The sequence below is a fragment of the Schistocerca nitens genome, chromosome 6 (genome assembly GCF_023898315.1).
Source record: "Schistocerca nitens isolate TAMUIC-IGC-003100 chromosome 6, iqSchNite1.1, whole genome shotgun sequence".
In the NCBI taxonomy this organism is placed as follows: domain Eukaryota; kingdom Metazoa; phylum Arthropoda; class Insecta; order Orthoptera; family Acrididae; genus Schistocerca; species Schistocerca nitens.
In genome coordinates this window covers 698,084,008-698,156,096 of record NC_064619.1, presented here as the reverse complement: position 1 = coordinate 698,156,096, position 72,089 = coordinate 698,084,008, and the positions used below count along the sequence as shown (strand labels likewise).

The 72,089-nt window shown below is 40.9% G+C and overlaps 5 non-coding genes across 5 annotated transcripts; 3 read left to right on the top strand and 2 right to left on the bottom strand.

Annotated features, from left to right (window-relative positions):
- Positions 1–35,424: 35,424 nt before the first annotated feature.
- Trnat-ugu (transfer RNA threonine (anticodon UGU)) lies at positions 35,425–35,499 on the bottom strand. The gene has a single exon. It is a non-coding gene; the product is annotated as a tRNA-Thr (tRNA).
- Positions 35,500–35,830: 331 nt separating this feature from the next.
- On the bottom strand, positions 35,831–35,905 carry Trnat-ugu (transfer RNA threonine (anticodon UGU)). The gene has a single exon. It is a non-coding gene; the product is annotated as a tRNA-Thr (tRNA).
- Positions 35,906–36,758: 853 nt separating this feature from the next.
- Trnat-ugu (transfer RNA threonine (anticodon UGU)) lies at positions 36,759–36,833 on the top strand. Its single transcript has one exon. It is a non-coding gene; the product is annotated as a tRNA-Thr (tRNA).
- A 331-nt stretch (positions 36,834–37,164) lies between these two features.
- On the top strand, positions 37,165–37,239 carry Trnat-ugu (transfer RNA threonine (anticodon UGU)). Its single transcript has one exon. It is a non-coding gene; the product is annotated as a tRNA-Thr (tRNA).
- Positions 37,240–37,570: 331 nt separating this feature from the next.
- Trnat-ugu (transfer RNA threonine (anticodon UGU)) lies at positions 37,571–37,645 on the top strand. Its single transcript has one exon. It is a non-coding gene; the product is annotated as a tRNA-Thr (tRNA).
- The last annotated feature ends 34,444 nt before the right edge of the window (positions 37,646–72,089 follow it).

The window sequence follows — 72,089 nt, the reverse complement described above, 5'->3', positions numbered from 1 at the left end:
TGTCAGTTCTAGTATAATATATTTGTCCAATGAATACCCGTTTATCATCTGCATTTCTTCTTGGTGTAGCAATTTTAATGGCCAGTAGTGCATATTGTCAGTCGTACAGATCATGATGGCAAGTGTATGTCGTATCCATTTCCATATCTCGTTGGCAGCGCTGCAAGTAAATCGGTGGAGCAGTGTATCAGTCTTCTGACAGTCCAAGCATTGGCCTGTATTTGACAAGTCGATCCTGAACAGACGCTCATTTGTGCTTGTGGTGTTGTATAAAGTGCAATACCACGTAGCTCACACGTTTGACAGTAAGGTTGTAACATGAATATTTTGCCAAACTTTACTCCAAGTGATTGTCGAAAAGTTCTTCGCTAATCTGCTTATACACTTATTTCTGTCAGCACTTTATAGACTTCCTTGATTGTGTAGTTCCTTACACTTTGTCTGACGTAGCTTTTCTCAATAGTATATGTTTTAATATGCAACAAGCTGTAATTAATATGGCCGACCATAGCTGACACCCTGCTATCTAGAGGAGACGCTGTGTTCACAACGTATGATAGGAATTTCCGTCACTTGTTGCTAGGACCTTTGCTGTCCTTGATATCAGCACAGCTCTAACGTTGGTGAGCCTTAAGCCACCATTTGTTTCAGGTAGAGTCATGATTTGGTAATTAACCGTAAGGACACGCCATGTCCATATGAACCACGCTGGAACAGATTCACCGCGTTTTCGTATTGTTGGAGGCAAGGTGAAAATACTTACGAGGGAGTATACTTTAGGTAACATAGCCAGATTTACCAGCGTGATAACTAGAAGACGAGTGGAATTATTTCTTAATATCACTCAGATATTACTGAGCTTCATTTTCAAATTCAAGGCTGTTGTCTTGGTAGTACGTTTGCTAAACCACATCCCTAGAAGTTTGATGCTATCTGGTTTTCTACTGGTCCAGTTTCAATGAATCATATCTCTCGACCTAACTGCAAAATGCTGGATTTACTTACATTGACTTTAGCTCCAGAATAGTAACTACATGTTTGAATCACGTCTTGTATCTTCATATCTTCATAACATCTGTTGGATCAGACATGTACACGGCCAGGTCATCACTGTAACATCTACAAACATATTTGTTGCCTCCAGTTTCATTTCCATTAAGCTTCTCAGATAGTGGTCGTAGAACTAGCTCGATTGATATTGAGAACACCAGCATCGAGAGGAGGCAGCCTTCTCGTATCGACGCTAGAATGGGAATTCTGTATGTTAATTGTCAATTTACAAGAATTCTTGAAGTTACATGTTGATATTTACAAAAAATGGCTTCAATCTCATTTTCGACATGACACGTAGCAGGTAGTTGTGATGGACCCTGTCAAACGCTTGGTCTATGTCTAACAACATGCGGTAGGTGGATCAAAACAAAGTGTCCAGACACTCTGTGACCAAAATGGTACTGAAACAGAGGATGACAGACTAAAGGCCGAAATACTAAATGTCTTTTTCCAAAGCTGTTTCACAGAGGAAGACTGCACTGTAGTTCCTTCTCTAGATTGTCGCACAGAGGACAAAATGGTAGATATCGAAATAGACGACAGAGGGATAGAGGAACAATTAAAATCGCTCAAAAGAGGTAAGACCGCTGGACCTGATGGGAGACCAGTTCGATTTTACACAGAGTACGCGAAGGAACTTGCCCCCCTTCTTGCAGCGGTGTACCGTAGGTCTCTAGAAGAGCGTAGCGTTCCTAAAGGATTGGAAAAGGGAACAGGTCATCCCCGTTTTCAAGAAGGGACGTCGAGCAGATGTGCAGAACTATAGACCTATATCTCTAACGTCGATCAGTTGTAGAATTTTGGAACACGTATTATGTTCGAGTATAATGACTTTTCTGGAGACTAGAAATCTACTCTGTAGGAATCAGCATGGGTTTCGAAAAAGACGATCGTGTGAAACCCAGCTCGCGCTATTCGTCCACGAAACTCAGAGGGCCATAGACACGGGTTCCCAGGTAGATGCCGTGTTTCTTGACTTCCGCAAGGCGTTCGATACAGTTCCCCACAGTCGTTTAATGAACAAAGTAAGAGCATATAGACTATCAGACCAATTGTGTGATTGGATTGAAGAGTTCCTAGATAACAGAACGCAGCATGTCATTCTCAGTGGAGAGAAGTCTTCCAAAGTAAGAATGATTTCAAGTGTGCCGCAGGGGAGTGTCGTAGGACCGTTGCTATTCACAATATACATAAATGACCTTGTGGATGACATCCGAAGTTCACTGAGGCTTTTTGCGAATGATGCTGTGGTATATCGAGAGGTTGTAACAATGGAAAATTGTACTGAAATGCAGGAGGATCTGCAGCGTATTGACGCATGGTGAAGGGAATGGCAATTGAATCTCAATGTAGACAAGTGTAATGTGCTGCGAATACATAGAAAGAAAGATCCCTTATCATTTAGCTACAATATAGCAGATCAGCAACTGGAAGCAGTTAATTCCATAATTTATCTGGGAGTAGGCATTAGGAGTGATTTAAAATGGAATGATCGTATAAAGTTGATCGTCGGTAAAGCAGATGCCAGTCTGAGATTCATTGGAAGAGTCCTAAGGAAATGCAATCCGAAAACAAAGGAAGTAGGTTACAGTACGCCTGTTCGCCCACTGCTTGAATACTGCTCAGCAGTGTGGGATCCGTACCAGATAGGGTTGATAGAAGAGATAGAGAAGATCCAACGGAGAGCAGCGCGCTTCGTTACAGGATCATTTAGTAATCGCGAAAGCGTTACGGAGATGATAGATTAACTCCAGTGGAAGACTCTGCAGGACAGACGCTCAGTAGCTCGGTACGGGCTTTTGTTGAAGTTTCGACAACATACCTTCACCGAGGAGTCAAGCAGTATATTGCTCCCTCCTACGTATATCTCGCGAAGAGACCATGAGGATAAAATCAAAGAGATTAGAGCCCACACAGAGGTATACCGACAATCCTTCTTTCCACGAACAATACGAGACTGGAATAGAAGGGAGAACCGATAGAGGTACTCATGGTACCCTCCGCCACACACCATCAGGTGGCTTGCGGAGTATGGATGTAGATGTAGATGTAGTTGGTCACTCTGCAGTTTGATGCCGAAGCGACAGCCGTTAGATCACGGTATTCCTACAGCGCTTGCTGTATTGTCCTCCTAGGGACGGTACGCGTCTGATACTGACCTATGAGGAGACCAACAATGGTGTTCAGTCGATGAAGCAATACGATAACAGCTAGTTTCGTAGTCAGCGTTTAGAAGCGATTTAGGACGAGTGTTTTGCAAATCATTAGCGCAATTCTCTTTAGGGATCAACATTATGAACTCTTCTAAAAACTCACAAGGAAGTGTGGCAGACGTACAAAATGGCTCTGAGCACTATGAGATTTAACTTCTGAGGTCATAAGTCCCCTCGAAATTAGAACTAATTAAACCCCACTAACCTAAGGACATCACACACATCCATGCCCGAGGCAGGATTCGAACCTGCGACCGCAGCGGTCGCGCGGTTCCAGACTGTAGCGCCTAGAACCGCACGGCCACCACGGCCGGCGGAAGACGTACATTTTTCGTTGAGCACTGCGGTCAACATACTGCCGATCAAATTCCAGTACTTTAAGTAAAACCCTACCCGTAATCCATCAGGTTCAGCGTGTTTGTTTCCCGGGGTTCCCTCAACGCTTCGTACAGTTCTCTTTAGTAATCTGAGAGTCCAGATTTGCATTTTCTGCTTCCGTCATAGTCGGTTCAGTGCAGTTTAAAAAACCCTCAAAATTGTCGTTGGCGTCAGTGTCTTCTGCAGAATATAGTCTCGTTGGACAAAATTTTTGATGTACTGTAGGTGGATAAGTTGTCATCAATCACCATGTCATGCTCGACGCCGCTTTTGTCTCTCGATCTTATTTTAACTCCCTATATTTGTTGACGTTTCACAGCGTAAATTTGGCTTTGACCCGTTTTATTTTCATGATGTGACGTGGCATATTTGCAGCATCTCCATGTAATTCTCTTAGACACCGGAGGTAGAATTCCGTTGTGTGTGTTTCCCATAATTTCTTTTCAAAAGCATAACTTTTTAGTAAATTTCGTATATTAGGTTTTGTGTGTGTTACCCACCATTCCAGCTTAGTTCTGCAGCGCCGTATGTTCCTTAAGCACATTTACCAACCTCAATTTAACTAGTGCTCAAGCTGTGCCCATCAGGTGTGAGATATTGAATTTCCACACACTCCTACCCCTAAATAACCTTTGCCTTGGCACGTTAATATTAGACACAACTGCCAAATGAGCAGAAAAACTGACAGGACAAGTTTCTGCGCTGAATACACTCTTTTTCACGGTATTAGAGACGTAGATTTGGTCTATTCTGCTCATAGACTGACTTATAATATAGGTGAAACCTGGGATCCCTCTTAGCTAGCTGTGCAAGATGTCAACGAGGTGCAATCCCTTCACTAAGTCTCCCGATCTGATCCTATGTTGGGATCGGGTGATTGGTCGGCGGCGGAAAGAACACAGTTGAAATTACCAGCAAGGTTGGAGTTTTGTTTCGCGAGATTGATTAATTCAACTATGCTTTCCTGAAAGAAGATAGTTTTAGCCAGTGTGGCTTGCGAACCGAGCTGTGTCTGTTTCGGCAGAAATTCCTCGTCCACTTCTTAACTTTTTAACGCGTCTAGGTATAGTTCCATCCTTGAATAACGTGGGGTACCACTTTTAGGTCCTCTATTGAGGATAGCATTGTATATCGCGATATGTCCCACCCTGTTTACTCACACTTCGTGCAACATGACTGTCTTACCGAAAGTATATATAAAATCTCGTATTCACTCTATTTTAGTCAGATTAGAGATTCTGTTAATGTTAACGGTAGCTGTTCTATATTTCAAATAACTTCCGGGAATTCAGCCAGGTAACACTTTCAGCGACCGCCGATATTTCGGCGGGAGAACACCCCACCACTTTCAAGGCAAACTGCAACGGACAGGCGACGTACATGCAAATTTAAAAACTCGGTTCTCGGACTGATGCAGGAAAGATAACACACACACTGAACACTAGTGCTAACAAAGTGGATGAAAGTCATAGCAGTCGATAGTGAGACTACGAACTCGCGGATGAGGTAGCATTGACTCTGTCCCTCTGTTTTTTGATAAGGGAGAGAGCCGGATTCCAAATAGAGTTTAAACAAAAACCTCCATCCCTGTTACCGAGGTTGCTCGCTAATTTAATCTCAACTGCCTCCTTAATAACACTGTCCCAATAGCTTGACGTGCATGTCAATATCTCTGTGTTATTATATAACATAATTTGCATGTACGTTGCAGTTTGCCTTGAAAATGACGGGGTGTTCTCCCGCCGAAATATCGGCGGTCGCTGAAAGTGTTACCTGGCTGAATTCCCCGAAGTCATATGAAAGTTGTATACGCCAGGAGAACTCAGGTCTCACAAGCTGTTCTATACGATTGTAAATCAGTACCAGTACTCATTTCTGTCAGTCCTCGATTCACAGCTGTGCGTTAATAGAAGTCGTCTCCCATGTCTGCACCCATGCCACCGAGCGTCCCTGAATCACGTCCGCCACCGTGTGTTGCTGGCAGATTACACTCTTCCATTTCTTCATGCCTAGGTGTGTTGTCGTGTAATGTTGCAGACAAGTCCTTGCTGTACCGAGTGAGATTTTCAATACGTCCCTGTGTTCTACGCCAGCCATCTGGCATTCTGCTTTGGGGTTTCTTACGAATCGTTTCTCCAGAAATTTTTTCCGATTCTTCGAGGGTCGTCTTCTACGAGTAGTCGCTGCCATTGCTTAGTTTTGAACACCTTCTTCGTTATCGTCTTCCGATGCCTGTGGATGGTTGGCTTTCCGTGTTCCTTTTATCTCATTGTGTGCCTCCGTAGTGCTGAACGTTCTTTCTAAATTATTATGGTGTTTTTTTTATTCCTCTAATTTTCCTATTTCACGGTCTGACAGTTCTGGCACCCATGATTTCTTCGCCATTTATTGGTGATGTTATTGGCTTTCCGATGGGGTGTCATGTAGTTTCTGTAGTGCTTGCTTCGCTTTTTCTCTCAGGTGGGCACACGGTTTTCAATTCCCTGATGGTCAATCCTCCTTTTTTTGTTTTCGTTGGTGGAGCTTTCTGTCGTTTCGTCGTTTGTCATATGTGATTCTCATGTGCGGACTTCTGTTGATTATTTGGAGCTGCAGTCATGTCATCGTCGTTTGCGCTGTGTGCGCAATATCTGTACTACTGCCTCGTTCATTGTCGTGGGGTCGCATGTCTGGATTTTCTGCTTTGGTCTTTTCCATTCGTGTGTCCTCTTCGACGTGGCCCGCAGGGTCATCAGTAACTTCCTGCGATGTCTTAGCTAGGGTTCCAAGAACTGCTGGGACGTACGTTATCAGTAGTTGGCAGTTGCGACATAGTGGGTGGAACAGCTGCCTCCTCGTCCGTAGTTGGCTCACTTGGCGTTCCGGACACTGAAAGGGTACATGCCGCGTGGAACCACATCCAGTGCATGCTGTAGGCTGCCTCTCATAAATATCAATAGCTCTATATCCACAGACGATTATACGTGAGGGAACATTCCAAGTCTTGTTTTCATAACAGTAACATCACCGACAATGCCGTCAGAATGTTTGAACTTCAAGTTGTTTCAATATAATTTCACAATTAGGTCACATTTTTCGAGATTCTTTAACTTTAGTAGACGGACTACTACTAGTCGACGGATGAATTCCAGCTACACTATGTGATGAAAAGTATCCGGACACACCCAAAAACATGTTTTTCATATTAGGTGCATTGTGCTGTCACCTACTGCCAGGTACTCTATATCAGCGACCTCAGTAGTCATTAGATATCGTGAGAGAGCAGAATGGGCCGCTCCGCGGTACTCACGGACTTCGAATGTGGTTGGGTGATTGGGTGTCACTTACGTCATACGCCTGTACGAGAGATTTCCACACTCCTAAACATCCCTAGGTCCACTGTTTCCGATGCGATAGTGAAGTGGAAATGTGAAGGGACACGCACAGCACAAAAGCGTAAGGCCGACCTCGTCTGTTGACAGACAGAGACCGCCGACAGTTGAAGAGGGTCGTAATGTGTAATAGGCAGACATCTATCCATATCATCAGACAGGAATTCCAACCTGCATCAGGATCCACTGCAAGTACTCAGTCAGTTAGGCGGGAGGTGAGAAAACTTGGATTTCATGGTCGAGCGGCTGCTCATAAGCCACACATAACGCCGATAAATGCCAAACGACGCCTCGCTTGGTGTAAAGAATGTAAACATTGGACGGTTGAACAGCGGAAAAACGTTGTGTGGATTGACAAATCAGGGTACACAATGTGGCGATCCGATGGCAGGGTGTGGGTATGGCGAATTCCCTGTGAACGTCATCTGCCAGCGTGTGTAGTGCCAACAGTAAAATTCGGAGGCATTTGTGTCATGGTGTGATCCTGTTTTTCATGGACGGGCTTGCACCCCTTGTTGTTTTGCGTGGCACTATCACAGCACAGGCCTACACTGATGTTTTAGGCACCTTCTTGCTTCCCGCTGTTGAAGAGCATTTCAGGGTGGCGATTGCATCTTTCAACACCATCGAGCACCTGTTCATAATGTACGGCGTGTGGCGGAGTGGTTACACGACAATAACATCCCTGCAATAGACTGGCCTGCACAGAGTCCCGACCTGAATGCTATAGAAGACCATTGGGATGTTTTGGAACGCCAACTTTGTGCCAGGCATCACCGACCGACATCGATACCTCTCCTCAGTGCAGCACTTCGTGAAGAATGGGCTGCCATTCCCCAAGAAACCTTCCAGCACCTGATTGAACGTATGCCTGCGAGAGTGGAAGCTGTCATCAAGACTAATGGTGTGCCAACACCATATTGAATTCCAGCATGACCGATGATGGGCGCCACGAACGTGTATGTCATTTTTAGTCAGGTATTCGGATACTTTTGATCACACAGTGTATAATTCCACAATTAGATCACATTTTTCGGGATTCTTTAGCTTAAGATAGACAGTCTACTACTGGTCGAAGGAAGGATTCCAGTTATATCCTCAGCTGTTAACTGCTTCTTCCATAAAGTCCTCTACCACAAACGGCTTAGGTCGTGCATAGTTATTGTAAAACATAAAATTCAAAGTGTCCTTCCTTACAGGTTCTGCCATCAAAAATGCTGTCTTATTTGTGGCACTAAGTTACGAAAGTTCAAGGGCATTAAACCCACTGACAACACCACACGGCCGGCAGGTGTGGCCGAGCGGTTCTAGGCGCTTCAGTCTGGAACCGCGCGACCGCTACGATCGCAGGTTCGAATCCTGCCTCGGGCATGGATGTGTGTGATGTCCTTAGGTTAGTTAAGTTCTAAGTTCTATGGGACTGATGACCTCAGATGTTAAGTCCCATAGAGCTCAGAGCCATTTGAACCATTTTTGAACACCACACGGCTACCAGCAGCGGAGACGTAAGCACAACCCGCTTCTCTCGCCACAGCCGCCGGGGCCAAACGCGCTAGTCAGCTATCCCAAGCACGTCCTCACAGCTTTACTCCCTTCAGTGCCTCATTAGGCAAGATTAGCACTGCTGGGATAAAGGATATTGCGGTGGCACGGATTATACATAGCCTGGTGCTAAGCCGTGTCTCCGCAATATTCTTTCTTCCAGGCGTGTTAGTGTTGTATGTTTCGCAGGAGAGATTCTGTGAAGTTTGGGGGTATTAGATGAGATACTAGCGGAAGTACAGCTGTGAGAAGCGGCTGTAAGTCGCGCTTGGGTAGCTCTGATGGTAGTGTACTTGTCAGTGAAATGCAAAGGCTCCGATTTCGGTTTTCGATCCCGACAACAATTTTTAATCTGCCGAGAAGTTTCAATAAATTATTTTGATTACGTTAACGTAGCGAAAAATTTGTTTTGGCTGATTCATTTTATCATTTTATCCACCTTTCCCTCCTGTTTTAATGTTTCATTATATGTTTCCTTTCTTTCCTTCGTTCGGGCACCAGGCAGACCTAATCATCGGCGGCATTGCCCCAGACGCCACAACCATTCGTGCCCCTGTCATTGTCGCTTGCAGTTTCTTTAATTGTACGGTGATAATTGTCCGCATACCCTCTTAGAGTAAACAACACAAATCGCGTTGTGACGCAGTTTTCAACAATACTGCGGTCTCTTTAACGCCTCGTGCCGTATCTTAGCAACAGTCTGAGACGATTCGAATGGGGAGCAACACGGGTGTTCCTGACCGCATTCAGCAAAACCTTCAAAGTTCGTGAAATGCAGTAGGTGCACGGGCAACAATGGCGGTGTCTGGTAAGTCATGAACCAGCATCTTACTTCTGTGAATCCTTAGCAGCCAAAACTAGAGGCGTCGATCAATTGTTCCTTTCTGCGGACGCATAACACAAATTCTCACTCATATATGTTTAATGAATATAGACACCTTCGACACAGCAATTATATTCAGGGTGATTTAATTATGCAAATCAATCGTCCAGACTGTTTATCGCGGTTAGTCTAAAGCGGTTTGTATTGGAGACAAATTAATTTTATAAATCTTGTAATTAGAGTGAGATCGGAATACTACAAATTATAAATGCTCATATGGAGCTGCCCGTGCCACGCCCTTGTCCTATTCGCTCGTTTAAATAACGTTCGACAAGTTAGGTACATCGCCAAGCTGTCTTGAAACACACGTTTTCTAGGGTCCTATCGTAAGAAATAATATACTTTTAAAAGAATTTCTAACGGGTTGTAGATGAATTTCAGGTATTAAGTGCTATTTGTTATTCCAACTGTCAGCTTTTACCTGTCACATCCTGTGTGACGCCATGAGTTCACGATGTGAAGAATGTACTGCATGATGTACTGGCGCTGTTATTAAATGTTATCTGTGGTTCTCTTAGTAACTGACGTAAAATATGCTGTTTTATGTAAATATGTCGCTATTTTTGAGGGTGTGGCTAGGCAGGAACCGAAGTGAACAGCCCGAATTGCTGTGAGTGAATCAAGTAGCAATCGTATTTATAATCGTGGTTCTCCTAAACATATATGGCTGCTTTTTTCTGAATATGCCATGATTTCCGAAGAGGACTTTAAGTAAGAACCTAAGAGCAATGCTTAAATTGCTACATGTGAAGCGATTTGGAGCGATATTTATAATCTTGGTTCTCACAAAAATTTGGCTGGTTTTCTTTTTTTTTTTTTAGAATGTCGCACGATCGCCGAGCGTATGGTTAGTCAGCAACCTAAGAGGATAGGCTATATAGCTTAATTTCAGTTCTCCATTTCACGGTTCATTATTTTTCGTGATTTTTCATAGTGTTTATGTTTATTTCTGCTACGTCTTTTTTTGGGTCTCTATACGAGTCAAGTCGCGATTTTTCATAGAGTGTTTGTGTTTATTTCTGCTGCGACTTTTTTTGTGTGTGTATACCAGTCTAGTTGTCGATTCCATTTGTTATTTTTAACGTTTTACCAGTAGCTTAGTGAGCGATACGAACAAGTCAAATCCTTAACGAAATAATTAACAGCCAGTAAAAATGAAGAATAACGGAATGTGGAATCAACAATTAGAGTGATAGCATGGATGACAATTCCCAAAGAATGCACAATACACACCTACTGTAACAACAGCAGTACAGAAAGCAACACCAAGAGAGCATAATCAACAGTGCATTCTTTTAGAGTTTTCGTATGTGGTACGGCTCTAATTGCCGATTCTACGTTCCTTTATTACGTAATTTTCTTTACGTGAGGGTTGCTAATTCCTTTAGGATTCAACTTATGATATTGCTTCCTGTACTACAACAAAAACGCTATAAATAGCAATCCATGGAATCGACGACTGGAATTGACCTATGTAGGTCAAATCAAGTTACCGGTTCCTAGATATTTTATTTATCACGGTAGTACAGAAAGCGACACCAAAAACAGAAATCCTGTAGCATAGAACTGCATACACCTACTACAAATACAACGCTGAAAATAATGAATCTTGGAATCGATAAGTAGAACTGCCCTATATAGCTCCATTCTAGTTATCGATTCCAAGATTTGTTTGTGTATTTGCGTTACCTGTGTAGTGCCCTTACTCTATCGAATTCAGTATTTTTTTCTCCTTATTTCCTGCTTATGTCCTTGTTACGGTTTCTGTATATTTTCTGTTTTGCAGGTGTTGTGTTAGATGTTAGTTGCCCCCGCCCAAAACCCCCACCTTCCCACGTTAATCCCGTTAGATTCAATACCTATTACTAAGAAGTACCAGTATTCCATAACATTACGTGTTTACTGTGCGTAATATTGTAGTGAACTGTAAATATCGTATATGGTTCTTTCACGACTACTCACGTAAACTCGGACCATAATTGAGGCATTGAGAACCATAAGGGCCCTAATAACATACACAAAGTTTTGAGAAAAGTAGATGTTTGTGAAAATCAAATTTATAGGGAAACCACCAGTTTCATAGCTTTGACTTTCCGGTTGGAAACCGTAACACGTCAACTAAGATGGTGTTCAGATTTAAATTATCTGCCCTTCTTCTTCTTTTTCCTAGCCTGTATGCCGTATCTTCACGGGGTCAGTGTGTTAATTTGTTAGTGGTTCAGGGAGCACGATGCCCCTTCCGGTTGCCAACTCTCCCCCCCCCCCCCCCCCAACTTCTTTGGGCACAGTTTTGGCAGATCTAGCAAGGTTACAGGATTACCTCGGTACTGCTTATATCAACTTTTATGCTGTGCTACATTTTTGTCAGTTAATCTTTCTCAAAATTGCCCTGGGAACGAAGTACTCAAGACAAATCAAACGTATTAGTGCAAAATATGTGTTTTGGCAAACTCATACGCATTTTTAAGTCGTGATATCTAGAAACACGCAAGGAATAAAAGAATTGTACACACAACTTTGTCGTAAGTTTTATCATCTACAAAATTTATTCAGGCTATTTTAAACGAAATTCCATTGGACGGGAGATATGTGGGGGAAAAGGATTTCGCCATGATTTCGGCTGGTTTGCTCACACATGGCCGAATGCACACATGCGCTCCAATGACGAGATTTGGATTTTACAACAGGAGGCCAGTGCATGCAACACACTAAAAAACTGGAACTACAGGGATGATTACGATCACGGATCATTAATTTCACTCGACTGCACACCTGCGTATGTCAGATATATTCTGGTGTAAAGTTCTAACGTAAACAACAGCCTGACGGAATCAGTTCACGCTATGGAAATACTGTACGGTATTATTGCACCAAGTGGGCGTCACCAACACGACTTCCAAAGTAGTCATTTTGTTCACCATAGCGTTTTCGAATCCAGATCATTAACGTGTCACACAATGTACCATAAGATGAACATAAAATTGTCGTCTGTGTCAAAATAGACGTCATCAGATTCGTGCCGTGCATTTCCTGATTCTCATATCGGAAGAACGGAAAGGACAAGAAATATTCGAAATGACTGTAACGGAATGCTGTTAAGTCATTAATAACAACACATCTAACTTTCTTACCTGTTCCGACGCACAATCAACAAATATAAAAGCAATTTCACTTACTGTATAGGTTTTGCCCATGGGTTAACGTGATGGATAACGACTGCCGTCAAAGAGCGAGAACTCTTGAAATGTCAGCATTTCGAGTATATGTGTGAGGCATACATGTTGCACAGACTACATGTGAGCATTTCATCACGTATCGTAGCTCATCTGGATGGAAGTAACACACATCTCAAAGACCTGCAGTTCTTACTGGGCACAATCACAGCTGTCCACACTCTCTTACTGGTAATACGAGGGCTATCCACAAAGTACATTACGTTTTGGAATTAAAAATAAATAAAGTATTGGAAATTTTTTTAATTATATACAGATGAAAGCCACACTTAAATATTACTTTTCTACATAGCTGCCATTTAAATTAAGGCACTTATCGTAGCGATGGACGAGCTTGGAAATTCCTTCGTCGTAAAATTCGGCCGCCTGCGCCTTCAACCACGTGGTTAATCAGTAACCCGGTAGAAATACGACTTTTGTGGATTTCCTGGAAAGAGGCACTACAATAAACTCTCAAAGGTATTGCCAAACTCTGCACAACCTCAGAAGAGCAATACAAAACAAGTGCAGGGGAAAGTTGGGCTCAAAGATCTTGCTGATTCACGACAACGCCCGGGCCCACACGGCAAATGCCACTCGTGAAGTTCTCGAATATTTTAAGTGGGAGTTGTTTCCTCATCTGCCGTACCGTACAGTCCCGACCTGGCACCGAGCGACTTCCACTTATTCCCAGCAATGAAGAAGTGGTTGGCTATACAGCGTTTTGATGACGACGCACAGCTTCAAGAAGAGGTAACCATGTGGTTGAAGGCGCAGGTGGCCGAATTTTACGACGAAGGAATTTCCAAGCTCGTCCATCGCTACGATAAGTGCCTTAATTTAAATGGCAACTATGTAGAAAAGTAGTACTGAAGTGTGGCTTTCATCTGTGTATAATAAAAAAAAATATTCCAATACTTTATTTATTTTTAATTCCAAAATGTAATGTACTTTGTGGATAGCCCTCGTATATTCTAACCTTTATGCCAAGGAAACTTCCTCGTCCTGACTGAAATACGAAATTCAAATTTTGTGTTACTGATTTCCTTAAAACAAAACTAGTTACTTGCGATTCAGCTTTTCTATTGCTGTCAACTGGTGCATCATAGGATAGATCATTTACGATTCTCTTGTAACACTCACTTAGCAGGTTGTGAGTAGTGGAACAAAGCAGCCACCAGCGCATTTTGCTAGTGCCAGTTGCCTTCGTAAGGGGCAGGTATGCACTCAGAGGCAAATCTACTGTTCTCCTTTGATTGACAGGTCATTAACCTCTTGTTCTCCTTTGATTGACAGACCCTTAACTTATTGTTCTGCTAAAAGGATCCTTCCTTTTGATTGACAGGTCCTTAACTTATTGTTCCTCGCCTCCTCCCCCTCCCCCCCACCTCTCAGGAAAGCTCCCCCCTCGCTGCTACAGGTATACTTTCAGGTCTGAGTTATTGTAATAGCCCCTCTCACTCTTATCAATTCGATTGACTACTTAATTAAATTGATCAATTAATTAACCTCTCCCCCTCTCGTACACCCCCCTCCCACCCTCAGACTCAGTTGGTCTGTCATTTGGAGGGAATTGGATTGTAGTGAATGGAATATTGTTTAAACAATTTAAACTCTCTATAGAATATTGTTTAGTTATTTATAGCAGTGTATGGAATATAGTTTATTTATTCAGTTAAAGAATTTGTCTGGAAATAGATTGCTGTGTATGGAATATTGTTTAAACAAACTAGACAGTGTGTGGAATATTTTTATTTAAACGATTTAGGGGATTCAAGGCAGTGTATGGAATATAGTTTATTTATTTATTTAAAGAATTTTTCAGGAAAATGAGCACCACCACTGCCACCCCATCCTCACCTCATTAGGCCCCTCCCCTCTCCCCTTCCCCTCCTCTACCTGGAAACTGGCGGCTCTGCAGTAGAGAGGAAGGATCTCACGAAGGGAAATTCAAGGGTACATTGTTCTTTTTATAAAAAAATCAGTTTGCCAGGCTTGGATTTCACTTTCTCATCATTCTCTGCTGTTTGAAAAGATGCAGGTCTTGTGAGAAGTAATTACATCGATCACATTTCTTTTTTTATTCCGATTGCGTAAGGAATACCGCCATGAAACACACATCACACTGAATTACACACCGTTAAAAATCTTTCGATCGTGAAGCGTGCACCGCCCACCGTGCCCTGTCCACTGGACTGCACAGGACGCTACCGCACATGCACAGGAGTCGGGATGCACCGGTGGCCCCCACAAAGTGACAACATGGCCGTCAGCAGCCAAACCGAGTGCAGGTGTCAGTTTGGATCCTGCAAGGATGAGGTGGTAGCATCCCTGTGATTCATGACACCTGAGAAATACGTGTCAAAATACATGTTCACCTAGGCACCGTTGCTGGCGCGATGATGCAAAGCTGCAGGTCTAGTGCTTTAGAAATCTGTTCCAATGCTTACCAGAATTGCTCAGGTTGCAGTGTTCCTAGTGATCCTAATGGGAAATGCAAGCTGTGTCTAGCTGCACACGCGTGTTTACCTGCCCAACGTGGCTGATGCATCGCTGCAAAATGTTAGCATAGTGACTCACCATCTAAAAGTTCTCAATGTTGTACTGACGTCAATTGGCTATGTAAATAACCTCTCGGAAATTGTAAAGTGTTGCAGAAATAATTAACGGTCGCTTTTGTAAGAGCTTTTGTGATGTCTCAGCTTGTCCGCATGGAAGTTCCTGTCCTGACAGAACCTGTTTACGACAATAGCCTAGAATAACGCTGAATATATTCCTCCTGATGCTCCTATCGTAGCACCCTTCCTGGAAATCGTTAAGTCATGTTTTCAACAAACATCTCTGAAACACAAATGTTCTCACTGCTATACAGGGTGGTCCATTGATCGTGACCGGGCCAAATATCTCACGAAATAAGCGTCAAACGAAAAAACTACAAAGAACGAAATTTCTCTAGCTTGAAGGAGGAAACCAAATGGCGCTATGGTTGTCCCGCTAGATGACGCTGCCATAGGTCAAATGAATATCAACAGCGTTTTTTAAATAGAAACCCCCACGTTTTATTGCATATTCATGTAATACATAAAGAAATATGAATGTTTTAGTTGGACCACTTTTTTCGCTTTGTGATAGATGGCGCTGTAATAGTCCCAAACATATAGCTCACAATTTTAGATGAACAGTTGGTAACAGGGAGGGTGTTTTAAATTAAAATAAACAACATAGGTACATTTGAACATTTTATTTTGGTTGTTCCAATGTGATACATGTACCTTTGTGAACTTATCATTTCCGAGAAAGCATGATGTTACAGCGTGATTACTTGTAAATACCACATTAATGCAATAAATGCTCAAAATGATGTCTGTCAATCTCAATGCATTTGGCAATACGTGTAATGACATTCCTCTCAAGAGTGAGTAGTTCACCTTCCGCAATGTTCTCACATGCATAGACAATGCACTGATCATGTCGTCAGGCATTGTCGGTGGATCACTATAGCAAATATCCTTCAACTTTCCCCACAGAAAGAAATCCAGGGACGTCAGATCCGGTGAATGTGCGGGCCATGGTATGGTGCTTCGATGACCAATCAACCTGTCATGAAATATGCTATTCAATACCGCTTAAACAGCACACGAGCTATGTGCTGGACATCCATCATGTTGGAAGTACATCGTCATTCTGTCATGCAGTGAAACATCTTGTAGTCACATCGGTAGAACATTACGTAGGAAACCAGCATACATTGCACCATTTAGATTGTCATAGATAAAATGGGGGCCAATTATTCTTCCTCCCATAATGCCGCACCATACATTAACCTGTCAAGGTCGCTAATGTTCAAATTTTCGCAGCCATCGTGGATTTTCCGTTGTCCAATAGTGCATATTATGCCGGTTTACGTTACCGCTGTTGGTGAATGACGCTTCGTCCCTAAATAGAACGCGTGCAAAAAAAATCTGTCATCGTCCCGTAATTCCTCTTGTGCCCAGTGGCAGAACTGTGCACGACATTCAAAGTCATCGCCATGCAATTTCTGGTACATAGAAATATTGTACAGGTGCAATCAATGTTGATGTAGCATTCTCAACCCCGACGTTTTTGAGATTCCCGATTGTCGCGCAATTTGTCTGCTACTGATGTGCGGATTAGCGGCGACCGCAGCTAAAACACCTACATGGGCATCATCATTTGTTGCAGGTCGTGGTTGATGTTTCACATGTGGCTGAACATTTTCTGTTTCCTTAAATAACGTAACTATCCAGCGAATGGACCGGACACTTATATGATGTCATTCAGGATACCGAGCAGCATAAATAGCACACGCCCGTTGGGCATTTTGATCCAATAGGCAAACATCAACACGATATCGACCTTTTCCGCAGTTGGTAAACAGTCCATTTTAACATGGCTAATGCATCACGAAGCAAATACTGTCCGCACTAGTGGAATGTTACTTGATACCACATACTTATATGTTTTTTGTCAATTGCAGTGCCATCTATCGCAAAGCGAAAAAAGTGGTCCGACTAAAACGTTCATATTTCTTTACATACTACAGGAATATATTATAAAAATGGGGGTTCCTATTTTTAAAAAAACGCAGTTGATATCCGTTTGACCTATGGCAGCGCCATCTAGTGGGCCAACCATAGCGCCATCTGGTTTCCCCCTTCAAGCTAGATGAGTTTCGTTCTTTGTAGTTTTTTCGTTTGATGCTTATTTCGTGATATAGTTCGCCCGGTCACTATCAATGGACCACCCTGTATAGAGGCTCCTATGTACTGGCGCACAGAATGTCTTGTGAATGAATGGAGCATTATGATCAGCACTTACTGAATTTACTTGCCAAATTACTGATGCTGTCAGTATAGAAGCACTGTCTGCCTTTTTCTTTATGCAGACAAGGCTTTCAGTCCCAAAACTATTTTGTACAGATCGCTATATTGCACTGATAGTTAAACCCTGCAAAAGTGACCTACAGATCGTCAAATACAGAAAGACTCTTACTCAATTACACTACTCTACCAGTGAGGACGGAAGCTTGAACATAAGAGCATAAAACCGATCTCCAACCCAAAAATATGTCACAGCGTACTGTGTCGATGTAGTAAACATACAATTCGTACCCTGCGCCATACAAAATCGCCCCTTTCGCATGATTCATACAGCTATCAACCACCAGACACTCATACATATACCGTGAAGAATCGTTGTACAAAGGCCGTGTCGGTTCCCCTTGGCACAAAGGCGTCACTGTTCATGGTACCGACCTGCTTGCTTTGCTTGTTTTCTACACCAGTCTACAGACTCTGGGATTACAAGATCATATGTAATTTCACATGGCTTGCCAGAATATCATACCATTTTCGTGATTCTTCTCGATATCTAGTACATAGCAATAATGCGTGCTTAGCAGTATTGCATGTGCAGTATAATTTCGAAGATATAGGCCGGAAATTATTTCTCTAGAAACTCGAAACCTTAATAAGGTGGAGCTTGCTGTAAACCACCGAGTAACTAGAAAATGATCTCGCAGATAGATCATTGGAACAGATTTCTAAAGCGCTAGACCCACAGCTCTGCATCATTGCGGCAGCAATGGTGCCTAGCTGAGCACATATTGCGACAAGTGTTTCTCAGCTATCATGTATCAAAGGGATGCCACCATCTCATCCTTGCGGGACCCGAACTGACACCTGCGTGTGGTTCAGCAGCTGATGGCCACATCAACACTTTGCGGTGCATCCCGACTCCTAGGAGCATGTGCGGTAGCGTCCTGTGCGGTCCAGTGGACAGGGTACGGTGGGCTGTGCGTGCTTTGCGATTGAAGGATTTTTAACTGTGTGTAATCACGTGTGATGGGTGTTTCATGACGGTATTCCTCGCGCAATCGGAAGAAAAAAAGAAATGAAATCGATACAATTACTTCTCACAAGACCTGCATCTTTCCAAACAGCAGAGAATGATGAGCAAGTGAAATTCAGGCCCCACAAACTCTTTTATTTTATAAAAAACAATATACCCTTGAATTTCCCTTCGTGAGATCCTTCCTCTCCACTGCAGAGCTGCTAATTTCCAGGTCGCAGATGGAAGGGAGAGAGTGAAGAGGGCGAGGGGGGCGGTGATGGGGTGGCAGAGGTGGTGGTCGATTTCCTGAAAAACTCTTTAAATAAATAAATAAACTTTTTAATAATAATAAAAAATAAATTAATTTGAGGACACTATTGGCAAGATCCCAGAGAGGAATACAGTCATATTATTGCATGATTTTAACATCCAGTTAGGCAAAGAGCGGAAGTATAAGTGTATAGTGGGGGAATACCCAGCTCACATGCGCACTAACAGAAATGGAGAATAGCTTGTGGGACTCTGTAAACCATTTAACCTAGTAATGAAATCAACAGACCTTAAGCATGTACCAAGAAAGCAGAAGACATGGACTTCACTCAATAAACTTCTAGGAGAGTTCCAAATAGATCATGTGGCCATTTCAAGAAAGTCCTGTAGAGAAGTCCAGAATGTGGGAATGTTGAGAAAGGCTAACTTGGACTCACACCACTACCTCTCCGATTTCTATCTAGGAATACAAGAAAGTCTCAAACTCCCAAACTCACCAAGTTTGACTTTGAAAAACTGAAAATCTGCAATATGGTTACAGAGAGAATGCAAACACTAGATAATTAATGCAACAACTGGGACCAATTAAGGGACCAATTACCTACTACCAAGCGATCGCAAAGAGACAAGCAGCTTGGCTAAGATGGAGCTAACAGAAGTCCGAAACAAATAAGGAGAAGTTCATAGAACAGACCTGGATAGCTGCCAAAACCATCAGGCAGGTTAAACATCAGTACACTCAGGACCAATTGACACAATTAGATGAAGATATCAAAGAGAATAACACTAGAAACTTTTACCAAACTTTCAAGCGAAACATTAGAAGCTATGCCTCACCCAGATTACACTTCAGAGGACCAGATGGAAACGTAGCCTATAATGACAAAGACAACTGCCACATATTGGACAAATATTTTGTCAAATATTTTGAGAATCTCCTCAGCTGTGAGTCCCCTAAAAGTTTCTTTATCTATTGAGACAGTCCCAGACAACCAAACTCTCGCCCTCCAACAGAAGAAGAAGCGAAAAACGTCATTCAGTCCCTGAAGAATAACAAAGCACCAGGAGAAGACGCTATAGTTGACAAAGCAATTAGAAAGTTGAGCAAGATTCTATGGAACATAGAGTGGCGTAAAGAAGTGGAAGAACAAAATATAGCGAGCGGTATTTACCTGGACACAAACGAAAGGGACTGATAGTAGAATGTTTAGCTTTCGCAGATGTTCTGGCACTTATAGCAAGCTGAGTGGAAGTAGCAGTAAAGCAGATCAATATGCCCAAACTCCAAGCTGCCAAGATAGGACTTCAATTGACACTAGAAAAGACAAAATTCCTCACCAACATCAATGATACTCCCAGTGTTCTACAGTTGGAACAAGGTCAAATTGAGAAAGTTGACAGATTCAGGCATCTAGGAGAATGGTTGGAACATTATCTAATAAGTTACATTTAGCATATCGATTAACCAAGAACATCTATAGCAAGAAATGCCTATCTTACAATAACTCAGACCTGAAAGTGTACCGGTAGCAGCGAGTGGGGAGGTTTCCTGAGGGGGAGGGGGGGGGGGAGGGGGGGGGAAGGGGAGGGAGGGGGGTGAACAATAAGTTAAGGACCTGTCAATCAAAAGACAGGGTCCTTTTAGCAGAACAGTAGGTTAAGGACCTGTCAATCAAAGGAGAATAACAGCTTAATGACCTTTCAATCACAGGAGAACAACAGGTTTGCACCTGAGTGCATACCTGCCCCTGCTGTAGGCAACCAGCACTAACAAAATGCACTGGTGGTGACTTTGGTCCACTACTCTCGTGGTCTTGTGATGTTCCCTAAGGACACATATCGCATCCTTCAAGTGAAAAGAAATTCCATCAAATGGTTCAAATGGCTCTGAGCACTATGGGACTTAACATCTGAGGTCATCAGTCCCCTAGAACTCAGAACTACTTAAACCTAACTAACCTAAGGACATCACACACATCCATGCCCGAGGCAGGATTCGAACCTTCGACTGTAGCAGTCGCGCGGTTTCAGACTGCAGCACCTAGAAACGCTCGGCCACCGCGACTGTCAAAAATTCCCCCACAAAACTTTTTCACTTTGCACTGTGTTTCATCCCAACATGTTTCAGTTGTTTCTTTAAGGGGAGTGGCCACTGGTTCTTTTAGAAGCGTTTTCTTTTCAGTGTCTTCCAGACTAATTTGACATAACGTCTTACTTAATTTTCCTAGAGCAGATTTGTTTATTTTTCTTTCAGTGAAGAGGTTATTTTATTCATGTACATGAAGAAGTTATTTCGAAGTTCTTCGTGAAGAAGCTCATCTTCTACGACGATGAGTAACTTAAAAGAGTCTGGAAGACACCTCAGGACAATTTCTCCGCTCGGGACTGGTCGTGTGTGTTGTCCTCATCATCATTTCGTCATCATCAGTGCGCTAGTCACCGAAGTGGCGTCAACTAAGATGATCTGCAACAGGCAGCGGAAAATCCACAATCCCAGCCAGTACTTCCATACGCACTTTAATTTTTTTTTTTTGTAACTTGTAGATAATTACTGAAGAATGTCGCTTTCCTTTAAGAACAAAAAGTGAGTGATAAACAGCAAGACACCTGACCTTTTGCAGAAGGATCTCGTGTAACTACCCAACAACGTGAAGTTTTATTCGTTACACTTCCAACCATATAAGTGAATGCAGAACATAGGAAAGTTATATGGAATGGAATATCTGCCATATTTAAAGTACCAAACAAGCCAACACAGACGTGATAATAAAACGTCAAAAGCTATAAAACAGTTTCCCGACACAGAAGAAACGAATGCTGCAGTTTTTGCTATAAAAAAAGCAATAATCTTCAGCACACTCGTCTTTTGAAGAAAAATTAATTACATTTACGTAATGTCCGTGTATTAGAAAGTCGAGTGACCTGTACGAAAGTGCTAATCATTAGACATGTCAAGAAAAGTGGCAATCATAATAAGAACAGGCAGCAGCATAAGTATCTACATGCGTCTTATGCATGAAACACTGTGTTTACGTTATACTGCTTTCAGCGGAGTAAGCTACAGTTATACCGTATACGAAAGTATTTCTTCACTGAATAAGCTGTTCACTGGATCAGCGAGATTTGTGATATTTGGCTCTTTTTACATTTATTTCACGATCATTCATGTCTTAGTTAAGCAGAAATACAACCAAAAGCAAAGATTAATTTCTCGAAGTTAGGGGGTGTTCATCTTGGTCCGACTGTGGAGCTACTGTGTTGCAACAATACAATCATAGAATAGTAAATAACTCGTGGCGGAAAAAATAATCATGCAACGAAGGCCATTAAATGTTTGCTGTCAGTCGTCTACATCGATTATATATATTTTTTAAATTCTTATGATTATATCATAATCAGATATAAGACAGACAATAAATAAGTGGACTACCGATTTGAAAACAACTCCGTCTTTATCCAGTATATTTAGAGAAATGGTCCTCCAGTTTTATCCAGTTACTGTCGTTTCGCCACTTATGTGGAAAAAAGTTCGATAATCGAAACTGAATTTTTAACATGGCTTCATTCTTACAAACACAAAGTTACGTACACGATTGCTATCATGTTTTCTTAGTTTGCTGTGGGTGACGTTAATGAGATTTATATGAAGTTTCTCACCTTCATCAGTCTTTCACCCTGCATTCAACACGAAACATTTTCTCGGAGACAGTTACAGTCGTTCCGCCACTTATGAAGAAAAAAGTTCGATAATCGAAACTGTATTTGAACATGGTTTCATTATTACTAACACATAGTTACGTACACGTATGTTACCATGTTTTGTTAGTTTGCTATGGGTGACGTTAACCCGACTTATATGAAATTTCTCACCCTCGTCAATCTTTCACCCTGCATTCAGCCCGGAACATTTTCTCGGAGACGTACATGATATTGCGTTGTACTTATCGTTCCACGCCCTGCGCGTCTCTACATATTCGGAATAGCCACAACTGAGACAAAGTATCTCATGTTTCGGAATAACGTATTCTTTATGCATAAACAGAAATGCCGACGAGGTGGATTACGAATGGAACTCAATATCAAATGCGCAGTAGTTGAATCAACAGCTATTTCGACGGTGTTTGCTTATACGACGTAGCTCCCACAACTCCCTTGCCTGACTACATTCAATGGTACTATTTTTCAACGTAACCACTCTTTATGTCAATATACTTTTCACACCTCTATGCCTTTCAAAAAATAATCTTATACTGTGTCGGCAAAATGTCCCATTACAGCAGCTTTCACTTTATCATTATCAAATTTCTTCTTCGAAGAAATGGCTCAAATGGCTCTGAGCACTATGGGACTTAACATCTGAGGCCATCAGTCCGCTAGAACGTAGAACTACTTAAACCTAACTAACGTAAAGACATCACACACACCCATGCCCGAGACAGGATTTTAACCTACGACCGAAGCGGTCGCGCGATTCCAGACTGAAGAGCCTAGAACCGCTCGGCCACAACAGATGGCCTTCTTCGAAAAACTTTCTTTAGTTTGGAGAAGAGGAGTAGTCATTGTTGGCTAGATCTGGACTACAGGTGGGTGGTCAGTCTCGTAGAAACCACATTCCTTTACTGCAGCCTTCACAACTGCCCCTGTGTGCACTGGCGCAGTGCCGTGGAGAAGACGAATACCATGTCACAACCATCATCACCCCTGTAGTATGACGGACTCGCGTTATTTGTGCAGAAGTGAAGTATAGTACTGTGCGTTCACAGCGGTATCCCTTTCTTTGAAATGAACTAAAAGAATTCCTCTGGAATCACAGAAGATTGTTCCGTGACCTTCTTTGTGGACTGAGTAGCCTTCACCTTTCTTTGAGGAGCATCATCGGGTTTATGCCATTCAAGAGATTCTCTTTTGGACTGAGGATCGTAATAAAGAACCATAGATTCATCCCCTGTAACATACATTCCAGAACTTCTTTCTGGTTGCCACGGCACAGCTCCAAAAACTCGGTACGCGAGTCACGCACTGTTCCTTCTGCACTGCAAAGAGTAGCCTGGGCACCTGACTTGCACTAACCTTTTTCATGTGCAAATGACCATGCATGGCCTGGAAAACACTTGTTTTAGATAACTCTAACCTTGCTGCAATTTTCTTAACTTTCAACCGCCTGTCGCTCAGAACTTCACTTTCAGAAATAGCTATAGTTTTCTCAGTCACCATCTCAGCTGGCCGACCAACAGGTGGTCATCAGCAACCTTTTTTTTTTTTTTTTTTTATTATATGTCGACTCCCCGCCCCCCCGCCACCCCCAGAGGGAGGGGGCAGTATGGCAGCAGTGTAATACGCCGCTCTGCAGCCTACAGATGAAGTTAAAAACATAATGAGGAGACATAACAATAAAAAGAGGTGATAAAACGGTGACTGTTTAAAACTGGTACCATACATGGTGAAAAAGTTGTGAAGAACACACAAAAAACAAAGAGGTCAGTGATGCTGATTAAAAACACTTAGGAAATAATAGACAGGCACAATTAAAAAACACAGCGACGGTCTGGTTCTGTTCGCAGCACTTTCAAAAGGGTACGCACAACACTGAACACTCACGGAAAACACTATAGAGTACAAAGGCATATGTGCATGGGGGGGGGGGGGCGGGGGGGGGGAGGGGCGGACCTGGACAGATGGGGTCAGCAACGCTCTCTCTGCCTAGACGAAACTGTTTAGACCATTCCTTCACTGTGAAGTATGAAGGGGAAGCATCAACATAATACCAACCAAGTGGACTCTGATTTCAGCCAGTGGAAACTCGAGGAAATTTATCCCTGCACGGTACTCGATTTTATCCATTGCAGCACCGCAGCAAGCAACGCCTTACTGAAAGGAGTGTCACCATACGACTGAGGCTAGCAGTGGGCTTAAGTTTTGTGCGAGCATCTACTGGCAGATGTCGCTAGGTCCCCTTCGCGTTCGTATTCAAGACCAGGCCGGAAACTAATGGAACCTAATTCTAGGTGGCCTTCGATACTTGTATTATCTGTAACTGCCAACGGAGTACACTATTACATACACGTAAGACGGTTCTTCTTTAAAATACTTTGAGCAGCACATGAGCCCATTATAACCCTGAAAATTAATTTTAAATGTGCATGGCAAATACAAGGTGTACAACTTTGCTTCCGCCATTTTTCCCCAATATTTGAGGCTTTAATGAAACAAATTGGTTACACATGTACCATTCAAAGTATTTTCCATCGATGGCCACTGCTTTCTCCCATATTTTGCGCAGTGTACGAATCCCTCATCGAAAAAATTGTGCATATTTTGAAGCGATCCACGAATCGATCCAACTTGTGATTTCTTCATGAGATCGGAAGTGTTGGTCAGCCAGGCCATGCACCATTGATCTAAACAGGTGATAGTCAGAGAGAGCAATGTCTGACGAACACGGCGGGTGGGGTAGGACTTCCCATTTTAACGTTTCCAAGTACGTTTTGACCTCTTTTGCAACGTGGGGTCGATCGGTGTCGTGCAGCAAAATCACTTTATCGTGCCTCTCGCTGTATTGCGGCCGTCTGTCTTTTAATGCTCTGCTCAAACGCATTAACTGCGTTTGATAACGAGCACCTGTGATTGTTTCACTTGGTTCTAACACCTCATAGTACACGACGCCGAGCTGGTCCCACCAAATGAAGAGAATGGTCTTCGAGCCGTGAATATTCGGTTTGGTCGTCGACGTAGAAGCATTGCCGGGACATCCCATTGATTTGCGTTTAGGGTTATCATAATGAACCCATTTTTCGTCTCCGGTCACAATACGATGCAGAAATTCCTTCCGTATTTGCCTCTGAAGCAACTGTTCACAAACACACAAACGCCATTCAACGTCTCTCGGTTTCAGCTCACACGGGACCCACGTTCCTTCTTTCTGAATCATGCCCATAGCCTTGAGACGTTTTGAAATGGCTTACTGTGTCACTCCCACTAATCGTGCCAATTCTTCTTGAGTTTGACGCGAGTCTTCACTCAGCAATGTCTCCAATTCTGCATCCTCGAAAACATTCTCTCTTCCACCACTATGCCGGTCTACGACATTAAAACCCACCGTTCTTGAGGCGTTGAAACCACTCACAACACGTTCTTTCGCTAATACCGTCCTTACCATAAGTACTTGAGAGCATTCGATGATACTCAACCGCTGTTTTCTTCATACTGAAACAAAACAGTAACACCTCCGCAAATGACGAGAATTAGGCTCGTAAACTGACATTTTCAATCAAGAACGACTTTATGATGCAGACACAAATCGACTAATGTTTGAATGAGGTTATGTTGACCGTGGTCCAAGCCAACTGCCCGGCGTCTGCGATCGCTAAGCTTAGCAGACGTTAGTTACTCAGTCCAACTCTGCATAAAACCGTAGGAGTGACAGGTCTGACTCAGACGCCGTCTTTTAGTTTACCAGTTACGAACGCATCGAGACTGGGATGACAGGGGCGCTGTTGCATGGACCCGGATGGTGAAGGAAATGGTGGAGCAAGAGCGGTTGATCTCGACCATCCAAAGTAGACGGTGATGACATTAAAAAGAAAGGAAACAGAAATAAATACTGAAACACTATCTAATTCAACACGCATAAATGATTTTGGTGATTGGCCGAGTGTTGGGCATTTAAAAGGTATTAAATGATCCTTGCCCGACTTGGTCCTGCCGATAGCCCACAGATATTCACACGTGTAAGGCAGGCATGACCCTAGGGAGAAACAAGCACTTTCCTTATCGTGGTGTATACATTCATCACAAATAGTGCTGCCCTGTTTGGGGTAAAATTGTACACTTTGATTTGAAACTTTGAGTCGGATAATGCAATAATTACTTAAACGGAATATTGGATGTCCATTATTTTCTGCCAACCACTGTGAAAACTTTCCGAGGCAAATTATCTCATTCAAAGTGCTTTATCAGTATTACTGGATATTAAAAAATCGATATCTCATCCGCACGGTTTGCCATATGAGCGATTCGATATATTGTATTATCAGGGAACGACGCCAGTATTCGGTGTCATTTTCCGGATTGCTTCTGAATTTTTGCTTGCATCCAGAATATACAACATTAATTTCTGTTTTCAATTCCTCTACAGTATTCACTTAAAACTTCCGGGCTGATAGGCCGTGGTCGAAGTATAAAACTCTCCCCTGACGTTTCGTTTCCGACTGCGGGAGACATCCTCCGAGATACAGCGGCGAACTGCTAAGAGAACTCGAGGAAGCGCTGATTATATAGGCAGTACAGAGGGCGCCACTGCCGATCACGTGGCGTCGGCTATGAGATTGTCTCTGGTAATGCCAACATTCTCGATTGAAAGTAATCGATCGTCACGCTTGCGGTGCAACGTTGACATCCAAGCTGTACCTCCGAGGATGTCTCGTGTAGTCGAAGACGAAACGTCAGGGGAGAGTTTTATACTTCGACCACGACCTATCAGCCCGGAAGTTTTAAGTGAAGACAATACTGGCCGTGAAAGCTTACATTGTATGATCCTCTACAGTAGTTCGTGTTTTTCCAAGCAATTCTGTAATTATTCTATCTGCTTCCTTCCGGTCGTTACTGAGAACGTTAAGGATTCCTGTGATGTTTCCCTCGCCAAGGTCATATCTATAGACCTTTTAGATAGTTGGACATGAACTACTGGTTCCAAAACTGCTGGGCACTTGGTTATTGTTTGTAAAGCTAAGATCAACACTGGTTTGGCTGAATGTAACTGATACACAGATACTCTCGTTGCATAATATCCGTCTGTGGAATGTTTTTTTCCAGCTCCCACGATGTTGAGAAAATAGTCTGATGGTTTCATATTTCTCAGGCCATCTCGTCTTATACATTCGTGATAAATTCGAATCATATTTACAGCGTGTAGTCGATTCTCTAAAAATGTTTATAGTGTCTTTTACAATGGCAACAATATTCCTAATTTTCGGCACTGTGTTTGTATCGTAACCCATTTTGTAAAGCCTCGTCGCCAATTTTGTAAAGGCCTCGTCGCTACTGCTGTGGAGATCGAGCTTGTGAGTTGGTGAAACGGCTTCTGGTGCAATACAACGCTAAGACAATTTCTCCCTGCCACTATTACACAGCTATGCGCCAGGGCCAGGTAGCAGGACAGGTTCTACAACACCCCAACAAATTAGTAACGAAGTGACACAAATGAGTTGGAAAGGTTGATTTATCTTTGTGACTTGTTGAACAATGAAGTCTGCAACACTGCTTGTAATATAACACAAAAAGACTCTCAATGGCTAAATGCAAATAGTTGTAGGTAATCTTCACAGTACATAGCAAATGCAATTACAACAACAGTCTTGGTTCAAGTGGCTCTGAGCACTATGGGACTTAACATCTGAGGTCATCAGTCCCCTAGAACTTAGAACTACTTAAACCTAAGGATTCGAACCTGCGACCATAGCAGTCGCGCGGTTCCGGACTGAAGCGCCTAGAACCGCATGGCCACCGCGGCGGGCAACAACACTCTGTTCGCTAAGAGTTCACTAAACGACGTTCCCTGACTAAGTCAGGACTGGACGATGATGTATAACCAACTGGGCGAGAGCTGCTCTTTTGTCTTTCGATTAGCCTTCCATCCGTTGCCGTCCGGTCATTGGCGGATTGTACTCGGCCGGCAACTTGCCGAGGCGAAGTCGATATCTTCATCTTCAGCGTCGCAAGAGGCGAGTCTCTACGGCACCGGCACGGCTCGCATTTTTGCGCCTGTGGTGATTTTGCCCTGGCTGTTTCTTGTTCAGACGACACAGCAAGCCACAAGATTGAGTTTGTGGCTTGACCGAGGAAAGTGTGAGGATCGATAATGTTCTGTCTTAAAATGGCTTGTACACCGCTCTCTCTGCCCGCCATTGTAGAACATCCATCGAAGCAAAATCCTACACAGTCTCCAGCGTTGCACAGTTAATGTTCCCCCATATTGGACGCCACAGGTTCCTTGAAATGAGGCTGGATTCCCAGTTCGAAGTGTGCCTCGTGTCGAATCGCGACCATCACAAAAAGTCTTGCACCATTCCACAACGGCATATTCTGCATTCTCTGGTGGATGTCTACTGGTGTTCGTCCTTCAGCAGTCACGAACAGAATAACAAACGGTTGGTGCTTTTGGACACATTTGGTAATAACGTCGTCGTATTTCAGGTTTCCTCATTTACAACACGAGTGTCGGGAAGACACGAATGTCACACTAACCCCTTACCAACATGTTGGTGATTGTATACTCTCATCCGAGTCGCGCGATGTTGCATGTACGCTGCAGCAGCTCCTCAAACGGAAACTTTTTAAGCGTCCCTTACACTACATGACTATCCGGACTGGCTGAAAATGACTTACAAGTTTGTGGCGCCCTCCATCGGTAATGCTGGAATTCAGTATGGTGTTGGCCCACCCTTAGCCTTGATGACAGCTTCCACTCTCACAGGCAAACGTTCAATCAGGTGCTGGAAGGCTTCTTGGGGAATGGCAACCCATTTTTCACGGAGTGCTGCACTGAGGAAAGGTATCGATGTTGGTCGGTAAGACCTGGTACGAAGTTGGCGTTCCAAAACATCCCAAAGCTGTTCTATAGAATTCAGGTGAGGACTCTGTGCAGGCGGGTCCATTACAGGGTTGTTATTGCCGTGTAACCACTCCGCCACATGCCATGCATTATGAACAGGTGCTCGATGGTGTTGAAAGATGCAATCGCCATTCCCAAATTGCTCTTCAACAGTGGGAAGCAAGAAGCTGCTTAAAACATCAATATAGGCCTGTGCTGTGGTAGTGCCACGCAAAACAACAAGGGGTGCTAGCCCCCTCCATGAAACACACGACCACACCATAACACCACCACATTCAAATTTTAACGTTGCACTACACACGCTGGCAGATCAAGTACACTGGGCATTCGCCATACCCACACCCTGCCTTCGGATCGCCACATTGTGTAGTGTGATTCGTCACTCCACACAACGTTTTTCCACTGTTCAATCGTCCAATGTTTACGCTCATTACACCAAGCGAGACTACGTTTGGCATTTACTGGCGTGATGTGTGACTCATGAGCAGCCGCTCACCTCACACCTAACTGTCATAGTACTTGCAGTGAATCCTGATGCAGTTTGAAATTTCTGTGTGACGGTGTGGATAGATGTCTGCTTATAACACATTACGACCCTCTTCAACTGTCGGCGGTCTCTGTTAGTCAACAGACGAGGTCGGCCTGTACGATTTTGTGCTATACTTGTCCCTCCACGTTTCCACTTCACTATCACATCGGAAACAGTGGATCTGTGGATGTTTAGTATTGTGGAAATCTCGCATACAGACGTATGACACAAGTTACACCCGTGCACCTGACTGCGATCAAAGTCCGTGAGTTCCGCTTTCTGTTCTCTCACAATGTCTAATGACTACTGAGGTCGCTGATGTGGAGTACCTGGCAGTAGGTGGCAGCACAATGCCCCTAACATGGAAAAGTATGTTTTTGGGGGTGTCAGGATACTATTAAAAACATTCGTGGTAAGGTTTTATCGGACCAAACTACTTAGGTCATCGGTTCCTAAGCCTACATACTACTTAAACTAAATTACGCTATGGACAACACACATACCAATGCCCGAGTGCGGACTCGAACCACCGACGGGGGTAGCCGCACGGACCGTAACAATGCGCGCAGACAACACGCAGGATTCTTTTGGTCACATAGCGTGTATAATAATTTTCCGCGCAATAACAATGGCTATGCCACTGATGACAGTGCCTCTAAATCAGAGTTATTAAACAGGGTTTTCAGAAACTCGTTCACCAAATGGGGCGAAGTAAATCTTCCAGAATTCGAATCCAGAACACCTGCCAACATGAGTTTCTTAGAAGTAGATATCATCAGTGTAGTGAAGCATCATAATCACTTAATAAAGGCAAGGTATCCGGTCCAAATTGCATACCAGTCGGATTCCTTTCAGCAACAGTTCCGCATCTAACAATGATACACAAACGCTCGCTCATTGAAAAATCTGTACCTAAAGACTGGAAAGTCGTACAATTCGCATCGAGAAAGGAAACATGAGTAATCCGTTGAATAACAGACCCCTATCACTAACGTCCATTTGCAGTAGGTTTTTGGAACGTACTCTGCGTTCAAACATAATGAATTATGTCGAAGAAAACGATTTACTGACTAATAGCACGGATTCAGGAAATCGTTCTTGTGAAACACAACTAGCTCTCTGAAGTAATGAGTGTTGTCGACAGGGCTTGTTAAACTGATTCCGTATTTTTATATTTCCAGAAGGCTTTCGGCACCGTTCCTCACAAGGGTCTTCTAATCAACTCGCGTGCCTATGAAGTATCGTGTCAGTTGTGCGGCTGGATTCGTGTGTTCCTGTTGGGCAAGTCACAGTTCATAGTAACTGATGTAAAATCATCTAGTAAAATAGAAGTAATGTATGGTGTTTCCCAAGGAAGTGTTTAGGCCCTCCTAGATTGTTTGCAGAAAATACTGACATTTACCGTCTTGTAAGTCAAAAGATGACCAAAAGGAATTCGATAAAATATCTGTATGATGCAAAAAGTGGCAGTTGAGCCTGAATAAAGAGAAGTGTGAAGTTATTCACATGAGTACTAAAAGAAATCCGCTAAATTTCGGTTACGCTATGAATCACACGAATCTAAAGGCTGTAAACTCAACTAAATTCTTGGGGATTACAGTTATGAATAACTTCAGTTGGAATGGTCATATAGATAATGCTGTGGGTAAAGCAAACTGAAGACTGCGATTTATTGGTAGAGAATGTAGAAAATGCAACAGATCGACTAAAGAGACTGCGCACACCTTGCTTGTGCGCCCTCTTCTGGAGTATTGATGTGCGGTGTGTGATCCGCATCAGGTGGGACTGACGCAGGACATCGAAAACGTTCAAAGAAGTGCAGCTCGTTTTTATTGTTGCGAAATAAGGGAGAGAGTGCAGCGCACATGATGCCAGAATTAGGGTGACAGTCATTAAAAGGCGCTTTCCGTTGCGGTAGAATCTTCTCGTGAAATTTCGATCACCAACATTCTCCTCCGAATGCGAAAATATTTTGTTGGCACCAACCCACATAGGGAGAAATCATAGTTATGATCAGAGCTCGCACAGTGCTCGTTTTTCCTGTGCGCTGTTAGAGAGTGGAACCGTACAGAAATAGCTCGAAGGTGGTTCGATGAACCCTCTGCCACGAACTTAATTGTGAAGAGTAATCATGTAGATGTAGATGTAGACAAGTGGGATGTTTCTCGTCCTTGTTGATGTCGGCTAACCACAATAGAGCACATACTCTGAGACAAGAAATCAATGTGAGCTCGTAGCAGACCGTTCACTATGTTATCATTAAAACTTGTTGAGGTACGACTGTGCAAACAAATGTCGGCTATGAATAATGTGGTATGCTGAGTTTTCTATTTTGTCTTTGACACATTTCCTAGTTCCTGGTAACACCTCTTCTCGTGAGACTACTTTTAAAAACCACATACTCAACAGGAATAAATCGTTAATAGCCCAGAACCACAAAAGGTTGCTTTTTATGAGAATAAACAAAGGGTTTTGCAAAAGTTTATTTCTTTATTCAAATGGTTCAAATGGCTCTGAGCACTATGGGACTTAACTTCTGAGGTCATCAGTCCCCTATAACTTAGAACTACTTAAAACTAACTAACCTAAGGACATCACACACATCCATGCCCGAGGCAGATTGCAGCGGTTCCAGATTGCAGCGCCTAGAACCGCTCCGCCACCTCGGCCGGTCATTTCTTTATTACGCAAGTCTGCAACAAACAAAGGAAAAGTAAAATTTGACATCTCTTTCGCGTGCATGTTTAGCTATCGGTGTAACGAACTGTCAGCTAAAAATTTAAAGTTGCGGCACTGAGTCAAGCAAAAACGAATTTCGAATCTTTGGTCTTTATAAATAGCTGGTCTTTATAAATGGATGGAAGAATTTGGCCATAATTTCTGTAAACATACAGCTCGACAGAGGGCTACTGCAATCGACATTGCTATTTACAAAACAGTACATTACTCGAATTCATATATTATACTTTGAGCTCATGTCAAAAATCTGTACGACTGATACGTAGCTTTTAGCCATGTTCGCTACGAGATTGTTTTTCCCGCCACGTATATTTACTCTTTGATTGTTTTCCCACTACGTATTAATTACTCTCTGTTTTCCCGCAAGGAATAACTGCTCTTTGAATGGTGTATGTATACAAGTAGCTGTCACTTTGCAAGACTTGTCTTTTTTTCTCCGCCTTCGACAGTTACATACAAGGCGAATTCGAAGCTTCCAGTATTCTATAAAGGACTTCCGTAACAGAAGATTTTATTTTCTGTTTCCACCGTCCAGCAGAAATCGACTCGGCATGAAGGTAAGAGATACTCCTCTTTTGTAGCCCAGGATGAGACTGACGCATAATCATTAGCGGCTGTGCTTACAGGTACTTGCAAAAATTTGTCATGTTTCTGTTCTTCGAGGGTGTTAAGTTTGTTGGGTTTGTATTAGACATTTTTTACATGAAAAACTTATGCGGGCGCATTGTACGCTGTTTCTCGTGTTCTGCCGCTTCTGCGACAGTCATTGCCTTCACGATCATCCAGGATTTCCTATGGTAACTGAAATTGTTTTTCTTTTGGTAGTCAGCGGCCTGGAATAAATAACAAACTAGCTCTGTGTCATACATGTCGGTGCGCCATAGTAAGTTTCCGGTCAGTTTTACGTTCATAATTTACTGTGTGACAAGCTAATGATCGTAACTTGCAAACATTCTGTTGATGGTACTGACTGCCTTGTACGTTTAGTAACACTCAGCTGGTGCAGTATTTTCTTGAACCGTTTCTTCTGGAATGTGTTTACTCAATCCTGGCACTATGTGAAATCAATACGCACGCCCGCGAGCATGTGTGTGTGTGTGTGTGTTTTTCTCGAGGTCGAAATAAGTTAATTGCGCTTCCCAACTCCCCCTTCTTCATGGTGTAAGGTTAGCTTCGACTCCAATGGAATTTAAATACAAAATTCGGATTATTCTAAGTTTCATGTCTCAAATATAACGCAGATTTCTATCACTTACGTAATTTCTTCTTATAATATAATAAGAAGTAGATGTCTTAAGTTTAGTGATCATTTCTGAGATTATATATGATAATGCGTTACTGCAATTGAATTTTTTACGTCGCGGTGTAGATTGCAACGTGAGAATTAGTGGCCCACAAATTCTGCTTAGTCTCCATCAAAACTGCCTACTCTGTTTATTCATTTTGATTTAGTGACCGTTTTTTCTTAACGGTTGTCCAGTGATCCATACAACCATTCTGAACAGCTATTCAAATACACCCGATCTGTATTGAAAGCCAAATTGAATCTCTCAATACAGATATAGCGGAGTTCGTATTTCGGCTTCCAGCAATAGTTCTTAACATAGGCAGAGCGCGCCTATACGCTTATTGTTGCAACACAATGCAAAACGTTCATTTCAGAATTTGTTCATCACAATTGTAGCAAAACCTCTTATGTAATCTCATGTACGTAGAAGAGCTTCTTCATAATAATTTTATTCTACAGGTTATCACAAACCTAGAAACCTTAGGAGCTCCTGTCTTTACAGCAAACGCAGTAGGGGCCTATAAAAACCAGGCAAGAAAATCAAGATCGCAGAAAAGAATGAGGCGGCGCAAGAAGCAGCGATCTTTCAGGAACGAATACGCCAGAATGTAGAGGGGGGGGGGGGAAATTTCAGTGGGCACCAATTTCATATTCTTAAAGAACATGTTTCACAAAGCGCCTAGTGTCCAGCGCACGTTAGTCTGTCGATTGCTCACATGATTTTGAAAAGCATCACTGCTGGTTTTTGAACATTTTTGAAACATTCTAAGTTGATTTCTGAACGAATCGCAAGTTGATTATTGAATGCATGCATAGTGTACGTGCCGTCTCTGTCAGGGGAAACCTGTCGCATCTAGAAATATAAACTTTCTTGCAGACAAAAGGGGACGGGGCTACACTAGCTGAGCCGAATAAACCCGAATGGGTGAATGCCAAACGGTTATATATATATAATTTTTGGTTGACTGGGCGTGCCAATGATACGCGTTGTTGTAATAATCAGCGAAATCCCTAGATTCAGACTACCAGAGTGGAAATGAACGATGAACAGTAACGACAGGAAATAAAAATTTCTAAGGAAATGAAATTTTGACAGAGAATTTGCCAGAACGCTGTACTACTAAAGGTTAGCAGTTGCCTAAGTTCTGTTCTCGGAATAGCGCAGAAAACGCGTTGTACGAATAGATAATAACGCCTAACCGGAGAACGGGATAACTGAACTGGTGATTCTGGCAGGGTTAGTGAAGTTAACCAGAGAATACGTTTTGACAATAGCAGGAATATTTGCAGAATTTGTGATGACAAGATTGTTTATAAGATCGAGGAAGGAGAAGAAACGGGGACATGACACAAATTATATGGAATATTTTTTTTTTAACTATATATGACCATGCAGCTTTACTACAATTGAAATGATAATTAAATGAACACCCTAGCTGCAAGCAGGCGGTGATACACTTCGTTGGGGACATGTTGAAAATGTGTGCCCCGACCGGGACTCGAACCCGGGACCTCCTGCTTACATGGCAGACGCTCTATCCAACTGAGCCACCGCGGGCACAGAGGATAGCGCGTCTGCAGGGACTTATCCCTTGCACGCTCCCCGTGAGATCCACATTCCCAACATGTCCACAACACTACTTTCGTAGTGCGCCTATTAGATGTTTGCCCATCATACTCATTACTCGTGGCAGAGTAATCTACCAAGTCCCGTACGAGTTCGGGCATAGCGTGTGCGTTCGCACACAAGAAGGTCAAAGGCTGGGAACCCATATTTATTTTAACTATATATGACCATGCAGCTTTACTACAATTGAAATGATAATTAAATGAACACCCTAGCTGCAAGCAGGCGGTGATACACTTCGTTGGGGACATGTTGAAAATGTGTGCCCCGACCGGGACTCGAACCCGGGACCTCCTGCTTACATGGCAGACGCTCTATCCAACTGAGCCACCGCGGGCACAGAGGATAGCGCGTCTGCAGGGACTTATCCCTTGCACGCTCCCCGTGAGATCCACATTCCCAACATGTCCACAACACTACTTTCGTAGTGCGCCTATTAGATGTTTGCCCATCATACTCATTACTCGTGGCAGAGTAATCTACCAAGTCCCGTACGAGTTCGGGCATAGCGTGTGCGTTCGCACACAAGAAGGTCAAAGGCTGGGAACCCATATTTATTTTAACTATATATGACCATGCAGCTTTACTACAATTGAAATGATAATTAAATGAACACCCTAGCTGCAAGCAGGCGGTGATACACTTCGTTGGGGACATGTTGAAAATGTGTGCCCCGACCGGGACTCGAACCCGGGACCTCCTGCTTACATGGCAGACGCTCTATCCAACTGGATCTCACGGGGAGCGTGCAAGGGATAAGTCCCTGCAGACGCGCTATCCTCTGTGCCGGCGGTGGCTCATTTGGATAGAGCGTCTGCCATGTAAGCAGGAGGTCCCGGGTTCGAGTCCCGGTCGGGGCACACATTTTCAACATGTCCCCAACGAAGTGTATCACCGCCTGCTTGCAGCTAGGGTGTTCATTTAATTATCATTTCAATTGTAGTAAAGCTGCATGGTCATATATAGTTAAAATAAATATGGGTTCCCAGCCTTTGACCTTCTTGTGTGCGAACGCACACGCTATGCCCGAACTCGTACGGGACTTGGTAGATTACTCTGCCACGAGTAATGAGTATGATGGGCAAACATCTAATAGGCGCACTACGAAAGTAGTGTTGTGGACATGTTGGGAATGTGGATCTCACGGGGAGCGTGCAAGGGATAAGTCCCTGCAGACGCGCTATCCTCTGTGCCCGCGGTGGCTCAGTTGGATAGAGCGTCTGCCATGTAAGCAGGAGGTCCCGGGTTCGAGTCCCGGTCGGGGCACACATTTTCAACATGTCCCCAACGAAGTGTATCACCGCCTGCTTGCAGCTAGGGTGTTCATTTAATTATCATTTCAATTGTAGTAAAGCTGCATGGTCATATATAGTTAAAATAAATATGAGTTCCCAGCCTTTGACCTTCTTGTGTGCGAACGCACACGCTATGCCCGAACTCGTACGGGACTTGGTAGATTACTCTGCCACGAGTAATGAGTATGATGGGCAAACATCTAATAGGCGCACTACGAAAGTAGTGTTGTGGACATGTTGGGAATGTGGATCTCACGGGGAGCGTGCAAGGGATAAGTCCCTGCAGACGCGCTATCCTCTGTGCCCGCGGTGGCTCAGTTGGATAGAGCGTCTGCCATGTAAGCAGGAGGTCCCGGGTTCGAGTCCCGGTCGGGGCACACATTTTCAACATGTCCCCAACGAAGTGTATCACCGCCTGCTTGCAGCTAGGGTGTTCATTTAATTATCATTTCAATTGTAGTAAAGCTGCATGGTCATATATAGTTAAAATAAATATGGGTTCCCAGCCTTTGACCTTCTTGTGTGCGAACGCACACGCTATGCCCGAACTCGTACGGGACTTGGTAGATTACTCTGCCACGAGTAATGAGTATGATGGGCAAACATCTAATAGGCGCACTACGAAAGTAGTGTTGTGGACATGTTGGGAATGTGGATCTCACGGGGAGCGTGCAAGGGATAAGTCCCTGCAGACGCGCTATCCTCTGTGCCCCCGGTGGCTCAGTTGGATAGAGCGTCTGCCATGTAAGCAGGAGGTCCCGGGTTCGAGTCCCGGTCGGGGCACACATTTTCAACATGTCCCCAACGAAGTGTATCACCGCCTGCTTGCAGCTAGGGTGTTCATTTAATTATCATTTCAATTATATGGAATAATATGACGATTCTAAATTTATATAAAAATTTCCTATTACTACTATTTTTCGATCTCATGCTTGAGAAACTGGAATATATGAATGAAATGTAAACTATTCCCAAACATAAAGTTTTTTGCTTGTAGTAGGCCTAATAGGCATTTGAAATAGGTACTTTGTGAATTATATTCTCTCAAAACTGACTATCTACACCAAAACAGTTTCGCTTATTTGGCATGTAATACAATTGCTACAGTGTTAGAAAGTTTTATCTAACATACAGTGCCAAAATACACGTATCCAAATCGAGAAACCACACTAGTCTTCGGTACTATTCGTATCAACAACTTTTTCGGCGTTAGACAACGACATTTTGATTTTTCATGTAGCAAAACGTTTGACGAACTTTGATGAGGTAACAGGTTCTTTCACAGAAAGGAAAAACGCCCTGTAAAGCTGTAGCAAGACTAGAGAGAGAAAAATGCTGGGACCTAAGGATTGAAGGAATGTGTTCTGTCTTGTTTGTCACTTGTTTTTACTTGTTTGATGTTTCCTATATTTAATTTTATGTCACACAAAAGAGAATGTTAAATAAGAAGTGCAGATTTTCTGAGGAGTTCTTATTCTTTCGTTACAAATAATCCTACCCAGTATTAACTGTGAGTTTTTTTGAGGGGGTTAGGACGTCAAACCGACTGATTGGTAGGAGGAGAAGAACCGCAGGACATTTTAATTTCCACTGTCCTGAATGTAGGTTTGATGACTTCCATTACAAAATATGCACATTTGAATTCCACAGAGCGAAATGGAGTGACGCGCTATAGAACACGTACGACCAAATAACATGTCTTACATATCCTTGAACATATATGTTTTATATACCAAACTATTGAGATTGATGTGCGCTACAAGATAAACATACTTTTGAAAACTTATTATTATTATTATTTTTTTTTACATTTTTGACGTCTTATCTCAAACGCTCGATGGGCAGGGGGGGAGGATCACTATCAAGTTTTTGCCCCTTTTCGGGAAGGAGTTGCACAACATAAACGAAAGTTGGTAAGCGTGTTCCTACATCTGAAAAATGATGTATATTCCAATTTCGCGTCATTCACACAAGAGCGGCGATAGTAGTTAGTCGAGAATCGCTTGAAGGTGACAAACACAATATCAACACCCCACTGAGTTTGAATGAGGTCGTTTAATAGGGCTACAGGAAGATGGATGTTCCTTCTGAGATATTACAGAAAGAGTTGGCAGGACTGTAGTCATTGTGCATGATTGTTGGCAACGGTGGTCACGAGACGTACGGTCGCAAGAAGACCGGGCTGCGGAGGACTGTGTGGTATTACCAAGAGGGAAGACCATCGTGTTGAGCGTATGTTTCTGGCGCAACATCTACATCTACATCTACGTCTATACTCCGCAATCCACCCGACGGTGTGTGGCGGAGGGTACCTTGAGTACCTCTATCAGTTCTCCCCTCTATTCCAGTCTCGTATTGTTCGTGGAAAGAAAGATTGTCGGTATGCCTCTGTGTGGGCTCTAATCTCTCTGATTTTATCCTCATGGTCTCTTCGCGAGATATACGTAGGAGGGAGCAATATACTGCTTGACTCCTCGGTGAAGGTATGTTCTCGTAACTTCAACAAAAGCCCGTACCGAGCTACTGAGCATCTCTCTTGCAGAGTCTTCCACTGGAGTCTATCTGTCATCTCCGTAACACTTTCACGATTGCTAAATGATCCTGTAACGAAGTGTGCTGCTCTCCGTTGGATCTTCTCTATCTCTTCTATCAACCATATCTGGTACGGATCCCAAACCGGTGATCAGTATTCAAGCAGTGGGCGAACAAGTGTACTGTAACCTACTTCCTTTGTTTTCGGACTGCATTTTCTTAGGATTCTTCCAATGAATCTCAGTTTGGCATCTGCTTTACCGACGATTAATTTTTTATGGTCATTCCATTTTAAATCACTTCTAATGCCTACTCCCAGATAATTTATGGAATTAACTGCTTCCAGTTCTGACCTGCTATATTGTAGCTAATCTTTCTTTCTATGTATTCGCAGCACATAACACTTGTTTACATTGAGATTCAATTGCCATTCCCTGCACCATGCGTCAATTCAGTGCAGATACTCCTGCATTTCAGTACAATTTTCCATTGTTACAACCTCTCGATATACTACAGCATCATCCGCAAAAAGCCTCAGTGATCTTCCGATGTTATCCACAAGGTCATTTATATATATTGGCAATAGCAACGGTCCTACGACACTCGCCTGCGGCACACCTGAAATCACTCTTACATCGGAAGACTTCTCTCCATTGAGAATGACATGCTGCGTTCTGTTACCTAGGAACTCTTCAATCACACAATTAGTCCATATGCTCTTACTTTGTTCATTAAACGGCTGTGGGGAACTGTATCAAACGCCTTGCGGAAGTCAAGAAACACGGCATCTACCTGGGAACCCGAGTCTATGGCCCTTTGAGTCTCATGGACGAATAGCGCGAGATGGGTTTCACACGATCCTCGTTTTCGAAACCCATGCTGATTCCTGCAGAGCATATGCAGCAGCAATTTGAGCGGCAGTTGGCACTACAGTGACACAACGAACTTTTACAAATCGGTTGCTTCAAGGGCACCTCTGAGACAGACGTCCTGTAGCGTGCATCCCACTGACCCCAAACCAGCGCCACTTGCGACTTTGGTGATGTCCAGCGAGAGCTCACTGGAGGTCAGGGTGGAAGTCTGTGGTGGTTTCTGGTTAAATCTGGTTCTGGCTCGGTGCCAGTGTTGACCGTCTCTTAGAAGGAGACCAGTTGAGAGGGCCTGCAACCAACCTGTCTGCATGCTAGACACGCTGGACCTACACGTGGAGTTACGGCATGGGGTGCGATTTCATATGACAGCAGAAACACTCTCGTGGTTATCCTATGCACCCTGGCAGCAAATCTGTGTGTCAGCCTGGTGATTCGATTAGTTGTAATTCAATTTGTGAACAGCATTGGCTCTGAGCACTATGGGACTTAACTTCTGAGGTCATCAGTCCCCTAGAACCTAGAGCGACTTAAACCTAACTAACCAAAGGACATCACACACAGCCATGCCCGAGGCAGGATTCGAACCTGTGACCGTAGCGATCGTGCGGTTCCAGACTGTAGTGCCTACAACCGCTTGGCCATTCCGGCTGGCTGTGACCAGCATTCCAGGAGCTATTTTCCAACTGGCTAGCGCTCGTTCACATACCGATGTTGTAACTCAAAATGATCTACAAAGTATTGACATGTTGCCTTGACCATCACTATAACCAGATCTGCCTCTAATCGAGCACATATGGGACATCATCAGACGATAACTCCAGAGTCACCACAACCAGCGTTAACCATCCCTGTATTGACCGACCAAGTGCAACAGGCATGGGACTCCATCCCATAAACTGACATGCTGCATCTCTACATCACAATGCATGCACATTTGCTTGCTTGTATGCAACATTCTGGCCTTTACACCATTATTAATGTACCGACATTTCAGCATTTCAGTGGCTTATCTCGCAATTTACTAACCTGTGATCCTACATTAATTATTTTTTGGTGTTACAGTTTCCTTCCGTCAGTGTACTTTCAGTAGCCTGATGTACAAAAGACGTTCAAAAAGTTTTGCACATTCGCCTCTAATTTTTTTTATTTTTTGCAGAAGTAGAATGAAATATTTTCTGAACATACTTGCAAAATTCAGCTATAAGTTGGTATATATAAGTATTTACTTTTATATACACTTGAGCCATAACGGACCATGAAGTAGATGATAGGTTGCGACAACAGTCGGTGATGGAGTTCCTCTTCAAGACTGGCAATGACTCTAGCACATCGATTCACAGGAAGTTGCTCCCTGTATATGGAGAGGACACAGTGGATCGCAGCAGTATCCAGCGGTGGTTGCAGAGGTTTAAAGAAGGTAATTTCTCCCTGCTGGACAATCCTCAAAGCGGTAGACCATCGATGGCAGTGAGTGATGTGAATAAGGAGACCATTGATCACATCATCCAAAATGACAGATGTGTGGCGACACGACAGCTTGCTGAAATGACTCGTTTGCCAATGGGTAGTGTGGTATCTCTGATACAGTCACTAGGGTACAGAAAAATCTGTGCGCGTTGGGTGCCTAGATTACTGACAACATAAATGAAAATGATGAGGAAGAATGTGTGCAAGGGTCTCATGATACCTTTACTGAAGAGTGGAAACAGTGTTTTGACAGCGTCGTTACCCAAGATGAAACACGATTGTTTTTGTCCGGACCTGAGAGCAAAACCCAATCCATGGAGTGGCGTCATCTGGGTTCCCCTTGGAAGAAGAAACCAAGACTTTCGTGAACAGTAGGCCGAAAGTGAGGCCTCCTTCCTCTGGTATCAGTGTGGTGTCATTTTCATTGACTTTTTGGAACCTGGCTTCACAATTAACTGGGACCATTACAGTTTGTCATTGGACAAGCTGCGATGTGCCATCGAGACTCACAGACCACAGTTTCACGGTCAGCTCATCAGACTTCACCATGACAATGCCAAACCCCATGCAGCCCTTATGACACAGGAGAAAATCAGGAAAATGGGTTGGAAAATTGTTCCTCATTCTCCCTACAGTCCAGATTTGGCTCCGTCTGATTTTTACCTCTTTGGTCAACTGAAGGCCCACCTGTGCAGTAAAACGTTTGATAGTGAGAAAGACTGTATTTCCTGTGTCAAGCAACGGTGTAAAAGTCAATCCCCAGAGTTTTACCAAAGTGCATTTACATCATGGAAAGAACGTTGGGCCGGATGTGTCACAGCTGATGGAGGCTACATTGAGGAGGCTAAATTTATAGCTAAATGTTCCAAGTATGTTCACAAAAAATTTCATTCTCCTCCTGCAAAAAATAAAAAAATTAGAGACGAATGTGCAAAACGTTTTGAACATCCTCTGTACGTATGAACTACACTGCAGCAACGTTCTACAGAAATTTCGAATTACATATCATGTTTATGGGAACAATAGTGCAGTGAAACACGAACACGATTAAGCCAGTATAGAACAAATGTAATATAAGGAACTTGGCACGTTAGCATTACAAGTCTTTTAACGAACGTCATCACTGTCCTTATGCTGCTGAAAATGCTTTCCAAAAGTTGAAAAAACCGCCTTCAAACATCACTGCATAGATATTTGTGACTATTAAACAATATTAGTGGCAAGGGACATATTACAACATTACCTAATGTAGAATTCTCACAAACATCGCATCTGATGAACAATGTTGATACACTAATGAGATATTGAGACCGGTACAACCAGAAACTGAAATCACTTGTACACTATCTGCATTGCATTCAGGTAGGGTATAGTGAAGTATAGAGATATACCTGTGTATATATATCTTATCTGAAGAATACAGAAACCCCATTATAGTACCAACTTGACCACGAGATGTTATGAGCAGTGGAACTGCTGTTATAAAAGAGGCAAAGAGTTTGTGTTGTCAGTAGAAAAGCAGTAATTACAGAATTGGTCACTCAGAAGAATTCTGTGACTTCCATTGTCAACTAATCACCAAGTTACTAATCTATCAGCGCCATTTGAACCCTTCTCAAGCACCCAAAGTCAATTATTGGTGGCATGTTTGTAAACTGGAAAAGCAAAGGAAAAACTACGGCTAAACCGAGAGCAAACAGACCTCACATACTGATGGACAGGGACAATCGAGCACTGCATAGGATAGTTGTAGAGAATCACTTGAAATCGGCCAAAAGAATCATTACGAGTTCGAGCACTCCAGCTTGCATACGGACTGTATATAGAGAGTTAAAAATGCTGGGATATAACTGTCGAGGAGCTCCTTGTAAGCCACGCTTTTTCTGTAGTCAGTTTGGAGCGACCCTTGAGATAATGTAAAGAGTAACACCACTGAACGGTCAATGAAGGGAAATGAGTGATTTGCAGTGATGTAGAACGCTACAGTGTGACCGTCCGTTGGAAGGCTTTGGATTTGACGAATGCCTCGAGAACATTACGTTGCATCACGTGTAGTGCCATCTCTAAAGTACGGAGAAGGATGTCTTACAGTCGGTGGGTGTTCGTCGTGGTTAGGGTGCCAACCTCCAATTGCACTGAAGGAAATGTTAGATGCTTAAGGGTATGAGCAAGGGTGCTGTACCAGTATCAGCCCACTATGCACTACTGCCAGACCTTCCAAAAGGGTCATTGCTCTCCTTGGTCAATGTGTCCTGAGGCAGCCACAGGTCAATTATCACATCCCTGAGGCATTTGCCCTCATCTCCAATGTCCTGGAGTGTCCGTTGTCCTCTACAAGTAAATTACTATTATTTATTAACCGTCACTCTTATCACTGTGCTTATTGATTAGTTAGTGATTGGTAACAATTTATAATCAAATTATGATGATTAAAATGCCAAAAGAAAGATTTTTCCCCACCACTCCAACCATCAGACTGTACTTCCAAATACCTAATTTCAACTACTCAACTAGTCACTTTAAATTACTCTTTTCAGTGTCAACCAAGCATTTATCTAGTTTCTCATCTAAAGATGCATGTACATAATTGTAGTAAAGTGGGTGATAATGCCTAAGCCATAGCTGTTGTGTATGTATATTAGCACTGAATAGCACAGTACAGTTTATTTTTCAGCGGGTTGACGTGGTATGTGTTATTCTCCCACTGACTGCTTTTCCTGCACCTGCACCGTAGTTAACTATGAGAGGAGCGAAATGTAATACATCTTATTTCTTTTGGTAAGTAATGAGGGGTGCGCAACTTGATACATTTTGTTTCTTTGCTAAGTGCATATTCCTGTTTTATACTTTATAAATTAGATTTTTCAAGTTGACGTAAAAATGACCTATTTGATATACAAAATGTAGTAACGGGCTCATCCTACCCAGCAGGTCGACTCGGACGTTTCACTGTGACATTTATGATCGAACTGACTACATTTTTGGGGCAAATGAAACATCACTTGCCTCATAGTTAACTATGAGAGGGCAGAACTTAATACAGCTTCTTTCTTTTGCTAACCATTTTCTATTGCTTTTCACTTTTCATAATTATACTGTAAAATTCCCATAAAAATGATCCATTTCAAATAACAAATGTAGCAACAGTCTCGTTCTCCCAGTAGATTGACTTGGGTGTGTGGTTGCAACATTTATGCTCCCATCAACCATGTTTTTGCTTCAAATGAGACACCAGTTGCACCATAGTTAACTATGAGAGGTGTGGAACTTGATACATCTTTCTTTTGTTAAATGCTTCATCCCACTTTTTCAAAAACATTTGAAAAAGTTGTGTTCAAGCCGCTTCTTAAACATCTGACTGCTAAGAATATATTTTCCTAGTCACAATTTGTGTTACCTAATTGTTTAAATATAGGGAAGCCTTTTTAAACATATACTGAGATGTACTTAATTCATTAGATATCAAATTAAAGGCTGCCAGCATTTTCTGTGACCCACGAAAAGCCTTTGACTGCGTGGATCATAGCATCTTTTTAAGTAAATTAGAATATTATGATGTCACTGGCAGGGCTGCAGAATTGTTGGAGTCTTATCTAACTAATAAGAAACAAAGGGTGTCATTGCAAAATACCTGTGGAATAATGCAACCAGTCTTCCTCTGTTTGGGAATTAATTACATGCAGTATTCATCAAGGTTCCATCTTGGATCCATTGCCTTTTCTTGTATCATTGATGATCTATTGTCTGCTACATTGCCAGATGCAAAGTTAGTTCGGCTTGCAGATGGTACAAACATAACAATAAATAACAAGTCAAGTACAGATTTAAAAATGGCTGTTAATCAAATTTTCACTGACATTAATAAATGGTTTAAAGCTAACTCACTGTCATTACACTTTCAAAAGACCCACTGTATGCAGTTCAGAACCTGTAACAGATTTTCCTCCAGCATATTTATAACATATGAAGAGATGCAGATCCAAGAGGTGTACAGTGTTAAATATTCCTGGGATTGAAACTCAATTTTAAATTCAGTTGGGAAGAGCATACCACAGGATTGCTGAAGTGCCTAACAAGTCAGTATTTGCAGTATGAATGAGGTCAGATGTAGGAAATATAAATATAAAAAAACTTACATACTTTGCTTACTTTCATTCTATTATGTCATATGGAATCATGTTCTGGAGTAACTCATCAAATCAAGGAAAGCTTTTTATTATGCAAAAGCATGTAATAAGACTCATTTGTGGTGTAAATTCAAAAACACCGTGTAGAAATATGTTCAAGGAACTTTGTGCTCTAACCACTGCTTCACAGTATCTTCATTCCTTAACGAAATTTGTTGCAAGTAATATGTCTCTATTTCCAACTAATAGCTACGTAAAGACCTAAAATCACTTACCTTGATCCAAAAAGGGGTCCAATATTCAGGAACACAAATTCTCAATAAATTGCCAGCAACCATAAAAAACTTTGTTCCAGACACAGCACAGATTAAACAGAGACTGAAAGACTTTTTCATAGGCAACTCCTTCTGCTCTACATCTGTATATCTTAACAGAAACTATTAGGCTGACTGAAATAAAAATATCTGTTAGATTTCAGCTTTGACATCAGTTGTTTACAACAGTCAAGATCAGGTATACTGTGTATAATAAATTTATTAAAGGCGCATAACTATGTTTCATTTTGACACCATATTAATTCTGTAAATATTAGGAGTTCCACTTCACTGTAATATTTCACATGTTTTGACAATCTCCTGACAAAGAATCAGGGTAGTGATTACTATATTCAGATGTTTTATGTTTTTTATTTTAAATTTTCTGACTTGTACCACACCCACGAGAATCATTTCACTTCTTGTCTGTGAAACGAAAACTGAATCTAATCTAATCTAATCTGGAGAGTGTGGCTGCAACATTTATGCTCTCATCGACAGCATTTTTGCTGCAAATGAGATGTCAGTTTCACCACTGATAACAATGTGAAGTGCAGGTATTAATAAGTACCCTTTCTTTTGGTAAGGACTTCCTATTGATTTACACTTTTAAAAATTAAATTCCTCAAGTTGACTTAGAAATGAAGTATTTGATATACTGAATGTAGTAACAGTCTCATAATTCCCAGCAGGTTGATTTGACTGTGTAGTTGCAACATTTATGCTCCCATCAACTGCACTGATGCTGCAAATGAGACATCAGATGCGCTGCAGATAATTGTGACATTAGCAGAACTTAATGCATGTTCTTTCTTTTGGTAAGTGTTTCTATACTCTATCCTTTTAAGAAATAGGTTCTTCAAGGTGACATAAATATGGCGTACTTGTTACATCAAATGAAGTAACTAACTCAACCAGAGTAACTGACTCCTTCAAAACAGGTTGATTTGCATATGTGGTTGCAATATTTAAACTTCTATCCAATAAGGTTTTACTGCAAATGAGATATCAGTTGCACCATAGTTAACTGTGAGACGTTTGGAACACAATAAACCTCCTTCTTTTGGAAAACACTACTGATTGTATTGTACTTTTAAAAACTTTAATTTAGTGTACCAACTGTAGTAACAGTCTCGTCCTTAGCAACAGGTGGACTTGCGTGTATGGTTGAACATTTATGCTCTTATCGACTGCGATTTTGTTGCAAATGACTTCTCAGTTACAACATAGTTAACTATGTGAGTTGCAGAACTTGATACATCTTCTTTGTTTAGTTATTCACACCTACATTAGAAATATCTAATTTATTGAGTGGAGATAAAAATGAACCATTAGATATATGAAATGTAACAGCAGGGTCTTCCTTCACAGAAGCATGACTTGGGTGTGTGGTTCAACATTTATGCTCCAATGGAATACATCTTTGTGGCAAATGAGACATCAGTTTCACCAGAATCAACTACAAGAAGTACAGGAATTGATATATTCCCAGAATGACATTTTCACTCTGCAGTGGAATGTGTGCTGACATGAAACTTCCTGGCAGATTAAAACTGTGTGCCGGACCGAGACTCGAACTCGGGACCTTTGCCTTTCGTGGACAAGTGCTCTACCACCTGAGCTACCCGAGCACGATTCAGGCTCAGTCCTCACAGCTTTATTCCTGCCAGTACCTCGTCTCCTACCTTCCAAACTTTACAGAAGCTCTCCTGCGAACCTTGCAGAACTAGCACTCCTAAAAGAAAGGATATTGCGGAGACACGGCTCAGCGACAGCCTGGGCAGTGCTAGTTCTGCAAGGTTTGCAGGAGACCTTCCGTAAAGTTTGGAAGGTAGGAGACGAGGTACTGGCAGAAATAAAGCTGTGAGGGCGGGGCGTGAATCGTGCTTCGGTAGCTCAGATGGTAGAGCACTTGCCCATGAAAGGCAAAGGTCCCGAGTTCGAGTCTCGGTCTGGCCCACAGTTTTAATCTGCTAGGAAGTTTCAATTGATACATTGCCATGCCCAGTAGCCGTGTGGAATAGGTGCCTTGTCACGGTCCATGTGGCTCCCTGCTTCAGAGATTCGATTACTCCGTCAGGCACGGGTGTGTCTGTTGTCCTTAGCATGACATAGTTTAAGTTAGGTTAAATAGTGCCTAAGCTTAGTGACTGATGACCTCAGTAGTTTGGTCCCACAAGACCTTACACAAAAAAACATGCTCGTCTTTCGCAGCAGACTGACTCGGGTGCAAGGCTGCGAACAATTATGTCCATGTCAACTGCGTTTTTGACAAATTTGACATCTGCTGCATTATAGTTAAATGACAGATGTGTGGAAATTAGTACACATACTTCCTTTTGATAAGTGTATCTTGCTCTTTTAAATTTTAAAAAAACTATTCCTCAAATTGACATAAAAATAATAATATATCTGATGTACAAAATATAGCAACTGGTCCCTCCTTCACACCAGGTTGATGTGAGGGTGATTGAAACATCTCTGCTCCTATCAACTACATTTTTTGGCAAATGAGATATTTCTTGCACCACAGTTAAATATGAGAAGTGTGATATGTTTTCATTCTTTAAGTAATCATGTCATCCTGCTTTATATTTTTCAAAATTACACTTTTTATGTTGACATACGAATGACCAATTTGATGTTCATAACGTAGTAATGCACTCGTTCTTGAAAGCAGGTAGACTTGTGTGTGTGGTTGCAACATTTCGGCTCGCATTGACTGCATTTTTGGCGAGAATGACATCTCCTGCAACACAGTTCAATAAGAGAGGAGCAGAAGTTGATACATTTTCATTCTTTTGGTAAGCATATTTTCCTATTTTATACATTCAGAAATCAGGTTTTTATGTTGACATACTGAGGTACAAAATGTACTAAAACACTCATCCTTCACAGCAGGTTGAGTTGTGCGCACGATTGCAACATTTCGGCTCCCATCGACTGCATTTTTGGGCGAAAGGAACATTTGATGCACCACAGCTCAATATGGGTTCTGCAGAATAAGACACATTTTCTTTTTGAAGCAAGCATATATTCCCGTTTTAAACTTTTAGAAATCAGAATTATTATGTCGAAATATGAATCACCTATTTAATGTACAGTATGTTGTAAAACACTTGTTCTCCACAGCAGGTTGACTTGTATGTGTGGTTGCAACATTTCTGCTCCCATTGACTAAATGTTTTGGCGAAAGAGACATCTGTTGCAGCACAGCTCAGTATCCAAGATGTAGAACTTCATAGATATTCTTTCTTATGGTAAGCATTTAATACTTCTTAATACATTTTCGAAATTAGATATTTTATATTGATATATGAAAGACCAATTTGATGCACAAAATTTAGTTAAACACTCATTGTTCACAGCATGTTGACTTGTGGCTGTGGTTGCAACATTTTTGCTCTGAATGACTGAAATTTTTGGTGAAAGGGGAATGTGGTGCAGCACAGCACAATATGGGATGTGCGGAACTTGATACGTTTTCCTTCCTTCGGTAAACATATGTTACAGTTTTATATTTTTAGAAAATTGATTTTTTATGTTGACATATGTACTACCTATTTGACATACCAAATTTAATAACACTTTCGAACTTCACAGCGGTTGACTTGTATGTGTGGTTGCAACATTTATTCTCCAATTTACATTTTTGGAGAAACGTCCATCTGTTGCAACATAGGTCAGTGCCAGAGCTACAGAGCATTAAACGTTCTCTTTCTTTTGGTAAGCATATCTAACGGTTTTATACTTTTAAAATTTAGTTTTCTCATGTTGACTTTAACATGACCTAATTGATGTAATAAATGTAGTAACTGACTTATTCTTCATAGCAAATCAACTTGTGTGTATGGTTGGAGCATTTATGTTCCCATTGAGTACATTTTAGTAGAACGGGACATCTGTTGCACTACACGCCAGTGAGGCAGCTCCAGAGCATGATACGTATTCTTTCTTTTGGTAAGCATTTTTTTCTGTTTTATACTTTTGGAATTTTGGTTTTTCAAGTTGATTTTCAAATGACCTTTTTCATGTTTGAAAGGTACTAACTCGTTTTTTCCTCACAGCAGGTCAACTTGTATGAGTGGTTGCAACATTTCACTCCCATTGAGTACATTTTTGGAGAAAGCGACATCACTTGCACCACAGGCCAGTGAGGCAGCTGCGGAGCATGATACATTTTCTTTCTTTGGTAAGCATTTTATTCTGTTTTATACTTTTGGAATTTTGGTTTTTCATGTTGATTTTAAAATGACCTATTTCATGTTTTAAATGTACTAACTCGTTTTTTCCTCACAGCAGGTCAACTTGTGTGAGTGGTTCAAACATTGCGCTCCCATTGAGTACATTTTTCGAGAAAGGGACATCAGTTGCACGATTGGCCAGTGAGACAGCTGCGGAGCATTATACATTTTCTTTCTTTCGTAAGAATTTCTTTCTGTTTTATTCGGTTGGAATTTTGGTTTTTCATGTTGATTTAAAAATGATCTATTTCATGATTTGAAATGTACCAACTCGTTTTTTCCTCACAGCAGGTCAACTTGTGTTTGTGGTTGCAACATTACGCTCTGATTAAGTACATTTTTGGAAAAAGGGACATCTATTGCACCACTGGCCAGTGAGGCAGCTGTGGAGCTCGACACGTTTTGTTTCTTTGGCAAGCATTTTTTTCTCTTTTATACTTTTGGAATATTGGTTTTTCATGTTTATTTTAAAATGACCTATTTCATGTTTCAAATGTAGTAACAAGTTTTTTACTCACAACTGGTGAAGTTGTGCGTGTGGTTTGCAACATTTCGCTCCCATTGAGTACATTTTTGGAGAAGGGGACATCTGTTGCATAACAGGGCAGGCAGGAGGGTGCGGAACACGATACATTTTCTTTTACTGGTAAGAATTTTTTCTGTTTTATACTTTTGCGTTGTATTTTTTCATGTTGATTTTGAAATGACCTATTTAATGTTTCACATGTACTAACTTGTTATTTCCTCACAGCAGGTCAACTTGTGTGTGTTGTTGCAACATAACGCTCCCATTGTGTAACGTTTTGTGGAAAGGGACATCTGTTGCACCACAGCGCAGGGAGAAGGGTGCTTAGCTCGATACATTTTCTTTCTCCGGTAAGCATTTTTTTCTGTTTTATACTTCTGGAATTTTGGTTTTTCATGTTGATTTTAAAATGAACTTTTTCATGTTTGAAATGTACTAACTCGTTTTTTCCTCACAGCAGGCCAACTTGTGTGTGTGGTTGCAAAATTACGCTCCCATTGAGTAAATGTTTGTGGAAAGGGACATCTGTTGCACCACAGGGCAGGGAGGAGGTTGCTTAGCTCGATACATTTTCTTTATCTGGTAAGCATTATTTTCTGTTTTATACTTTTGGAATTTTGGTTTTTCATGTTGATTTTAAAATGACCTTTTTCATGTTTGAAATGTACTAACTCGTTTTTTCCTCACAGCAGGTCAACTTGTGTGTGGTTGCAACAATACGCTCCCATTGAGTAAATGTTTGTGGAAAGGGATATCTGTTGCACCACAGGGCAGGGAGGAGGGTGATTAGCTCGATACATTTTCTTCCTCCGGTAAGCATTTTTTTCTGTTTATACTCTTGGAATTCTGGTTTTTCATGTTGATTTTAAAATGACCTTTTTCATGTTTGAAATGTACTAACTCGTTTTTTCCTCACAGCAGGTCTACTTGCGTGTGTGGTTGCAACATTACGCTCCCATTGAGTAAATGTTTGTGGAAAGGGACATCTGTTGCACCACAGGGCAGGGAGGAGGGTGCTTATCTCGATACATATTCTTTCTCTGGTAAGCATTTTTGTTTTGTTTTATACTTTTGGAATTTTGGATTTTCATGTTGAGTTGAAAATGACCTTTTCAATGTTTGAAATGTACTAACTCGTTTTTTCCTCACAGCAGGTCAACTTGTGTGTGTGGTTGCAACATTACGTTCCCATTGAGTAAATGTTTGTGGAAAGGGACATCTGTTGCACCACAGGGCAGGGAGGAGGTTGCTTAGCTCGATACATTTTCTTTATCTGGTAAGCATTATTTTCTGTTTTATACTTTTGGAATTTTGGTTTTTCATGTTGATTTTAAAATGACCTTTTTCATGTTTGAAATGTACTAACTCGTTTTTTCCTCACAGCAGGTCAACTTGTGTGTGGTTGCAACAATACGCTCCCATTGAATAAATGTTTGTGGAAAGGGATATCTGTTGCACCACAGGGCAGGGAGGAGGGTGATTAGCTCGATACATTTTCTTCCTCCGGTAAGCATTTTTTTCTGTTTATACTCTTGGAATTCTGGTTTTTCATGTTGATTTTAAAATGACCTTTTTCATGTTTGAAATGTACTAACTCGTTTTTTCCTCACAGCAGGTCAACTTGTGTGTGTGGTTGCAACATTACGCTTCCATTGAGTAAATCTTTTTTGGAAAGGGACATCTGTTGCACCACAGGGCAGGGAGGAGGGTGCTTATCTCGATACATATTCTTTCTCTGGTAAGCATTTTTTTCTGTTTTATACTTTTGGAATTTTGGATTTTCATGTTGAGTTGAAAATGACCGTTTCCATGTTTGAAATGTACTAACTCGTTTTTTCCTCACAGCAGGTCAACTTGTGTGTGTGGTTGCAACATTACGCTCCCATTGAGCAAATGTTGGGGAGAGGGAAATCTGTTGCACCACAGGGCAGGGAGGAGGGTGCTTATCGCGATACATATTCTTTCTCTGGTAAGCATTTTTTTCTGTTGTATACTTTTGGAATTTTGGATTTTCATGTTGAGTTGAAAATGACCTTTTCCATGTTTGAAATGTACTAACTCGTTTTTTCCTCTCAGAAGGTCAACTTGTGTGTGTGGTTGCAACATTACGCTCCCATTGAGTAAATGTTTGTGGATAGTGTAATGGTTCCACCTGGTCGTCGTAGATATTTTGCTAATTGCTGTAAACGCACTATTTCACTCCCATTTACGGAGCTTGTTAGCACTTGATGTTAGGTTGGCGCCATTACAATGTATTGTATTGTAGTAATCGCTGCTGCTTGCTGGATCGCTGCTGTGTCTCGTTGCTGATGCTGGCTCTAAATCTGGTTGTCTAGGGTAAACACATGAGGTCCCGTGTTTTTCATGTGCTTTTGATGATAAAGAACGAGCGAAACCAACACGTATGTAAACATCAAATATTTATTACTTTAGTGGCCATATTAATTCCACTGTCCACCAAAGACCATAACACAACACAAAGTAGTACTTCCTTTACATGTTCTTTGCCTTGTTTTGCCAAACAATAACACAGAAACACACTTCACCAAAGTGACATTCCGACTGCCCTGACTGCCTCCGACTGCTCTCTCAACCCTTCTCGCTGCTTGTATTTATAACATTGTCAAAGAACTACTAAAAAGAGATATAGTTTATGAGTCACATGTACATCTGTTATCATAATTTGTGCAGAAAAGTTATTAATTTGCATCGAGTGACATAATTTAACATGTTATTAAAATGACAGACAGATTTGTTGACTTGACAGAATAATTCTCTGTTACAAAAAGGCCGTTTTTTTGAAGTTTGTCAATTGACTTCTCTAATTTGCATAAATAAGTAAGTAACATGAATTATGAAGAATTACATTGGTTTTCGTCTAAAATAGGATTGATTACGTGAATACTGAGTGAAAACGCTCCTAGTGAACAAATAGGTTTCACTGGGTGATTTTTATTTAAGGAGATCCAAAATACCTAAGTTGGCCACTATTTTTCGTACTTCATATTCATTATTTAAGATAAACTTAGTGTTTTTACATGATGACATTTGCTGTATCAGTGATCAAGTGATATAAACTTTTGTGTGGGTTAGTTATTCAGTATAATTTAATGGGTTGACTGTTTATGGAGACATGTTGTGCAATCATTGTTAACATACACAATAACTTTTCTATAATCATAAATACTCGTTAAACTGGTTGAATTTGGAAGGGATCGCATACTTCATTAAAGTAAAGCCTTTAATATGTTCCGTTACAATACCCCCCTCGGGTAATATCATTTACAGAATGTTAATGATATTAGCCGACTAGGACAAATGTGTCAATTACTATGCATAATGTGTATGTATACAACAACCGTTACACCATTTCAAAATGACTTTTTCCTGAAAATATTTTAGTTGTGTTGTTTCAAATGCACTTTGTGTTATGTCAATCAGTATGACAGCATAATAAAAATATTTAGTAATACATGAAAGTAAAAAAAAATGTTAATCTTTGCTCCCAGTGAGCCACATGGAAAATGATCAAAAACAGACACAAATATATCACATGCGATTTTAAGATATATAAAAAATATATATGTAAATTATTTCAAAGTCAGCTCTCATTGAGTCACAGATTAGTCAAGATAATAGAAGGAACATAAATATATTACATAGATGGACAGGTCATATGTCCATAAGAAAATATTGCCACTGTCTGTTCCTTTTGAGCCACATAAAAGAAATGAAAACCAAGAACATAATTATAAGTATGGACATGATATATAAATACACACACTAGGGAAGTCACATGTATGGATATAATATGCATTTAAAAAAGAAATGAAATATTTAAAAAACTTGTCTCCCATTGAGACACATAGTCAAGACAGTACAAGAACATATGAATACTAAAATTGGACACTTAAATTGGTCACAACATAACACAAACATCAAACTTGGTGAACATCTGATTAGCTGTAGAAAATTGTCTACAAATCTTATGTCTAAGAAAACAATAGTAACACAATGATGGGTCTTGCACCAAAATTTTTACATTGTCTTTTATTTGGTGCATTCATGTCCCATATTCAACAATACAAAAAGAAAGTAATAAATGTTTGTCACCTCTTTGGGTGCATGGTTAAACTTGCCCCTTGCAAGTAAAGAAGATGTCTCCAAATTTAATATTCAATAGTGACAATGAAAATATAAAAACATTCTCTCAGAGATCTGGAACTTTTCCAGGGTCTGTAAGATGAGTGGTAGTTGCTATTTGACACATCCAGTAAAAATCTTTGCTGGTAAAACACTTTACGGAAAATGGGTAAGTAACTGTATTCAAACAGGGAAATGTGCTTAATCATGTTTATATGGTTTCAATTCAGTGATGTTTCTTAATCCAAATAACCTTCTTGATCTGGGAAAGATAAGTCTACACGCATTAGGATGTGGGCTTTCTTTTATTTCAAATGGACAAATGTCAATGTTTACCTTAACATATGGATAACCTAGCTCAACATCTTTGTCTATTTCAGTATTTTCAAACAATAGATCATTTTCAATTCCTTTAGTTCCTAAGTCTAATGTCTTTTTCCTACGCTTAGACACATCCCTCTCTGTTTGCAAAGCATTGACATTTAAACATAAACCTTTGTTTTCATCTGTTCCTTTTAACACTGTGTTGTCACTTAACAACCTACTGTTTTCACCCCCTTTTTTATAAAGTCCACTACGGATTCTTGTCCACCATGTAGGATACAAGGTTGCACTTACCTTTGCTAATTCTCTCCAAAAGACATCTTTGTTTATACAGTTTCCATAGTTGTTCCACAAAACTTCTAAAAACTTTTCCCCTTTTTCTTGAAAACACACATTTACATTCCATCCGTTTATATTTTCTTTAATATTATTAGTATTACCATTCTCATAGATTAGCGTTTCATAGTTCCCAATAGGCAATAGCTTGTCCTCAGATACACATTCCCTAGTCTGCATTTCACTTAAATTAACCTCATTATTACCCATGTTTGTCACATCACTTACCTTTACCACATCACTTTTCAATTCTACAAATACTTTTATTTCTTCCTCCACACTCTCATCAATAACATCACTTGATTTAGGATCATTATTTAAATGTCCCTCTATTACTTCTTCCTCCTCCTCAACAACAACCCCATCTGCAGTTTCCCCCCTATGTATCTGAATCTCAGCAATTGAGTCTTTGGCTCCATTAAACACTTCGTCATCCCCCTTCTTATCAAATAAACCCCCCAAGATAGATTCTACTTGTGGTGTGTCTGACTTGTTATTCACACCAGTATCCTTTTCAGCCCAACTATGGAACTCTGCAATACCTTCAACTTCTGCACTTTCACTAACTACCTGTGCTTGAACACAGTTTTTATTAACTGTATCACTTTTACTCATAGTATCCCAAAACCTTTTATTAAATTCTAATTTATTCATTCTAACAACATCAGTATTTTCATGGTATTTACTCTTTATATTGTATCCTCTCCTTTTCCAGGTTCGGTTATGTGTTGTCCTGTCATAATATTGTCTAGCCCCAAAACTACGGACATCTAGTGGGACTGTCCACCGTTTCCCGGCTGGTTCCCTCGGTCTGTCTGCTTGTAGTTACCATTTTGTTCACTAGTTTCAAGAAACCCCCTTCTCTCTTGTTCTCTTCCCCAATACCTATTTCTATCATTCCTGTTATCTCTCCTCCATCCTCCCTCCTGTGTATTGTTTCTGAAATCATTTTCATATCTCCTATCTCCCCTATTTGGAGCATTATTTCCAGAATTTTCAAAGTCTCTCCTCCCATAATAATCTCTATTTACATTCCTGTTCCACCCCCCATACTGGTTGTTGCCAGAGCCAAAACTTTGGTTACTTTCTCTTTCCAAGGCCCTATCTAATCTATCTACAAATTTCAGGAACTCTTCCATTGAATCGTCTGGTCCATGGACCAATTCCCACTGCAGTCTCTCTGGTAATCTTCTTTTTAAAACATCAATTTGTGTCATAATATCAAAAGAGTTATTTAAATGAGCAAGTTTTTTCAGTTGATCTCTGCAAAATTTTTGCATTCCCCCTACTTTCCCTCTATACACTGGTCCATTTAGAAATTCTGACTTTAATCTGGCTTGTATGGATTGTGACCAAAATTTGCAAATAAATTTAGCTTCAAACTCTTCAAAAGTATTCCAAGAATCATTATTCTCATTTGCCCAGGATAGGGCCTCCCCTTCTAGAAACCGTTTTACTAACTTAATTTTTAGGTTATCTGACATTCCTACAACAAACATATCCTTACATTGGTGAATAAAGTCAATAGGGTGCAGATTTTCACCAGGAAAGCATTTCACTTGGATGTGCCCATACATTGTATTTTGATTGTAAATCGTTTGTTTGGACATCAATGCATCTTCCAATTGTGAATATTTAGTGTGCATATTTTCTACTTTTGTATCTACATTAGTGGTGTACAGGTTGTATTCTTGTTTAAGGTCTTCTGATGTTTTGTCTATTCTTTGATCTAATCTTTTAGCTTCAGCATCTACTCTGTTGTAGATGACAGCAATGCTGTCTGTGTTAGCTTGTATGTTTTCATTTAAACTTTCAACTTTAACTTGAAATTCTTTTCTGAAGTGTATCAACTGTTCGCTAGTGTTCTTACTGAGGGTAGTTTTAATTTCCTCATACTTCTCATTGAGATGAGTACTTAATAGATCAAAATCCAAACTTAACTTATCCAGTCTATCTGTGTTTTCTTTACTTGATTGTTTAAAATCCAAACGTACTTGTTCACTTGATTGTTTAAGTTGCGAGCTTATTTGAGTTGCAAACTCTGCTAGCCACTCTGTTAAGTTTAATTGTTCACCACCCCCTGGTTCAATTTTTACATTTCCTACGATCTCATCACTCTCAGGTAGAGACATGTTCACTAATAATTTTGTAAATGACAACAACAACAAAATACCTTGCTTTATGGCTATGCTATGATGTCGTGGTCGGTGTTCTTGTTGGCTTTCTTCACTTATATTCGGTTTTATTGAAGCTGAAGTCTTGATTGATGAATTCCATTGACATAATCCAGACGTTAATCTTCCGAGCGGTGTGATGATAGTTTTTCGTAGTCGCACAAACACACTTTATTTATTTATTTTTGACATATTTTCACTGTTGCCACAATGCACAAATAAAATTTTTTTTGGAGTGCTAAGCACTTACGAAATTTATCGCTGCACTATTATCATCGATGCACTTAAAGATCCCGGACGAGCCCCCACTTTTGTAATGGTTCCACCTGGTCGTCGTAGATATTTTGCTAATTGCTGTAAACACACTATTTCACTCCCATTTACGGAGCTTGTTAGCACTTGATGTTAGGTTGGCGCCATTACAATGTATTGTATTGTAGTAATCGCTGCTGCTTGCTGGATCGCTGCTGTGTCTCGTTGCTGATGCTGGCTCTAAATCTGGTTGTCTAGGGTAAACACATGAGGTCCCGTGTTTTTCATGTGCTTTTGATGATAAAGAACGAGCGAAACCAACACGTATGTAAACATCAAATATTTATTACTTTAGTGGCCATATTAATTCCACTGTCCACCAAAGACCATAACACAACACAAAGTAGTACTTCCTTTACATGTTCTTTGCCTTGTTTTGCCAAACAATAACACAGAAACACACTTCACCAAAGTGACATTCCGACTGCCCTGACTGCCTCCGACTGCTCTCTCAACCCTTCTCGCTGCTTGTATTTATAACATTGTCAAAGAACTACTAAAAAGAGATATAGTTTATGAGTCACATGTACATCTGTTATCATAATTTGTGCAGAAAAGTTATTAATTTGCATCGAGTGACATAATTTAACATGTTATTAAAATGACAGACAGATTTGTTGACTTGACAGAATAATTCTCTGTTACAAAAAGGCCGTTTTTTTGAAGTTTGTCAATTGACTTCTCTAATTTGCATAAATAAGTAAGTAACATGAATTATGAAGAATTACATTGGTTTTCGTCTAAAATAGGATTGATTACGTGAATACTGAGTGAAAACGCTCCTAGTGAACAAATAGGTTTCACTGGGTGATTTTTATTTAAGGAGATCCAAAATACCTAAGTTGGCCACTATTTTTCGTACTTCATATTCATTATTTAAGATAAACTTAGTGTTTTTACATGATGACATTTGCTGTATCAGTGATCAAGTGATATAAACTTTTGTGTGGGTTAGTTATTCAGTATAATTTAATGGGTTGACTGTTTATGGAGACATGTTGTGCAATCATTGTTAACATACACAATAACTTTTCTATAATCATAAATACTCGTTAAACTGGTTGAATTTGGAAGGGATCGCATACTTCATTAAAGTAAAGCCTTTAATATGTTCCGTTACAATAGGGACATCTGTTGCACCACAGGGCAGGGAGGAGGGTGATTAGCTCGATACATATTCTTTCTCCGTTAAGCATTTTTTTCTGTTTTATACTTTTCGAATTTTGGATATTCATGTGGAGTCGAAAATGACCTTGTCCATGTTTGAAATGTACTAACTCGTTTTTTCCTCACAGCAGGTCTACTTGCGTGTGTGGTTGCAACATTACGCTCCCATTGAGTAAATGTTTGTGGAAAGGGACATCTGTTGCACCACAGGGCAGGGAGGAGGGTGCTTAGCTCGAAAGGTGTTGGGTAAATGGCGTCTCGTGAGTGATTGTAAAGGGGTATTTTTGAAATTTTAGTCTCTCGAGTAAGTGGTGGTAAATTTAAAGAGTAAATCCACCGAATTTATAATACACCAGAGAAAACAATCGGCAATATGTCTCGCTACAGAGATTGGGATTTGTCATGCAAAGTGTTTGTGGGAAATCGGGGAAGTAGCGCTTCCAAATATGTAACTGAATCCGCTTTCAGTAAGTATGGGCGTCTTAGAGATGTTTGGCTAGCAAGAAACCCACCTGGGTTTGCCTTTGTGCAGTTTGAAGACCCGAGAGACGCTGAAGATGCTGTTCGGGGTCTCGACGGTATTAGAATGTGTGGCTCCCGCGTAAGGGTGGAGATGTCAACAGGGAGAAGCCGAAGAAGTGCCGGTGGTGATCGTCGTGGTCGTTCAAGATCCCGAACACCACGACGTCGTTCTTACAGCCGATCCAGATCCCGAAGTGCATCACCGAGACGCTCTCGTGGAGATTCGCGAGACAGAAGATAAACTAACAAAAAATAAAAAAAAAATCAGGTTGATCAAACTGCCAGGATGAAGAGGCTTCGACATACATCTCCAACAGAAAAAGTGGACAACCCATAGTAGTTGCTTTTACCAGGAGGCATGTGTCGTTCACTGAAAGCAAAAATCTTATACAACATTGTCAAACTTCAATTTCTCAGAGCTTTGAATACTAGGAAACTAACAGGCTGCACCATGTGGCTCCTGTGGTGGCCCATTCATCAATATTCCTCACAGTTTTGTATGCATCATCACATCTCAGTTCAGAATGTACACTTCTTCAGTTTACTCCATATATGCTTTCTGGCATCTCATGAAGTATGACTGTTACTGTAAATGCATGCTAATACACATTCCACAGCACTTGTTTCTTTGCCCAATGTAGTGGCTCCCTCTCCTGTGTTCAAGTACTCAGGAGATGAAGATTTGCAATGTTCTAAATGTAATTTTGGATTTCAGGTGTTAAAAGTTTGATATGTGCATATATATTGATTTATGCTCACCGACATTAAAATATTTAATGCATAGTTACGAAGCACAAATTTCTTTCTTCTTGGGGAATGGTTTACTTTGATTTTTGTGTTCACAAAGAAGTGCCATTGTCTGTCTAATATGAAAGTATAAAGAAGTTGGTTCATTGTAATATCAACAACCCACTAAACTTCAGAACGTGTTTTCAAACATGTTAATTAAACTGAGTGTGGAAGGATAATTGTTCATGGTTATTGTTTCAGTGAAGTTTTTTTCATGAATATGTATGCCAATTTTGTATCCCACTAGCTGTGTAATAAGTAGGTAGTACTGTTGCTGTTACTAAGTAATAGTATACAAAATCAATACAGTGTCTCTAGGTTATATAAAAGTGTTTATTAATAATATACTTGGCTATTCACTGCAAAACTTAATTGCATATCTACCATCAGGGATTAATTTTCAGGGATGGACATGAAATTACTATATTTACTGTCAGATGAAGCCATGTTTGTTCTGTTGCTTTTAAAGTGTGACTTTGTTCTTCATGGAACAGAATTGTTATTGAATTGTTACATTTTCTTTCTCTGGTAAGCATTTTTTTCTGTCTTCGACTTATGGAATTTTCGTTTTTTAAGTTGACTTTAAAATGACCTTTTTCATGTTTGAAATGTACTAACACGTTTTTTCCTAACCCGTTTTTTCCTCACAGCAGGTCAACTTCTGTGTGTGGTTGCAACATGACGCTCCCATTGAGTAAATGTTTGTGGAAAGGGACATCTGTTGCACCACAGGGCAGGGAGGAGGGTGCTTATCTCGATACATATTCTTTCTCTGGTAAGCATTTTTTTGTGTTTTATACTTTTGGAATTCTGGATTTTCATATTGAGTTGAAAATGACCTTTTTCATGTTTGAAATGTACTAACTCGTTTTTACCTCCCAGCAGGTCAACTTGTGTGTGTGGTTGCAACATTACGCTCCCATTGAGTAAATGTTTGTGGAAAGGGACATCTGTTGCACCACAGGGCAGGGAGGAGGGTGCTTATCTCGATACATATTCTTTCTCTGGTAAGCATTTTTTTCTGTTTTATACTTTTGGAATTTTGGATTTTCATGTTGAGATGAAAATGACATTTTCCATGTTTGAAATGAACTAACTCGTTTTTACCTCCCAGCAGGTCAACTTGTGTGTGTGGTTGCAACATGACGCTCCCATTGAGTAAATGTTTGTGGAAAGGGACATCTGTTGCACCACAGGGCAGGGAGGAGGGTGCTTATCTCGATACATATTCTTTCTCTGGTAAGCATTTTTTTCTGTTTTATACTTTTGGAATTCTGGATTTTCATATTGAGTTGAAAATGACCTTTTTCATGTTTGAAATGTACTAACTCGTTTTTTCCTCACAGCAGGTCTACTTGTGTGTGTGGTTGCAACATTACGCTCCCATTGAGTAAATGTTTGTGGAAAGGGACATCTGTTGCACCACAGGGCAGGGAGGAGGGTGCTTATCTCGATACATATTCTTTCTCTGGTAAGCATTTTTTTCTGTTTTATACTTTTGGAATTTTGGATTTTCATGTTGAGTTGAAAATGACATTTTCCATGTTTGAAATGAACTAACTCGTTTTTACCTCCCAGCAGGTCAACTAGTGTGTGTGGTTGCAACATTACGCTCCCATTGAGTAAATGTTTGTGGAAAGGGACATCTGTTGCACCACAGGGCAGGGAGGAGGGTGCTTAGCTCGATACATTTTCCTTCTCTGGTAACCATTTTTTTCTGTTGTATACTTTTGGAAATTTGGTTTTTCATGTTGATTTTAAAATGACCTTTTTCATGTTTGAAATGTACTAACTCGTTTTTTCCTCACAGCAGGTCTACTTGTGTGTGTGGTTGCAACATTATGCTCCCATTGAGTAAATGTTTGTGGAAAGGGACATCTGTTGCACCACAGGGCAGGGAGGAGGGTGCTTATCTCGATACATATTCTTTCTCTGGTAAGCATTTTTTTCTGTTTTATACTTTTGGAATTTTGGATTTTCATGTTGAGTTGAAAATGACATTTTCCATGTTTGAAATGAACTAACTCGTTTTTACCTCCCAGCAGGTCAACTTGTGTGTGTGGTTGCAACATTACGCTCCCATTGAGTAAATGTTTGTGGAAAGGGACATCTGTTGCACCAAAGGGCAGGGAGGAGGGTGCTTAGCTCGATACATTGTCTTTCTCTGGTAAGCATTTTTTTCTGTCCTCGACTTATGGAATTTTCCTTTTTTAAGTTGATTTTAAAATGAACTTTTTCATGTTTGAAATGTAGTAACACGTTTTTTCCTAACTCGTTTTTTCCTCACAGCAGGTCAACTTGTGTGTGTGGTTGCAACATTACGCTCCCATTGAGTAAATGTTTGTGGAAAGGGACATCTGTTGCACCACAGGGCAGGGAGGAGGGTGCTTATCTCGATACATATTCTTTCTCTGGTAAGCATTTTTTTCTGTTTTATACTTTTGGAATTTTGGATTTTCATGTTGAGTTGAAAATGACATTTTCCATGTTTGAAATGAACTAACTCGTTTTTACCTCCCAGCAGGTCAACTTGTGTGTGTGGTTGCAACATTACGCTCCCATTGAGTAAATGTTTGTGGAAAGGGACATCTGTTGCACCACAGGGCAGGGAGGAGGGTGCTTAGCTCGATACATTTTCCTTCTCTGGTAACCATTTTTTTCTGTTGTATACTTTTGGAAATTTGGTTTTTCATGTTGATTTTAAACGACCTTTTTCATGTTTGAAATGTACTAACTCGTTTTTACCTCCCTGCAGGTCAACTTGCGTGTGTGGTTGCAACATTACGCTCCCATTGAGTAAATGTTTGTGGAAAGGGACATCTGTTGCACCACAGGGCAGGGAGGAGGGTGCTTATCTCGATACATATTCTTTCTCTGGTAAGCATTTTTTTCTGTTTTATACTTTTGGAATTTTGGATTTTCATGTTGAGTTGAAAATGACATTTTCCATGTTTGAAATGAACTAACTCGTTTTTACCTCCCAGCAGGTCAACTTGTGTGTGTGGTTGCAACATTACGCTCCCATTGAGTAAATGTTTGTGGAAAGGGACATCTGTTGCACCACAGGGCAGGGAGGAGGGTGCTTAGCTCGATACATTTTCCTTCTCTGGTAACCATTTTTTTCTGTTGTATACTTTTGGAAATTTGGTTTTTCATGTTGATTTTAAAATGACCTTTTTCATGTTTGAAATGTACTAACTCGTTTTTTCCTCACAGCAGGTCTACTTGTGTGTGTGGTTGCAACATTACGCTCCCATTGAGTAAATGTTTGTGGAAAGGGACATCTGTTGCACCACAGGGCAGGGAGGAGGGTGCTTATCTCGATACATATTCTTTCTCTGGTAAGCATTTTTTTCTGTTTTATACTTTTGGAATTTTGGATTTTCATGTTGAGTTGAAAATGACATTTTCCATGTTTGAAATGAACTAACTCGTTTTTACCTCCCAGCAGATCAACTTGTGTGTGTGGTTGCAACATTACGCTCCCATTGAGTAAATGTTTGTGGAAAGGGACATCTGTTGCACCACAGGGCAGGGAGGAGGGTGCTTAGCTCGATACATTGTCTTTCTCTGGTAAGCATTTTTTTCTGTTTTATACTTTTGGAATTTTGGATTTTCATATTGAGTTGAAAATGACCTTTTCCATGTTTGAAATGTACTAACTCGTTTTTTCCTCACAGCAGGTCAACTTGTGTGTGTGGTTGCAACATTACGCTCCCATTGAGTAAATGTTTGTGGAAAGGGACATCTGTTGCACCACAGGGCAGGGAGGAGGGTGCTTAGCTCGATACATTTTCCTTCTCTGGTAACCATTTTTTTCTTTTTTATACTTTTGGAAATTTGGTTTTTCATGTTGATTTTAAAATGATCTTTTTCATGTTTGAAATGTACTAACTCGTTTTTTCCTCACAGCAGGTCAAATTGTGTGTGTGGTTGCAACATTACGCTCCCATTGAGTAAATGTTTGTGGAAAGGGACATCTGTTGCACCACAGGGCAGGGAGGAGGGTGCTTATCTCGATACATATTCTTTCTCTGGTAAGCATTTTTTTCTGTTTTATACTTTTGGAATTTTGGATTTTCATATTGAGTTGAAAATGACATTTTCCATGTTTGAAATGTACTAACTCGTTTTTTCCTCACAGCTGGTCAACTTCTGTGTGTGGTTGCAACATTACGCTCCCATTGAGTAAATGTTTGTGGAAAGGGACATCTGTTGCATCACAGGGCAGGGAGGAGGGTGCTTATCTCGATACATATTCTTTCTCTGGTAAGCATTTTTTTCTGTTTTATACTTTTGGAATTTTGGATTTTCATATTGAGTTGAAAATGACCTTTTCCATGTTTGAAATGTACTAACTCGTTTTTTCCTCACAGCAGGTCAACTTGTGTGTGTGGTTGCAACATTACGCTCCCATTGAGTAAATGTTTGTGGAAAGGGACATCTGATGCACCACAGGGCAGGGAGGAGGGTGCTTATCTCGATACATATTCTTTCTCTGGTAAGCATTTTTTTCTGTTTTATACTTTTGGAATTTTGGATTTTCATGTTGAGTTGAAAATGACATTTTCCATGTTTGAAATGAACTAACTCGTTTTTACCTCCCAGCAGGTCAACTTGTGTGTGTGGTTGCAACATTACGCTCCCATTGAGTAAATGTTTGTGGAAAGGGACATCTGTTGCACCAAAGGGCAGGGAGGAGGGTGCTTAGCTCGATACATTGTCTTTCTCTGGTAAGAATTTTTTCTGTCCTCGACTTATGGAATTTTCCTTTTTTAAGTTGATTTTAAAATGAACTTTTTCATGTTTGAAATGTAGTAACACGTTTTTTCCTAACTCGTTTTTTCCTCACAGCAGGTCAACTCGTGTGTGTGGTTGCAACATTACGCTCCCATTGAGTAAATGTTCGTGGAAAGGGACATCTGTTGCACCACAGGGCAGGGAGGAGGGTGCTTAGCTCGATACATTTTCTTTCTCTGGTAAGCATTTTTTCTGTCTTCGACTTATGGAATTATCGTTTTTTAAGTTGATATTCAAAATGACCTTTTTCATGTTTGAAATGTACTAACACGTTTTTTCCTAACTCGTTTTTTCCTCACAGCTGGTCAACTTCTGTGTGTGGTTGCAACATTACGCTCCCATTGAGTAAATGTTTGTGGAAAGGGACATCTGTTGCATCACAGGGCAGGGAGGAGGGTGCTTATCTCGATACATATTCTTTCTCTGGTAAGCATTTTTTTCTGTTTTATACTTTTGGAATTTTGGATTTTCATATTGAGTTGAAAATGACCTTTTCCATGTTTGAAATGTACTAACTCGTTTTTTCCTCACAGCAGGTCAACTTGTGTGTGTGGTTGCAACATTACGCTCCCATTGAGTAAATGTTTGTGGAAAGGGACATCTGGTGCACCACAGGGCAGGGAGGAGGGTGCTTATCTCGATACATATTCTTTCTCTGGTAAGCATTTTTTTCTGTTTTATACTTTTGGAATTTTGGATTTTCATGTTGAGTTGAAAATGACATTTTCCATGTTTGAAATGAACTAACTCGTTTTTACCTCCCAGCAGGTCAACTTGTGTGTGTGGTTGCAACATTACGCTCCCATTGAGTAAATGTTTGTGGAAAGGGACATCTGTTGCACCACAGGGCAGGGAGGAGGGTGCTTAGCTCGATACATTTTCCTTTTCTGGTAAGCATTTTTTTCTTTTTTATACTTTTGGAATTTTGGTTTTTCATGTTGAGTTGAAAATGACCTTTTCCATGTTTGAAATGAACTTACTCGTTTTTACCTCACAGCAGGTCAACTTGTGTGTGTGGTTGCAACATTACGCTCCCATTGAGTAAATGTTTGTGGAAAGGGACATCTGTTGCACCACAGGGCAGGGAGGAGGGTGCTTAGCTCGATACATTTTCTTTCTCTGGTAAGCATTTTTTTCTGTCTTCGACTTATGGAATTTTCGTTTTTTAAGTTGATCTTAAAATGACCTTTTTCATGTTTGAAATGTACTAACAAGTTTTTTCCTAACTCGTTTTTTCCTCACAGCAGGTCAACTTCTGTGTGTGGTTGCAACATTACGCTCCCATTGAGTAAATGTTTGTGGAAAGGGACATCTGTTGCACCACAGGGCAGGGAGGAGGGTGCTTATCTCGATACATATTCTTTCTCTGGTAAGCATTTTTTTCTGTTTTATACTTTTGGAATTTTGGATTTTCATATTGAGTTGAAAGTGACCTTTTCCATGTTTGAAATGTACTAACTCGTTTTTTCCTCACAGCAGGTCAACTTGTGTGTGTGGTTGCACCATTACGCTCCCATTGAGTAAATGTTTGTGGAAAGGGACATCTGTGGCACCACAGGGCAGGGAGGAGGGTGCTTATCTCGATACATATTCTTTCTCTGGTAAGCATTTTTTTCTGTTTTATACTTTTGGAATTTTGGATTTTCATGTTGAGTTGAAAATGACCTTTTCCATGTTTGAAATGTACTAACTCGTATTTTCCTCACAGCAGGTCAACTTGTGTGGGTGGTTGCAACATTACGCTCCCATTGAGTAAATGTTTGTAGAAAGGGACATCTGTTGCACCACAGGGCAGGGAGGAGGGTGATTAGCTCGATACATATTCTTTCTCCGGTAAGCATTTTTTTCTGTTTTATACTTTTGGAATTTTGGATTTTCATGTTGAGTTGAAAATGACCTTTTCCATGTTTGAAATGTACTAACTCGTTTTTTCCTCACAGCAGGTCAACTTGTGTGTGTGGTTGCAACATTACGCTCCCATTGAGTAAATGTTTGTGGAAAGGGACATCTGTTGCACCACAGGGCAGGGAGGAGGGTGCTTATCTCGATACATATTCTTTCTCTGGTAAGCATTTTTTTCTGTTTTATACTTTTGGAATTTTGGATTTTCATGTTGAGTTGAAAATGACCTTTTCCATGTTTGAAATGTACTAACTCGTATTTTCCTCACAGCAGGTCAACTTGTGTGTGTGGTTGCAACATTACGCTCCCATTGAGTAAATGTTTGTGGAAAGGGACATCTGTTGCACCACTGGGCAGGGAGGAGGGTGCTTATCTCGATACATATTCGTTCTCTGGTAAGCATTTTTTTCTGTTTTATACTTTTGGAATTTTGGATTTTCATGTTGAGTTGAAAATGACCTTTTCCATGTTTGAAATGTACTACCTCGTTTTTTCCTTACAGCAGGTCAACTTGTGTGTGTGGTTGCAACATTACGCTCCCATTGAGTAAATGTTTGTGGAAAGGGACATCTGCTGCACCACAGGGCAGGGAGGAGGGTGCTTATCTCGATACATATTCTTTCTCTGGTAAGCATTTTTTTTTGTTTAATACTTTCGGAATTTTGGATTTTCATGTTGAGTTGAAAATGACCTTTTCCATGTTTGAAATATACTAAATCGTATTTTCCTCACAGCAGGTAAACTTGTGAGTGTGGTTGCAACGTTACGCTCCCATTGAGTAAATGTTTGTAGAAAGGGACATCTGTTGCACCACAGGGCAGGGAGGAGGGTGATTAGCTCGATACATATTCTTTCTCCGGTAAGCATTTTTTTCTGTTTTATACTTTTGGAATTTTGGATTTTCATGTTGAGTTGAAAATGACCTTTTCCATGTTTGAAATGTACTAACTCGTTTTTTCCTCACAGCAGGTCAACTTGTGTGTGTGGTTGCAACATTACGCTCCCATTGAGTAAACGTTTGTGGAAAGGGACATCTGTTGCACCACAGGGCAGGGAGGAGGGTGCTTAGCTCGATACATTTTCCTTCTCTGGTAACCATTTTTTTCTGTTGTATACTTTTGGAAATTTGGTTTTTCATGTTGATTTTAAAATGACCTTTTTCATGTTTGAAATGTACTAACAAGTTTTTTCCTAACTTGTTTTTTCCTCACAGCAGGTCAACTTCTGTGTGTGGTTGCAACATTACGCTCCCATTGAGTAAATGTTTGTGGAAAGGGACATCTGTTGCACCACAGGGCAGGGAGGAGGGTGCTTATCTCGATACATATTCTTTCTCTGGTAAGCATTTTTTTCTGTTTTATACTTTTGGAATTTTGGATTTTCATATTGAGTTGAAAATGACCTTTTCCATGTTTGAAATGTACTAACTCGTTTTTTCCTCACAGCAGGTCAACTTGTGTGTGTGGTTGCAACATCACGCTCCCATTTAGTAAATGTTTGTGGAAAGGGACATCTGTTGCACCACAGGGCAGGGAGGAGGGTGCTTATCTCAATACATATTCTTTCTCTGGTAAGCATTTTTTTCTGTTTTATACTTTTGGTATTTTGGATTTTCATGTTGAGTTGAAAATGACCTTTTCCATGTTTGAAATGAACTAACTCGTTTTTACCTCACAGTAGGTCAACTTGTGTGTGTGGTTGCAACATTACGCTCCCATTGAGTAAATGTTTGTGGAAAGGGACATCTGTTGCACCACAGGGCAGGGAGGAGGGTGCTTAGCTCGATACATTTTCCTTTTCTGGTAAGCATTTTTTTCTTTTTTATACTTTTGGAATTTTGGTTTTTCATGTTGATTTTAAAATGACCCTTTTCATGTTTGAAATGTACTAACTCGTTTTTTCCTCACAGCAGGTCTACTTGCGTGTGTGGTTGCAACATTACGCTCCCATTGAGTAAATGTTTGTGGAAAGGGACATGTGTTGCACCACAGGGCAGGGAGGAGGATGCTTAGCTCGATACATTTTCTTTCTCTGGTAAGCATTTTTTTCTGTCTTCGACTTATGGAATTTTCGTTTTTTAAGTTGATCTTAAAATGACCTTTTCCATGTTTGAAATGTACTAACAAGTTTTTTCCTAACTCGTTTTTTCCTCACAGCAGGTCAACTCCTGTGTGTGGTTGCAACATTACGCTCCCATTGAGTAAATATTTGTGTAAAGGGACATCTGTTGCACCACAGGGCAGGGAGGAGGGTGCTTATCTCGATACATATTCTTTCTCTGGTAAGCATTTTTTTCTGTTTTATACTTTTGGAATTTTGGATTTTCATATTGAATTGAAAAGGACCTTTTCCATGTTTGAAATGTACTAACTCGTTTATTCCTCACAGCAGGTCAACTTGTGTGTGTGGTTGCACCATTACGCTCCCATTGAGTAAATGTTTGTGGAAAGGGACATCTGTTGCACCACAGGGCAGGGAGGAGGGTGCTTATCTCGATACATATTCTTTCTCTGGTAAGCATTTTTTTCTGTTTTATACTTTTGGAATTTTGGATTTTCATGTTGAGTTGAAAATGACCTTTTCCATGTTTGAAATGTACTAACTCGTATTTTCCTCACAGCAGGTCAACTTGTGTGTGTGGTTGCAACATTACGCTCCCATTGAGTAAATGTTTGTAGAAAGGGACATCTGTTGCACCACAGGGCAGGGAGGAGGGTGATTAGCTCGATACATATTCTTTCTCCGGTAAGCATTTTTTTCTGTTTTATACTTTTGGAATTTTGGATTTTCATGTTGAGTTGAAAATGACCTTTTCCATGTTTGAAATGTACTAACTCGTTTTTTCCTCACAGCAGGTCAACTTGTGTGTGTGGTTGCAACATTACGCTCCCATTGAGTAAATGTTTGTGGAAAGGGACATCTGTTGCACCACAGGGCAGGGAGGAGGGTGCTTATCTCGATACATATTCTTTCTCTGGTAAGCATTTTTTTCTGTTTTATACTTTTGGAATTTTGGATTTTCATGTTGAGTTGAAAATGACCTTTTCCACGTTTGAAATGAACTAACTCGTTTTTACCTCACAGCAGGTCAACTTGTGTGTGTGGTTGCAACATTACGCTCCCATTGAGTAAATGTTTGTGGAAAGGGACATCTGTTGCACCACAGGGCAGGGAGGAGGGTGCTTAGCTCGATACATTTTCCTTTTCTGTTAAGCATTTTTTTCTTTTTTATACTTTTGGAATTTTGGTTTTTCATGTTGATTTTAAAATGACCTTTTTCATGTTTGAAATGTACTAACTCGTTTTTTCCTCACAGCAGGTCTACTTGCGTGTGTGGTTGCAACATTACGCTCCCATTGAGTAAATGTTTGTGGAAAGGGACATCTGTTGCACCACAGGGCAGGGAGGAGGGTGCTTAGCTCGATACATTTTCTTTCTCTGGTAAGCATTTTTTTCTGTCTTCGACTTATGGAATTTTCGTTTTTTAAGTTGATCTTAATTTGACCTTTTTCATGTTTGAAATGTACTAACAAGTTTTTTCCTAACTCGTTTTTTCCTCACAGCAGGTCAACTTGTGTGTGTGGTTGCAACATTACGCTCCCATTGAGTAAATGTTTGTGGAAAGGGACATCTGTTGCACCACAGGGCAGGGAGGAGGGTGCTTATCTCGATAAATATTCTTTCCCTGGTAAGCATTTTTTTCTGTTTTATACTTTTGGAATTTTCGATTTTCATATTGAGTTGAAAATGACCTTTTCCATGTTTGAAATGTACTAACTCGTTTTTTCCTCACAGCAGGTCAACTTGTGTGTGTGGTTGCAACATTACGCTCCCATTGAGTAAATGTTTGTGGAAAGGGACATCTGTTGCACCACAGGGCAGGGAGGAGGGTGCTTATCTCGATACATATTCTTTCTCTGGTAAGCATTTTTTTTTTTTTATACTTTTGGAATTTTGGATTTTCATGTTGAGTTGAAAATGACCTTTTCCATGTTTGAAATATAGTAAATCGTATTTTCCTCACAGCAGGTCAACTTGTGTGTGTGGTTGCAACATTACGCTCCCATTGAGTAAATGTTTGTAGAAAGGGACATCTGTTGCACCACAGGGCAGGGAGGAGGGTGATTAGCTCGATACATATTCTTTCTCCGGTAAGCATTTTTTTCTGTTTTATACTTTTGGAATTTTGGATTTTCATGTTGAGTTGAAAATGACCTTTTCCATGTTTGAAATGTACTAACTCGTTTTTTCCTCACAGCAGGTCAACTTGTGTGTGTGGTTGCAACATTACGCTCCCATTGAGTAAACGTTTGTGGAAAGGGACATCTGTTGCACCACAGGGCAGGGAGGATGGTGCTTAGCTCGATACATTTTCCTTCTCTGGTAACCATTTTTTTCTGTTTTATACTTTTGGAAATTTGGTTTTTCATGTTGATTTTAAAATGACCTTTTTCATGTTTGAAATGTACTAACTCGTTTTTTCCTCACAGCAGGTCTACTTGTGTGAGTGGTTGCAACATTACGCTCCCATTGAGTAAATGTTTGTGGAAAGGGACATCTGTTGCACCACAGGGCAGGGAGGAGGGTGCTTATCTCGATACATTTTCTTTCTCTGGTAAGCATTTTTTTCTGTATTCGACTTATGGAATTTTCGTTTTTTAAGTTGATCTTAAAAT